This window comes from Mya arenaria, chromosome 13 (assembly GCF_026914265.1).
Source record: "Mya arenaria isolate MELC-2E11 chromosome 13, ASM2691426v1".
In the NCBI taxonomy this organism is placed as follows: Eukaryota; Metazoa; Mollusca; class Bivalvia; order Myida; family Myidae; genus Mya; species Mya arenaria.
In genome coordinates, this window is record NC_069134.1 from 18,793,741 (window position 1) to 18,865,829 (window position 72,089).

Genomic DNA, 72,089 nt, shown 5'->3' on the forward strand with positions numbered 1-72,089 from the left:
CTGCACGAAAGAAAGTAATACCGTGTTTACCTAGGATATGCGAACCATTGGTATAGTATAAACAAAAGTTTATCTTAAGTTCAAATGATTAAAGGTATAATTTTTGTACGTTTGGATATCTCTTTTAGTTGTCTGTTGTATTTCAAGAAACTTCTACACACCCACACATGTATGCATCCCGCCAACTCGCAGTTGATACAGTTTACATTACGCGCTCCTCGTGATAGGAAATGCTTTTCTTAGACACCGACAAGCATTTCCGGTGCGTTTGAACCATGAATACTCTTTTTAAATGCTTTTTGTTTCTGAACATTGAACTGAAATTATTACGCATCATGACATCAGCAAACATACGTCGCACGCGTTATTTCGAGAAATGCACAGACTAGCATTGACTATGTTTCAGGTGTGCAGAAGATATATCAATCCGACCCTTGGTCGACTAAAGCACGTGCACTTGGGTCGGGTTGTTATATCCTGAATGGATACAAATGATTAATATATCTTATAATTATTGATAAATAAACATAAAACATATACCAAAAAGGTAAATGAGACAGTAACTGTCTTGGACAAGAGAGCCATCAGCAATTTAGGCTCAGCAATCCAAATAGTAATCTTTCAATAGATTTCAGGTTACAACCAAAGCTCGCTCAAGACATAACAACAGTGAATGTACTGTGATTATGACACAGTACTAAACATATATCCAAATGTGCTCTTGTGTGTAAATATAGCACTTATAAGATAAAGATATTTGAACTCCGTACTCAATCAATTTTTCTTTAAAGATGCACTCTTACTCCCAGATAAGATTTACCACAATTAATAATTATATTGTTTTAATATTCCAAAAAGGATGTATAAATGTCGAAAACAATGGTTCCTATGAAGAATACCGAGTTAAATTTGAAATAAATGTGCATAAAAAACGGTATTTATACGATATGAAACTAAAGTAGAACACAGAAAATATTTTAACATTCACAAATCATTTAATATTTTTTCGTTTTCAGCTATTAAATACACGGTTACAATCTTGTTATCAGTAATTTATATTTTCCATAAATGCATTATTTAGTAAATAGTCAAAGGTTTATCAGTCAAAATTGATGTTTGTTATACGTGTGTTTGTATTGATTTTAAATAAAAGAGTGTCACTTAAAATAAATAAGGCATTTAACGCAACGACAGAAAGAATCACAATATATAAGACAAAACAAAAATGATTTGGTTAAAATGAACGAAGACAAATATGGTGTTCTTAAAACAATATATTCTTCTCATCTTCGTACGTTTGTGATAACAATAAAAGGAACAATCAATAAACAATCAAGTTATTAAAATAATGCGCATCCCTTCATCAAGTTTCAAGTTTCAAGTTTATTCAGTAAACTCATGTCATACATGCATGACAAAATGAGAATTGCAATGAACATATTATTCAGTTACACATTAAGAGGCTTTGAAAAATGAACTTTTTTAATGATACATTTCATAAATTTACACAACTTTGAAAACATAATACATTCTGGGTTTAATTTCATAACACGTTTAAATGAAAATATATTCAGAGTTCTAAAATTACAGTTATCAATGAAACGTCGCCTTTCGTTAGTGAAATAACTACACTCTAACAAATAATGAAATTCATCACCAATACGATTTGAATCACAAAGGTGGCAATTTCTGTCATTTATATTTATATTAATCGAAATTATCTTACAAACATTTAAGGTGACATCAACTATACAGTATAATCAATGCTAGCAATAATAACATTTAAAAGGAATGTCTGAATGGCTTCATTGTCACGGATATGCCTCGTTAATTGTACAATAATGTGTTTCAGTAATAGAATTGCAGTGTTTCTGATGTAAGATGTCTGTAAATGCAACCTTTACGAAATTGTCTAAAGTAATATGTAGACTTCAATAAGTATACGGTATCCATTAATGTTAGCAATAATAACATTTAAGAGGGATGTCTGAATGGCTTCATAGACACGGATATACCTCGTTAATTTTGTAATAATGTATTTTGGTAATATAATTGCAATGTTTGAGATTTAAGATATCTGTAAATGCAATCTGTCTGATAATTTCCTTAACGAAATTGTTTGATATAATTTTTAAGCGTATTCATTTTTGTTTCTTTTTGACTTGCCAGTGCATGACAATCCAATCATTTTATCATGAAAAAGCATACATTATATATAAAGCTACATATTTAGGATAGAACCTTTAACAATTATGTAAAATAATAGTTTTTTTTTAAGGTTGGTTAAACAATTATACAGTCTTTAGTGCCGAAAATCGAAATCAGGTATAGTGAGATGTATTTTTTGACATGACATGTTAAATACATTAATGCGTCGGGATTACAAGAAAAGAACGTATGTGTTATGCGGTTTAAAGAATTGCGAATTAAAAGCCCTCTTTTTTAAATACTTTCATTAGAATGCAACGTGAATGTTAATTTAATAGAGAGCCGAATAATTAAAAAATGGTGAAGAACCGAAGTGAAAAGATGATTATAGATAATTTCACAAAAAATGGAAATGCATTGACTAAAAAACCCTACCTTGTTTTACCTGCTTCAATTAAGAGAAAAGTATCGAGTTTCATTAAAATAACTTTACACTAGCATTAAACTCGCGAGATTAGAACAATGTTTATATATCATAGTACATATAGGTTTATCAGTTACTTTTATGGAACTAGCCATTTTATTAAAAACAACCGCGTTACATATTCTAAGGTAATGACAGGCACTTATCGGTCACAGTTTGAGGCAACTTAAAATATTTTTTGGATTCGATATTTCTGCTTGTAAGCTTAAATGTAAAAATAAGTAAAATCACGCTTGTCGAGCAAAGCCTTTCAACGTCTGTTTTGATATTCATACAAAAAGGTATTTATTATAGATACAATGAGCAATTGGACTTAAAAGAACGTTTACACTTGTTGTATTATTTAGTCAAAGTTTTAAAGGACTCAGTATGAAATGTAATCTAACATCTTAGAATTATGTTTTTTTCAGTATTTCATATAACTATTTCATTCAATTTGCAAGTTGTTTTCTAAATTTATACAGAATAAAAACTTTGAAACTCGTATCGAAATTCAACATGTAATAAACAAATCAATTTTGCCAAAGTGAACCAATAATAATTTAAAAGGACAGAATGGCTAAACAGGGATGAGTTACTTTCCAATTTAACGACCAAACTGTCATTATTATTTTTACATATAATATGTCGATAATGCGCCAGTCAAATTAAAGCCACTGAGCTGTAGGGTTTAGCCAAACAAGTACTTGTACTCCACCGAGAACTCTATTTACACCGTCGGGACTGAATGGTGCCAATACATAATTATTCATCACACCACAATGCAAGCCTATACACATGTAACGCATGTTTTTCGAGAACAATGGACGAGTTGTTAAGAGTACTCACCTCGGGATCAAAGTGTCCCGTGTTCGATCTCCTGCCGAAGCTTTGTCAATGTTAAGTAATGGTTATCACCATGGAAATGTAAATGCTTTAAAGCAGATAAAACAAAACTGCAAATATCTTTGTTGCCAAAAAAGCTCTTTAGAGCTAAAGTTACTGTTTCCTCACCAAGATATATGATCAAATCCTACCTTTACTGTAAGGTTATTATGTTTACCAAAGTGAATCTTTAATATAAATATTTTGGTCCTTCACTTGAATAGTGCTCAAGTCGATGCCTGGGAATTGAAAGTGTTGTACTTGCCATTACTGTCATATAACAGTCTGACTTAAATCGGGACTGCTGTGTTTATGCTTATGAAGGATTTTTTGCCTCCGAAGAACCTTACTTCCGAAATGAATTTATATGCATATTACAAAATAAGAGGTGCAATTGAACTGTTTCTTTTGGTACTCCAATGACATACATAAAATTACATATAAACATCATCGTGATATGTTTTGTGCCTCGATGAATCAGAACAGCATAATTATAGATTCCTTACTGCTGAAACATCAGTCTAAGAGAATGCAATTCATTTCAATTATGTGCAATTAACCAAAAACTATTTACACCCTTCACTGACCCGAGCAAAGGAAACTTTTTTTACCATAGAAAGGATACAAGTATTTACTTGAGCAATTTTCCAACACGACATATTGTTTTAAATCAAAGCAAAAATGGAGGACACACAATTTAATACCAATTTTATTGTGTATTTTAAATTTCTCTGCCTAAGGCACATTATCTAAATTGGAAATAAAAAATATTGATAACTTCATGCCAATACATTCTGTGTATTTGACAATTTGGGGAGGTTTTTTTCAAACACAAATACGTTGAGGAATGCCCTTGAAACGTTACATTGAAAAACACGACTGATAATAAAAATGTTGTTATAATGCATATTAGAAAACAAATGATTTTACTAATAAATATTTTAATATGAAGATTTCTTCCTCGTTAAATACATTTGAATATATTACGATTTCCAAATTCATATGTTACACTCTTTTAAAAACACGGGAAAAAATATTTAACTTCTGAAGATATATTTGAAGCGATGGAATTGTGGCTTTTTTAATATGCATTTCAATCGAAATGAAAATAAAATCAAATTATTATAATTATATGTATATATCAAAGTTTATATCTTGTAAAATGTTATAAGCAACCGTTAAAGTGAATGTATAGGTAAATGAAAAAACTATTTCCAATTTGAAATGTCACTTAATGTAAAAGTGAATGACATAAACGCATTAGTTAATCAAGCTTAATACAATCGAGATTACATGGATAAGCTTATATTTAACTGTGATCGTGTGTTAAGGCAAAAACAGCCAACAATAGAAAAACAGACCCCACTAAGTGCCACTTCAGTTGCCTTTCATTCCATTACCCGAACAAAAAACGCTTCTGAAATATTTTTTAGGCATCTCAAGGAAAACGTCGATTTCTATTTAAGAAATAAACGTTCTAAAACAATTACGATCAGACAAAGACGAATATCTGATTAAACAAATAATACTGTTTTCATTCAATCTCATTGTTTTAAAAAATGACAACAACCCATTTGCAACTGCTAAAGTGCACATACCCGGTAACTACAATGATGCGATTAGACTTTGACAAATTTCTGAAACACAATTGCTCCGTCTTTATTTCATTTGCATGCTATAAGATGTATACATGGAAACGACAATGACGACAACGTCATGGCGTAAATGTAATCGCGTTTGTTTCCTTTTGAGTGGGAATTGTGTATTGTGGTAGCATATCACACTCAATTGCAGCATATGAACGTTGATAAATAAGATCTGCGTGTGGTCTCTACTAAATGTATCAATTTCGTTCTCTGTTTCAGGTATGTGGCCATCTGTCATCCGATGAAAGCGCACACTATGTCTGGGTTGAAGCGAGTTGTGCGAATCATCATTGTGATCTGGCTCCTAGCAGCCGTGTCCTCCATCCCGCTTACCTTGCAGTTCAAGGTTGTTTACGCCATCGACCACTGGAATAGAACCATCCCTGAGTCTGCGTATTGTGGCATCGGGGAGAATAACCATATCGAAAGGACCTTTGAACTTTCTACGTTTGTTTTCTTTGTGTTTCCCATGACACTAGTTACGGTCATGTATTCTATGATTGCAATTGCAATTCGGAAGTCAGAGTTCATCCGAGATGGTTCAGATGCATCACACCGAGAGCGCTTAACTGGGACAGATATGCGCGCGCAACAACAAGCACGTGGACGACAATCAGTTCTAAAAATGCTCGGTAAGAACTTTTGATATGTTAAGATATAAATCATTTATCTTTAACAAGATGTTCAGTTTAAGTAAATTAACTCGTATTAAACAGAATATGAATATTCTATTTTATCATTAAACAACAGCAGAAGTAAAAATAAGTAAAAAAAAATGCATATGCGTATATATAGTGCAGAAATAGTGAAACATTCGTTTGATAAAGCAATAATATAATTTGTGGAAATGGGAGTGTAAACAATTGCGAGAGGCCTTAATTTAATTTTAAACTTCATGATGAGGTAGTAATATGGCTTCCTCCATTTTACGACCGCTCACAATATAATTGGAAAATTCATTATAGAAATTATCAACACCAATCAGACAAATGCATTTTATGTAGTATTAATGTCGCATCGGTGGAGGTGGGGGTTACGTCCGAAGCGAAAGTGTTTTCATCGATTTAGGAAAAAGATAATAATATAAAATTAGTTCCGCACAGTCTCAGTTTCATTAAGAATGAGTGTGTTATGTAGGTTATAATTGTTTGGATGCAACATTGTTTCACTAATTCAATCGTCCTTGTCCGATGTCGAAGTGTCTGTGAAGTTAGCTGCACCCAACCTTAATTATTGATCCATATTTGTTAGACGTTCCAATTCTTGTTTTCCATACGAATGTTATATGCAATATCTTGGCTTTAACGATATTCACTCTATCCACCTTTAATAAGGTTAAACATATACACTTAATGCACAAAACCAATAGTTAATAGACTATGACGACCCTCTCATACCCATGCCTTCCATGGAGTGTCGTTACCAAAGTAACGTTGGCGATAATTGCCAACATGTGTTTAGCCACCATAGTTATTTTGATATGATGCTATGTTTGCCATAATTCATCATTGTATAACAATTCTGCTGAATGTATATATGTATTTGGTGATATAACATTTGATTTCACATTTCATAAACGGACCATGGTGGAATGCAAGTCTTAAACTAGCTACGAGATGAATTGTTTTCATTGGTGAAATATTTGTTTCTGTATAGCCGTTCTTATGTGACAATGCACCTTTTCAAAATTACAAAGCACACTTATACGCCAGCTTGCCTGATTAAAGCTAATACATTGATGCTAAATAATATTTTGCGATGCAAAATGTCCACTAAACTGTGGATTTCTATTAAATTCTTGCCGCTAGAAAAATAAGGGCGTGGCAGTGATTTTATGATAGGTATTCTTGTCGTTTCAGTGGCTGTGGTTGTGGCATTTTTCGTTTGTTGGGCGCCTTTCCATGGGCAGAGGCTCATGACACTATATATTCCTGCCTCGAAATGGACAGATAGTCTTCTGGACCTCCATAAAGTTATCTACTATATTTCTGGTGTCTGTTATTTTGTCAGTTGCACAATCAATCCCATTCTTTACAGTATCATGTCACTGAAGTTCCGACAGGCTTTTAAGCAAACGGTCCTAAAACCCAATTGTTGTAGTCAAAGAGTGCATTCGACGAAAAAACGAACCCGTTTATCTTATAGATTTTCACGAAAGAACGGTTATTCTGAAACAAGTTTTACATCAGTGGACAAGGCTTCCCCTCGAGGAAATAGAGAGCATAATTCCGACCATAGTCCTAAAACAAAGCGTAAACAAGAAAACGCTTCTAGTGGGCGAGGAGATAACATCGAAGAAAAAGTTGGATGTCGATTGGTCGGAGCTCCTCCGAAAGACACGATACAGGATGCAGAAAAAAACTGTGAAAACGAATGTTAATTGTTTGTGAAATACTTTTGTTAATTGAATGTATTGTTTCATGGATTGGCATTATCCAAGATAATATTTAAAACCGAGCTGAACCGACATTGAAGACAAAATGACATTCTGTAATAATACTTCCTAATATTTAAGTTTTCTTTTCTTTAATACACCTGTAAACGAAATGTTTAAGTATGACAATAAATTGTATACTTACTGTTTCACAATACTTGCTAAAATAAAGTTAAACATGGATGAGATTATTACGCCGTTCAGAAAGTCTTATATTTGTCGTTTAGAGGTTGTGAAAAATACATGCATAACACGGATAATTTTTATTGAGGTATGGAAACAAAAACGACTCGAAGCAATTTACGCATATGTCAAGTCTTAGCTAAGGATACACACTGAATTCATCGTTGTTCGCAATTCCTTCATCGGAAATACCCAGCTCATAGTTTTATTAGAGATCAAAAGCTATCTATCCAAAATAGTTTATCTAAAAAGTACCAATGTGTACTATTATTCTTTTTTAACTAATAAAATGATGAGTTTCACGGCGTGACACGAAAAGAAAAAAACAATACGGTGTTTTATTGTTTAAAAAAACATGCTCGTCTCCATTGGCTACCTTATGGAATAACGAACTGGGTTTTCCATCGTAACTCATTGTATTGCCTAACGTGTGTCAAAGGTGACTGGTCCGTGTGTGTCGTATATACTGATATCAATATAACGTTGTTCTTGATTTTAAGTAATAATTCAGTTGAAAGACGATTCGAAATACTTTGTTTCTTGCATCTGGAGCAATGTCCATGAGAGTAGAGCAACTCGTTTAATTTTTAATGCCAGCTTCTGTTTTACAAGGCAATTATCTTTTCCAGAACATATTAACTCAAATGTTATTGTCACTCATTATACAAAACATTGCAAGTTTATTTTTATTTTTGTAATGTGATGGCTTATGATCTATCTTCATGGGTTTTTAACTATTTTTGAACAAATTAGCCCATTTTATGACGTTCTAATTGCTGTCTAGAGTGATTTCCCAATGAACAACATGTTGAGAATAACCGAAATGGTGTATTGATAGTTTGAAACGTTCCGTCATAAATTGATGCAAAACAATTAAAGCTACATTGAATGATCGTAGTTTACAAACTTATCAATATTTAATATCCTTGCATTTCAAACAAGACATGGCATTCTAACTTTTAAGAGAAATGTTTATGCGATAAAACTCCCGTTCAAAAGTGCTGACTGCAAAGTCGGAACTTATTAGTAGCATTTATATAACATGAAAATGTTTAAGTCATAACCCTCTGAAAATACATTGGTTGGTACTTGATAGTTCTTAGCCCCTTTAGTTTGGTATGTAAAGTATTACCCCGCCATCGGCATGGTCTATAGTCTCTACTCAACAAAAAATGTTTATTCATATTGGTCTGTTCTTTTATCATAACAAATATTTACTTAATGACTGAAAAGTTGTTATACTGTGTCTGTATAATTTATACGTGTAAATACAAATGTCATGATTTGCAGGTATGATACCCGAAGCTAGTCCAAGGTTTTTCGGATGGTTTTATGCCATAAGGCTTCATCGAGCTTAGACAGGTGCTCTTTGAAACTACACACATTCGAGTCGGATTTCCGAACTCGCTTGTTATTTTAGTATACAGCAAAATTGTCAAAAAAACATCTGTACTTGATCGGTAAAATTAATATCTTTACTAAGCATGTAGTACAAAAACATTTCATAAATGCAAATTAAACGCCGATATAACAGGACAGCACGTCATCTTATTCTGATAGTTGTTTTTACAGCTTCATTGACAAAGGATATTCAGATAACAATTCATAGCGACGAAACAGGATATACAAACGCTTTTTTTCTGCCGTGAATATACAATATATAAATACAAATGAAGAAGCTTTGAATGTTCAAGAAAAAAAACAACATGTACAAACAATTCCAAGCCAACTTTTTGTACGAATCATCCCTGGGCTTATCCCTTTAGTATTCATTGTATAAATGAAACAGAAGATATTTTCTAGAAAATACGTAGAGAGGCAGCTTTAATCAATCATCGAAACACCGGGATTGAGTAGATTTCGTCGACATATTAATAGATGGATGAGTGTTGTTATAATGGTTTAAAAGACAGTTGTGCTTCATCATACTGTTTTAAAGAAACAAATTCAATCAAACGGGTTATGTAAACATGAAATCTTTACGTAATCGTCGGACATAAATCGTTTAAAATTTCTTAAGCTGATCTATTTTTCACATCTGTAAGGAGTTGTGATAATTCATTCATGTCAGAATTTCTGAAATAGAAATATTTCTTTCGTATTGAGGCCATCCCATATATAAAAAGTTTATCTGCATATTGCTAAAAAATGAAGATCAGCATAAGTATGCATTTGTATTAGAATTGTATTCATCTAGCGCAGTGATGCCTTGAATTGATGTTGGTGTTATGGCTTGAATGTTAACCAGTCTCAAGAAATTTAACGGTAAAGGCTTTTTTATTTGAGTTTTATATAGGCCAAATAATTCAGATAAAATAGTTATGTAGCTATTGATCCTGGTCAAGTATATCAAATTTTTCATGGCTGGATCTTTGTGTTGCTAAACAGCACGTTCCGAGGCCTGACCAGAGTAGGTGTTAAGCGGTGTTTTCCATATCTAGTCTCATATGTTCACTTACTTTCCAGAATGGTTGCTTCAGTAGAAAAAGTCAAAGTTTCACTGAATGTTTGTTAAACTTTAACAACCTTTCTTATTCGAAGCAGTTTCTCATCTGAAATATCAGAATATAATAGAATTGTCAAAGAAACTAATCTAAACTAAACATATGAGCGCACTGTCGTATATTTGGCAAAATTACAGATATCAGCCTCCAATTGGAATACGAATGATATGTTTGTTGAAATGAATTGCACGTCGCCAAAATTAATCATCGGCTTTAGTTAATCCGATGTTTAATTCAAGATGTGTTTGTGTAAATAATACCATCAATAAATATAGTTGTTACACTCATTTTAACGAACATCAAACAACAAATACAATCGGATGTTGTTATCTTTTAAATTTACGTACATACGACTTTTATTATTTCACTCATCCATTTATACATATATGCATCTGTAACGATTTAAATTTAATCAACCTTCAAAGAAAATAGGTAAACACACGAAAAACAACAACAACAACAACTGTTTGAGTATACTAATGCCAAGATTTATGATGACGATTTAGATTATGATTAAGAAATGAAGATGCCGCTTATTCGGCGATGGATTCCTTGAAAATGTCGGTGGTATACCTAACTTTTCTACGCGATGTTTAGCAATGACTTTTTAATTTTTATTTAAAAAACATGTAATATCATATGGCAATTTTACATATACATACAACTGTTATCTGATACATTTAGAAACTCATATCACAATTAATTTCATTGAATGCAATGTCAAACGTGCATATGTTGAAATGCTCATAAATTGCATTGTATTGATACTAAATGTTTTTGTTTTTTTAAATCACACCCAATAATCATATCATAATATAAATTATGATAATGTTGAATGCTTTATTTATAAATGTGTTATCAGTGAAATTACATATCTGACATAAATCAGCATTTTACAAGTTTTCAGTGGACTGATTTTAGTGAACGTATAGATATATAATTTCTAATTATTGTGCCGTATCCACAATGATTATTAAGAGTGTCTTTTCGTTCTTATATAACATGCAGTAATATGGCATTAGTTGCACTAACAGTTTACAAGTGCCTTTTTTATTGTTCCAAATGCCATCAGCAGAGTACGTTACTTGGTTTATTCTTAACTAAATTACTGCAACTCCATGGCGTTGGCGGACAAATGGCCTAAACTTGACGCTAGCCATTTAAACAATATTTATTTCATGTGTTTTTATTCTTTCCAAACATTGATATTTTGGCAACATTTGTAAACAAAGTTGGTTATGAATGCATGCTACACTTTTGTTATTAGTTCCTGTTTTAATAGTATTACATATTTGTGTTCCACGCATTATCATGAGTCTGTACGAATGTTTGTCTCTGTACTTTCAATCGTATTATTATAAAAAAACAACGGCAAAATAACTTAACGATAAAGTAAAACATACTGATGTTGGGTTTTGATTGGGATGTCCATCTCAAAGAAACATATAGATTGTTCACACTAAAACTATTCAAAAACAATTCATTGATTTTTGTTTGAGGTGATTCGCTGCAAGCAAGAAGTTTTGATCGCACAACAAGGGTCAGACCGATTCATTAAAGGTTGAAAGTTGTTTTTAACCTGCATCCATTAACGCGAAAAAACTTATGTAATTCAAACATGCACAAACGTTCGAAAGAATAGTTATGTTAAGGGCATTTTCTCTCTATATTATGACTTGCACGTATTTGCACACCGTGTACTTTTATTAGGCATTACAGGTGAATGTGACCGTACTTTGGAGTACCGTCTGGCACCCCTCATGCCAAACGAGTCACGCGCAACACCGGACACGTCTTTTGGTAAATGTTCAACTATACACTCATCTGTTTTCATATGCACATCATATTTGTATTATATATTTATTTTACTGTAATCATAAATACATATGAGTTTCTGGCCTTGTACGAATAATCCATTTTAAAATCAATAATTCACATACTATGTGAATTTCTTGAAATAAAATTTACGCGTGCTTATCATTTTTTCAAAGGAATTGTTAGTTTAGCAAATGACTAAAGTGCAACATAAAAGTAACAAGACAATTGATATAAACATGTTACCCATCTTTGTGTTTTCCAGCATCATAGGAGAAAAACGATTGTTATGTGAAAAGCCCCGTTATAATTATTGCATAATCAACTCATTTGATCTCAACATTTAATATAGAAGAAGAAAAAAGTTTATTCAAAAGCAACATACAACACACTACATATTTGAAATAGGCCAATATGACCCTTGATCAAATTATTACATAACATAATACAATAGCTTATGTATACATGTATGGCGAAGCATATTTAATTATTCATAAATAGGTTTATCTATATCGCAATGTTAACAACTGTATCTGTATGATTCAATATACTTTTCTAAGTAAATTAACTTTGAAATATTTTCTCTGTTGTATAACCATTATAGGGAATACTTCCGCTTGTATATACATATTTAATTACGAGCAAATGGCCCATGATCGAAATTAAGAAAAATAAATAAAATCAATGAAATTCTTAAACAAATGGACAGATCATAAGACAACACTGTATTCAGCATACCAATATGATAATAATATAATGTTTATAACCTTAATAGTGAATAAAGATTTTGATGAAACTGCTTAAATATCTTGGTCGAGCAGCATTAAGAAAAAGAAGAAAAAAAAAAAAACCAAAAAAAAAACCCCAAAAACATTTAGGTCTCCCTTAATTGTCCTGGATTAGGGTGTGTGTCTTTCTTATTTCAAAAGCATTAAAGAGAAATACAGCTAATTTCCTCACAACATTTGCGTTGTTGGATTTTAACAACTGAATAGTTTTGAACATACTTGGTCTTTCTCTATAGTAACGCTTGATATATTTACATCGTATATCATTATACAATATGCATTCAAATAAGAAGTGATATTCATCTTCTAACTTATTACACGTAGCGCATAACCGTTCTGCTCTTGGCACGTTTCTCCATCGACCAGTCTCAATACCGAGCCGGTGTGAAGACGAACGTAATTTTGTAAGTGCTATTCTATACTTCTGAATATTGACTTGGTTAAGATATGACTGCATTTCAAAATTTGCGAATACTTTATAAAAAGTTGCTCTAGTTGAGTTTTCTAATCTGCTATTCCAAGTTTGAATAAAAGTATCCTTAACTCGAAGTTTAAATATGCTAAGAAAATTATTATTGTTACCAACACCCTGTGCAATCCAAACGTCTTGAAAACCGAATGTGCATAACATGTTTTTCGCCATAACCGCCCAGTTGTTTTTACCAGGATTATTTTCAATTTCAATTAACATGCTTTTATATATAATACTTATGTATTTTCGTTCACTACAGTGTAATATCTTAAACCAATATTTCAATATAACTGTTAATCTCATCGAATAAAAATCAATCCTGCCTAGGTCTTCATATATAAAATCGTTTTGTGTAGAAGTTTTAACACCAAGTAAATTCTTGCAAAACATAGTATGTATTCTTTCTATGTTGTTCGCACGGGAAAATCCCCAAACTTCACATCCATAGAATAAAATAGGCTTAACTAGTTTATCAAATAAATCTAAAACATGTTCAGTCGATATGTTAACAAAGCCTTGAAGGTATTTCTTCATTTTAAAAATTGCCTTATTTGCTTGTCCTGACAATGTTTTCATGCATTCAATAAACGAGCCTCCAGACGTAAACACAATTCCCAAATAACAATATTTTGGTACAATTTCAATTTCTGAATCACCATAATGAAAACGAATATTTTGTGCTAATCTAGCGCCTTTTCTGAAAACAACAATTTTACGCTTACCTCTATTTACAGAAAGCTTCCATCTTCTACAGTAGTTTTCTAAAATGTTAAGATTAGTTTGCATTTCAACACTGGTCTTTGCAAAAATTACGATGTCATCTGCATACATCAATAAAAAGAGTTTAACCATGTTTAGATCAATACCTTTGGCTCCATTTAGAAACAACTCGTCTTCTAAATCATTAAGATACATAGAAAATATAAAAGGGCTTAAACACTCCCCTTGCCGGACACCGAGAAAACTTTCAAACATTTCACCAGTTTCACCATGAAGTTTAACTTGTGTTTTAACACTGTTATATATGCCTTTTATAACACTAAACAATTTTCCTCTTAGGCCTAATTTATATAATTTAAACCATATATTTGGCCTAACCAAATAGTCAAAGGCTTTAGAATAATCCACAAATAAACAATACAGTTGTTCATTCATATTTAAAACCTGATTTATCAAACTATGCAAGACAAATATATTGTCAGTTGTTCCCATTTTGGAGCGAAAACCTGCTTGAGCTTCAACATATATGTAATAAGTTTCGGCCCACATTGCCAAACGTTCATTTATACATCGTGTAAATACTTTGCCTAATACACTCAACAATGTAATACCTCTAAAATTTTTAACATCCGATAGGCTACCCTTTTTATGAATAGGAACTAAATACCCATCGCTCCATAATTCAGGAAAATGGCCTAATTTTAAAAGTTTGTTGAACAATAATGATAAAACCGGTGAAAATGTGTCTTTTACATAATACAAAAACTCATTTATTACTTTATCTGGGCCTGCACTACGACCAAGATTTAAATTTTTGATATTTCTGCTAATATCTTCGACAGTGAAAGGTACATCCAATTCATTAAACATAATCTTCATTTCGCTATCTAAAATTGCTTCATTAAAATATATGACATCTTCATCCGCCTGAAAAAACCTGTCATCTGGATTGTTAATCGCTTTAAAATAATCCGTGAAAGAATTTAAAGAAATATTTTGAGGTGAGTTAACACCAGAAGATTCTTTTAATAATCGCCAATACAACTTTGCATTCTTAAAACGTGCATGTAACAACGTATTTGTTTTAGTTTTTGCCTTTTCATAATTAAAGGTCCGTACGCTTTTCTTATAAATGCTCCTAGCTCGCACCATTTCTAACCTATTTAATTCATTATTATCTTGCCTAAATAAATTAAGATTATAGTAAAAATCCTGTCTTTTATCCCGCACAACATCATCAAAAATTCCCGAGGCGTTTTTATTGACATAACTAGAGTTTTCGCTCGTCGCCGATTGACCACTGATCCGTTGGCAAAATAACGGTTTACAAACTCCATCAATACATAATAATAAGTCATCTATACAACGATAAATATTGTTTGCAGTATAAGCTGCGTCAATTGTACTGTTCAGTTCTAAAATGCTACGCTTAAATATTTCACTTGAAATACTTCTGACAAAATCATCTTTAGACTCCGGTTTCCACTTATAGTAATGATTATCCGAGTTGTTCGTATTATGTGTATTATTACAAGGTTCATATGTAGGTAAGATATCAATTTTTCCCTGCAATGAAAATTCGACCAGGCAATGGTCTGCTAATAAATTGGGACTATTCGTAATAAATGAGGTAAAATGATTTAATAATATTTCACTCACTATACAATAATCAACTAAACTGCATCCCGAACTTCCTATATATGTAAATGCCCCTTCGTCATTGCAGACTCGTCCGTTTCCCACACGTAAACCAGTCTGCTTTAGAAAATCTAGCAATAATGACCCATTAGGATTTGTGCCTTTGTCATGGGATAATCTTGGTAAAACATTATCAACATTGTAATCGTCAGGTAATATATTTAAGTAAATAAGTGATTCAGAGTCGTCCGAAACAAAATCTGGAAGCATTCCAATTCTAGAATTTAGGTCTCCAAGTAACATAAAAGTGCATTTATCTTCACCATACTTGTCCTGAATTTGTATAATATTCTCTAATATAACATCGTATGTGTTTGTATCAGCAAGAGCATTTCTACTGGATGTACTTGGTATAATATAACAAAGGCAAAGAAACAAATCAGTATCAAAATTGAAAAATCTACCGTCAAGTTTTATCCATATGTGCGAATCACTATTAGACATAATAAACATATCCTTACTGACAAATCTATCTTTTACATAAATTATTAAACCACCTGAGTTACGAGTTGTACCAATAAGCTTATCTTTTCTATTCAAAATAAAAGAAAGTAGAATATACTTTTTATGTATACTCTGGTAGAAGTGTTTTGTAATTGAACATGTGTTATCGCAAAATGCTGTTAATGAAACACTCTTTGTTTCATGGACAGGTTCGCATACTGGTATCGTTGATTTGTAGAAAGTACTGAGCAACCTAAAAACTAATTATAAAAAATTCTTTAAAATGCATATTGTTTTTTTTAATACGCGAAGAGTGTGCTAATTGCGTATTAATACTACGCAATAACATAAACTAGATAATCTTTAATGTAACAAAGATTATTACGACGTCAAAAAGCAAAATGACAAGATGCAGTGTATATCAAGGAAACGTTTGATTTTTTACGTTGACTTGACGTATTTCGAAAATTCCTTCAATTGATTCATGAAAACGAAACCACCGTTTGCATCTGTCGAGAGTGTTGTTTTTCAACAAACGTAGGGAATGTGACTTTGATGATCGAATGTGCAACTGCTCTACTTAAATCCTATGCACATTATACGTCTTGCCAAAAGTGCATTTCAAAGCCTTATTGCTTTCAATTTAGTCCATTGAAAGGAGCGTAAACAGAGCAATATACCAAAATAAATTAAACAGCAAACCCGTCCTATTGTAGGTCAATTTCAGTGTATATCAAGGAAGCGTTTGATTTTTTACATACACCGTTTTACGCAAAATAATTAATAAAAATGTGCAAGTATATGCTATGCCATTGATTAGCACCATTTTAAACTCGACCACCATGTATAATATTTGCGTTCATTCTACGCAAGAATATCAATTAATGAATGTATTCATATCAATTTCCATGACCTTTGTTCTGTCAGGCATTTACTCATTTCAGACTATGTTAATTAAAAGATATTAGAGACGCAGGATGGACGAATAACAGAAATCCTGGCAAATGACAGAAACGTGTGTAAATTTGCGGTATTTACGATGTTTACTATTAGGATGTTGTGTTCTTGTCAAAGCATGTGTTAATGAGCATTTATGCTTGAATGGTCGGACCAGTCATGTTATCTAAATATCATCAAACATTCTTGCAGAATCTATGGCAGAACACAAAAAGCAAAATGACAAGATGCAAGCTGTATGTTTTAAATAGCAATTGGTTAGTAAGAAATCCCTTTTTATACCTGACAATAGAATCTAGCAAGTTTCGTTAAAACATCCATGTGATTGTTTATATATTCAGTTATTGTTATGTTGTTGTTGTTACTGTTGTTGTTGTTGTTGTTTTATGGCAATTAAACAACACATTTGAATCTATTTTACCCAATTTTAGCAATTTTAGCATTTCATGAAGTTAACATATTGATGAGTTTATTGATGGTTACGGTTTCATCGGTATCACTTTCCATCGGCTGTTAATATTTTTTAGATTACTGATTTAACAGGCAACCATATAAACAATATTAAATTATTTGTTTTTAACACCACAGGTGCTTAATTAAACACATACAATTTGTAAATTATTCCAAAATAAGTGGCAGGTTGTCCGGTAAGCGCACTGTTTACCGCACTCGCTTCGCACCAGTGTGTCCCGGATTAGATTCCCGACCTGGCCGATGTGAGTCTAGTTCGGTGTCATCAAGCTTGAACAATGGGTTTCCTACGGGCACTCTGGTTTCAGAACAACCTTACCTCACATGTATTTGATTTTAAGAGAACAATTAGTTTACATAAATCTATTGTCCTTGAAAATAACGGTGCATGCCAATATCTTTTTCTTCAATAATAAGTTTGTATTTATGTATACTTATCTACAACACATACTTTTTAACAATTCGTGTACTAAGTGTTAATTATGGAATATATTAGGACAGCCGTTTACAATACACTTCTGGAAACTGTACTAAACTGTGTAAATAATCATTTAGTCATACAGTATGTTTGACATTAGTAGACGTCTTACTGTATATGATTATTTACCGGTTATTTAAAAATTCGACTGTCAATGACGGCTATTGACATTAAACAGTTATCAATACATTAAATGCTAGGTAAAGTAAACTTTTGACTTCTGTCAGGTTTCGAATGAAACCAGTGACATGTATTCCGAATAAATTTCTTTACTATACAGCTATGTATTCATAAAATCATACACCGCAAGCAATAAGAGAGCTGTATTTCTTTCACATTATATGGTTTATTTACGATTGCAATTATGATGATTCAATTCCTAATGCTACGTGACTACATGCATGGTCACGTCAATTTATTTTCAATGCACATGTCAAAGAAGTATTGTGTAGCTTAGGCATTTGCAAGGAGCGTAGTAAAGTTGAAGTGTCATGTTGTTGGTTAATTGCGGTGTATACTGTTTTAACACTGTGGGCGTATTTGGACAGATCCGATTTTGTACGATTACGTACAGGCTCAGGAAGCACGATTTTGACCAAAAATAGACGCAATGGTTTGGGTCATGGTACTTATCTGTGACATTTTCTTCTGTATGATAGGCAACCATCACAAACCTGCACGACACATCCCACAGGAGGCCATCCTTACCTAGTATTTCATGAAATGAGTGTCGTCGGTTATAAGGGCAACGTGAAACAAGATAATTCGGAATCAGTTTTCATTTCAATTTCGATGACCCTTTCTTTTGACGGGCCATATCTCAAAGCAAAATATGCTGATAACTCACATAATAGACATGTTGGATGAGAAAATCATTGAAACATGGGCAAAAGTGCTGAAATTGCCTTCAAATTGAGCTTGTCTCCTTTACACTTTTATACATCAATGTTCACTAATTTACTTTTGTTAAAGTCCATACCACTAATACACTGTATCATATTCTTATTGACATGTCTAAATTTGTATGTCAACTTTGGAACGAAATATTTCTGAAATACACTTTTGTTAGAAATTTGATTATACAGATTCGGTACCTGTATTTGTAAAATTTTCAGAATTTGTTTCTATCGAAAAGCAATCAAAGACATCCCGGCAGCATAGAGAGCATTTCTTCTAAATTTTTTATATTCGTTGATTGAATTAAGAATGTATCCCGACAAAAGCCTTATGTTTTGCATTTTAGCCCCCTTTTTGACAACAAACAATATACTGATGTTTACCTCACATTTTGGATATTTCAAATTTCGCAGACGATGTGTCAATTGGCGTTGAATTCGAAATGGCTGAGGAAAAGCCAAGGTGTGACTTGTTCTGTTAATGCTGTCCTTATTAGAATATGTTATATACTGTCAGTAATAAAGAAAACAAAATGCTTGAAAACACTTATTTTTACATTATGAACAATTCTAAACAAGGTAGGCAAGGTATATGTCACACTTAGCTAATACAAACTCGCTCAATAATTGTTATGACTGGCAAACAATTGACCTAAAGAGATAATGTTGGTACAAATTACACTGTTCGGCATCCAAAGTTATTTCAATAATACAATGAAAACTATGGGGACAAGCCCAGTAGGCAAGTAATCAACTATCAACCCTGTTTAGAGGCAAGGTAAGGGCACAAAGGGTAAGATCACTCTCATCTTTTATGTAACAAACATCACTTGTGGTATCATTTCATATCATGAATGTACGTTGTTTTAAGTATAATCACCATGGTTTATAATTATGTGTTCTATTCCATATTCATATATTTGTTGTTTGATAGCACCGATGCTTAAACACATAAAACAGACGTACTAAACAACAGCAACCAAATATAAGGCGTTGCGTTGGATCATTAAGCGAGTGCAGATCATCAGTGTTTTGTTGTTGTTTTTTCATCAAAAGGCTGGTTGTAATTTGCCTTTTAAGGAATCACGAATATTTTAGTAAACTTTTTTAATTTTAAATGTGTCTTTTGAAAGTACGATATTGTGATTTAAAGTGTACTTGTATCGACTGTCAAGAGACCTACAAAGACAAAATATATCTTCGATAGACGAGCTATTAAAACGTGTCAGCTTAAGTCTACTTTTGGATATTAACATTTAAATTAGATTTACAAAATATCTGTATTGGTTTATAACATGTGTTTGACTTAAGCCAGATAAATTTATTTTCATTTTTTATGGTTTTAATTAATGATTAAATCGTGTTTAACGGTTATCAATAATAAGAAAATAAATATTCCCCAATGTTGTTTATGTATGGTGTGTTTAATTTTCATATACTATATGCAGTTTTTTTATTCCGTACAAGACGAAGCAATTATTGCCATTTTCATGTTTTGCCTGGTAATATTTCTTAAATGCGGAAGTCATTTGATTATGCAGTTTCGGTTCAAGTATTTGTAGAATCTTTAGAATAAGTTTCTCTAACGAAATGTAACCAAGGACATTGATGGCGACATCTGCAGGATTGGGTAAGAGCTGTACCAAGAATAGGATGTTTTTGCAAACCTTTGAATAATCGTTAATTAGCATTTCGTGATACTTCATTTAGTCCCCATTTTGATGATGTACAGTATACTGATGAGACGGACTTAAATACTTTAATCCTGTACAGATTTGTCAAACGATGCTAGCCGAATTATACCAGGAAAGTGTGCTATTGTATTTGTTTGCCTGTCAGAGCAAGGCTATAAGCCCATACCATATAATGACAATACTAGTGGTTTGCGATATGTCAGGCATATCAATGTTTCATACAAAAGACTGATGCCAATTATTGGATTGACATTAAACGGAAAGATGAAATCGCTTTTAAGACTTTATTGAGAGAATGATCAAATTTGGGTTTTTAAAATCCCGCATCTAATTTCATGGTGACAACTTGCGTGCCTTGGTGTTACACTTTCTGTTGATTCTATCTCTATTGGAAGATGATGTTTTGTATTATAATCAGCAATAAAGAGAGAACAGAATGCTTGAAAACACTTATAAGTCATGATTATTTTCAAAATCAAAACACATCCTTTCCGTTTCTTTTGACACGATGTTATCCAGTAATTGACTGAAATGACCAAAATATACAATTTAAAACTCTATTATGGAGCATAAAGCAATTCATTCAAAAGTATGGATCAACACTCATTTTGTTTTACGAAAAGAAACGGGGTGAGCTGCAAATTTTCATAGTCTCCAAACGATTAACATGGCCTCTTCCACGTCATTATGTATAGAAGCACTTGAAGCTCGAATGGAATAGACTATTATTGACAGGGGCAATGGCCAACAGGGTTGAAAAGTCTTGACCGTTTATGACTCAATAATTAATATTAGCTACATGATGAAATTTGTAATGACCTTTTACTAACCTATGATCTGTGATTGTGTTTCGAAGTCACATCATGGTCGCATGATGTTAAAGATGATGCGTTAATCTGTAAAGTACCACCGATGTTCTATATGGCGAATAAATTTAAGTAAAGACAAAACAGAAGCGAACAACACAAACCGGTCGTGATTTTCTGACCGGCTTAATTCCATTTCAGCAAGAGAATGATTTAACAAAAAATAATAAGTAACTGAGGCGCTAACGTAAAAAAAAACAAATTGTCATATAAAAACATCTGTTTTAAGTTTTAATATAACAATAGGATTGCGATTAATTCAAAAGCTCGCCGTAGCAACCGAATTGCCTTTTCTCCGTATTGGTGATAAACAGATGAAGAATATAACAAATCATTAACTTCACGAGCTCAGCATATGATAGCAGGAATTCATTTATTAAGTAAGAAGAAAGGATCCATTAGCTCAATATTACCGAGCAATTTAGTTTATTACAACAAAACTTAACATCAGCCACCTCGTTAAATATATTTATGAATATTCTAAGTGTAAATTTGGAAACCCCGTCGGAGCTACCAACTTTCGTTTATGAGAAATAAGCGAATTATTTCATTAGTTCGTTGTTCTTTCTCGTTTGTTGTGGTAATCATTCTAAATATCAATAAAATTACCATGCTACCGGGTCTATGTCTGATTGTGGTTCAATTTTAGATGGAGTGTACAATAACAGCAGTGGGTAAGAAGTAAAGTATTGTGTGTTTACAAAAGAAAAAGAGAGAAATCTAGTAAACTGAATTATTTGAAATAAAATTGCATTACACTTAATGGAAATGGATTTATGGTTCTGGCCGTAATTGAAGTGCCATATTGTGTTTGACCAAGATTAATGTTTTGTATAGAAGTACATACTTAACAGCTTAGGCAAACTCATATTATGTATAAAAGTTAGCACGTAATACGTTACAAGAACTTAAACAAAATTATTTAACAAGTTTAATTGGACTATTTTTTTCAAACATGGTTACATTGTCAATATCAAAAAAAGGGAAAAATTACCGTGTCATCAAGGAGCATATGCTGTTTGAGCCTTACTTTAAATTCAACCCATCAAAACAATCCATATCCTTTTGTAGACTAAGAACAATGAACATAAAATTTCCCATTGAAATAGGACGCTGGTAAAATACCCCTTATGAATAAAGATATTGTACTTTATGTGACAAAAGAAATTGTGAGATCGTTTTCACTACCTCCTTGTCTATAGCTACTTTAATGAACAACGGTTAAAGTACATTAATTATGCATCCAAACATATTGAAATATCGGGGATTGTTGTAATTAAATAATCCTATAGCTCTAAACAAATTGGGTGCATTTGCCGATCATGTTATTAAACTTTCAAATAGCACTTACCTATCAGTGTATCCTTAAGTTCGTGTAGATGTGCATTTAAAAAAACAGCTAAAAAAAAATAAAAAAAAATATCACGATCAAATCACAACACAATGATTTGCTTATTCATTTGTCCATGAAAAACTAATGGATTCCTCAAACCCAACTCAACGTCGTGGATGTATACACTTTCGCAATTATCTTTCTGTTTATTTCTTCCATTTATTTTTTAATTTTTCATTTTCAACATTCGGTGGCTTTGCATAAAAATATTAAATTTATCATAGTCCTTAACTTGCAGTTTGTAAGACAATCACTTGGTTAAACGTTTTTAATGTTAGTATATCGTAAAGTTTTCAGTGGATTGAACAATTTGGCTATACTAACATCATGCTTGATTTTGTCAATCAACAAGTAGTTCTTCTTGGCCTAGTCATCAAACAACATGTACAGCTATTTGCTTATTAACAACTCTGAGAAAAGAAACAGTGAACTTAACATGATGTAGTGATGAAAGCTTCATGATGAACAAATTGCTAATTACATAACGATAATGCCGTTCTGTGTTTAAAAAAATTCAATATTGGCCGCTATTAAAAATGTGAATGAAATTGCACCGCTCAATATGATGGTTTTACGTGACGTTCTGAGGCTGGATATGAAAACACGATGGAAACTTCAGCCCGGAAAACTATATCATCTTACTGCATATCGAACGTTTTATAATTAATTCATATTTAAAGCATTATATTGATTATAATTCAAGGCTCGCATCATAATATAAGTCGCAACATGAACCAACACTAATAGTAAAACAGTTGTAATTTAAGTGATGGAATCTATTTCATTAAAGAAAAGTGTTTCAATTGGCAAACCATGCAGCGTTTCAAGGCTCTCGTGAAAAGAAACGATTTCTATAACATAAATCAAATTCAGTATTTTACAATAAGAGATAATGCCAATTCTGTACGTGTACATACACATAACCATAGATAATGCAGCACACTGACAACTTAAATAAATGCCAGAGTGATTAGGCAGAATCGAAGATTGAGTCTATGTTATTCATCAGAGTTAAACTTGAAAACTTACCAACCAAAAAAACAACAACAACATCACATGTGTTTAAAAGCAACACTGCTCTCCATTCTTTAACCATTCTATCATAATACAATGTACAATGTACAATGTTTCAGTATATACATGTACATGGAAACACGTTGTTAACCACACGTGCAATAATGGCCTGTTACTGTTTTTTCCAGTCTTTGTATAACATAAGTGTATATGTAGTTTAATGTTTCTGTCAAAGTAAAACACGACATGTTAATTTCCATTTGTATTTCGATGACATAATAATAATGTTGATGTAATAAGTGACTGTAAGTGGCATGAACAAAACTTCGGTATAGATCGGAGAGTTTTAAAATTGTTAATATTACACAACCCTCCTATACTATAGCATTGGTGTATGTGTAATTGATAGAGCATGTTCTCTTAACGTAACATTATTGAACCGCCATGTAACCTACGTCCACATTGTATCGACTTAATGTTTGTATACGAATATATTTAAATAATGTGGCAAAGGATATCAAGTGCAAATGTGTTCTTGAAAAGTTAACATTTGACAAAAGAATCAATGACCAAATCGTCTATATTTTGAACCGACTTATTGTAATAATTGGTCATTCAAATGCTGGATGACCTCGTTTAAGCGAGCATTGACCACTTTGTATTCTATAGCTGCTATTCATGTCCAAGCAATGTCATATGTAGTCTGATATCATGATCCAAAATGCAAATATTTCTTATTTATATTCCTGTAATAGAACATCAGAGCCATAACAGTGCCCAAATAAAACATACGTAAACCGAGGAATATATCAAGCCAAAATTAATCATTCAGATTTTTTTACTGATTTTTAAACGGAAGTGTTCTTGTACCAGATGTAATATGACAGTATACATTTTGAAACATTATACACCGTTTTCTATTTTGCGTATGTTTCAAATACAATAGGGTGTCCCGTCATTCTTAAAATATTAAAACCCAAATGACGTGGTAATGTCTATAGGGAATTGAACAATTAATAATAAACGGTTAAGTAAAAGTTGACTGAAGTGTACACGATCTAACAAAAGTAAGACCTGCTTAAATACCAGACCCCAAATTCTCAACTATTTTAAGTCCAATATAACAGGATCAAGCTAAGTAAACTATTTTTTTTTGGTTCATTTTGATTTATATTCTAATTTTGAAGACTTTGAGACATTTAAAAGAAGTTATATTTACGAAACTGACAATAAACTATTTTTATGCTGACAAAGTAAAGTCTGTTATGGTTAAGATCATTTGAGAAAATGTGGCAAGGTTTTTTACATGGGTAAAATAATTCTGCAACAATCGTTTGAACTGCGTTTGTCAAAGTTGCTGTGACTGTAGGGTAACGTTCATAAAATCACTTTTACAACAAGTTGATGCTGTCTCTGATGAGTCGTATATTTTTACTTTAATAATTATTGAAAATGTTGGAACGAGTGTGAAGTTTTGGCAATACGAACTTGTTTAAGCCCCCCACCCCTCCACCCCAATTGATGCGTGTTCCAGTGAACGCGTGTTTCACTGCTCGTGCCAAGGTGGTAAATCCAATCAGTTATTGAGTAAACTATTTTGATGAGTGGTGGTCTGTTTGTGGTATATAAATTTTGTAAGTGGTGTTTATAAGGTAGTTTGTCCGTTTGATTGTCGTTATAGACCATTGTTGTGTGTCCTTTTGGCATTATTGTTAAGTTCTCGATCTGTTTTGCATAGTTCATGGTTGAACCTTGTTGGAACTTATTAAGAATTGTTGTTATTGAGTTTTTTTTTAGTTTTTCATATTATTAAATGTTTTAGTTTACAGTTAATCGGCATTAACAAACATGTGATCATTGCATGGTAGGACTGTAAGAATTGTAAACATATATGGCCAAAAGCGCACTCGCCTCCGATTTCCAAGTCACCCATGCCTAAGTGTTCAGTCAGACTGTTACACTCGCCTCACAATTCAAAGCATCTCTAGGTTAAATATGCTGTCAGACTGTGACACTCACCTCATACTCCCAAGTCAACAATGGCTTAGTGTGCATTCAGACTGCTTAACAACTTTCGATAGAGTACGACTATGCAATAAAGTGTGTTTAAGTTTGTGAAAATATATATTTGTCGCAAGATAAACACGTGTGAGACAACCTTATGGATATGTCAGGAAACGCTTCTTAAACGTGTACCGATATACATATGATAGTTACTTTACCCAATTTGTTTAAAGTATACACATCGATCATGAGTTTTGTATACTTTCAATCACGTAAGTAGTGGGTTTAGCATATGTTTGTACTAATAATTCCGTTCATGTGTTTTCGTTCTGGATAGAAAAATCCGACCCGAGGGTCGCAGCGTGCCCAAGGGTCGGATATTTCAATTCGGAACGGACACACATGATAAATATTTTTTCTAGCATACCTTTTTCACATTTTTTGTGAAGAAAATACATAAAAAAGCGCATTTTTGTACATTTCACCCAAAAGCGCGTGCGATGATGTTAACTGACGTCATGGCGCGCAATAATCTGTATTCACTGCATATGTCAATAAGTTTCTTCGATATCAAGTCTTTTAAGGGTTATTTTGTTTTGATTTTTAGGTATATATTTGTAAAGTTAATGGAACTCATCTATTGAAATCTCATCATTATGATTACATAAAGTGTATAATAAAAGAAATAGAAAGTATTACGTCACAGCGCGTGAATCATCTGGCATGGGGGGATGCCAGATGGAGTTTTCCAGCAAGGCTAAATTTACCGGAAAGGCCTATCCGGTGTGATAGAAAATAAAGTCAATGATAGCTTTCCATTATCAGAAGTAAGCTTTTATTGAGGTATTTATAAATATTTTTCTGACAATACAGGCTATGATTTTACATGAATTTCCCTCAAAAGTTTGCGGTATATACGCGACCAATTGACTCATCTTTGATTGGTGAACTTAGGTGAAATGTTATTGCTATAGGACATGGATGTTGGCAACAAATCTTTAAAATGCTGAAAAAATATGTCGAGTGTTATTCTAGAACCGTAACAATGAAATATAAATTTGTTATCTCAGACAACCAATGACCAGAACGTTCCTAATTTAGATTTGCAAATTTTGTTATTATGCTCATTATTAGTATTATTGTAATATTAAGACAGCAGATTCTAAAGGTCAAACAACCCGTCCATTGTCTGGAGCCAACGGGACGGAATCTGCACAAATTTATGCTATATTTCCTTCTTGCCGGAAGCATCTTCGCGGGAAGTGAGAATAGTGGCCGCCTTAAAGTAAAAACGGTGCTCATCTTCTGCAAATCGCAAGAGTCAAACAACCTGAATATGGGTAAAATCTGTCAATTTATTATTTCAAATCATATGACTTAATAACAACATTAGCAAGAATTTTCAAAACAATTTGATCTCATTCAAACTGAAAAACGGTTTCATACAATTAAGAACTAAAAATAAAAGCTGGCGAGGAACATAAATGATATTTTGACAATTGTATTTTGCTTTATAAACAGTATGTACTTACAGCTATTGTAAAGTTCGTTAATTCAATGCTACTCATTATGATTTTCGATTTTTCACCGTGTTCACATGAATAAATCATGTTTTCAATGCTTTGACGTCATTTTTCTGACTCATAATTCAAAATGCAAATTGTTTCTTGAGATTTCAATTGTTTTGACTGTTAAATTAACACTCTTAAAGGAAAATGTTTTTTAGTTATATGTTACGTGAATGTTCAATCAACCAGTCGCTCGCTTCATCAGATAAGTGTCGGTGACTGCAAAAGTTAGGCATATAATTATTTCTTACCCTAGAATATACATGTACACCGATTTCCTGACATTTAAGTTTTTATATATACGATGAATATCTATTTTCTTTTTTAATTGACTGTTATAAACTATAAGCATATTTCATTTCTCAATAGTATACCGGTGCTGTTGCTGTACTAACAATATTAACAAATACAAAAATGGTATACAAAAGTTCATAAACTTATCTTGCATACTTCTTGAGTTATCGCATGATCCCTTTTTCCTGATGGGCGGAAGGAAATTACAATATTACTTTTGTCATAGCAAGCAAATTATTTGCCAGAATAAAATAAAATGACATTATTCAATAATGGCCCTCTTACCATATACCAAGTTTCATGAATGCAGTCTTTATGGGAGTAATACACGATTCGAGATTCGGTCGCTTTACACATCTATTATGAATTCAGGTGCATGATGTAAGCACCAATTGTCATGAGTTGACCGCACCCTCCACCGTCAAGGGTATCCAGAGTATGCACAGACGGCACATCGATTAAAGAAAATAATTATCGAAGTAAATGCACAATTTCACTTTAAACAAAATAAATCAACTGACTCCAACGTCAGAATCGATAAACACGGAATTAAACACGAATTGAAAATTATACAAATCTGTCATTGTTGCCCAAATACCTGGAAACACCAGTTACCGTAATGGTATACCCATCCTTTGATTCCGCGCCATATGTTATAACGTTAAAAAAAATAGAACAAAACTTGTGTATCACTTGGTACTAATTTCCGCTTTGTAGCTATCTGCCCTAAAGGTACAGCCAAAACATTAACAATGTTGTTGATTATTGGAACAGGCATTTAACGAGATCAACACAATGTTGTTGTTACTTTGGCCTGATAACATTGATTTGTTACCACAAACGAGACTGTTATTATTGTTACATCAAACCTGTTTGATCGATCGTGGCGTGTATGTGACATCTGTTAAGTCCTTCAAATTCTTTGTCTTGCTTTTTACAACGAATAATAGCTTTTGTATTAGAAGATTATTTAAATAGTAAAAAAAGGTTGCAAAGAAATTATGATCTTTGCTTGTTAATAGAGTAGCACATTGTGTATAACAAAGCTTTGGCAATACTAGAATACTTTACTTGCAGCTCAAACAATTTAAGCAATCATACAAAACACCGTTAGTCTTGTTTACATCAACTTGTACGTCAATATTGCTCAATGGGCTTATGTCATTGCGTTTCCTGTTTTATTGCTCCGCTCAAAAATCTCTCAAACGCGGAAGTTTTGCCGCTTGGAAAATGTAATAAAGAGAGCATCTCTTGCGGAATAATATGAGAAGTAAACACCGTCTCTTTACCGCGCTTTATGGCATAAACATTTATTTAACTGTAGCTATTTGATACTTTATCAGTGGTTAAATGTTTGATTGTTTTTGTGTTTAAAAGATACCGATGAATCATTAACTTAACAGCGTCAGAAAAACAAATACGTAAACCGAGGAATAGATTCATCCAAAAGTAATCATTCGGAATCTGTTATGGTTAACATCATTTGCGAAAATAGGGGAAAAGTTTTTTTACATGGGTAAAAGGATTCTTCAGCAATCGTTTTAATTGCGTTTGTAAAATGAGCTGTGACTGAAAGGTAACGCTCATAAAATCACTTCAACAAGTTGATGCTGACTCTGATGAGGTTATTTTTTTTATTTAGTTATAATTGATACATTTTTGAATACGTGTAAAGTTGCGGCATTAGCTAGTTTAAGCCTGAAGTTTAAGTAACAATGAGTTACAGCAAAGCTTTTGAAAGTTTGAAAAAGTGTTGTTTTTTCTATCTCAAATATCGGGTTACGCGGTTACATTGGTTACAACCGGTTACATCGGTTACATCGAAAATTGTCATCGAAAAACGAGTTTTCAGGTCGACATTTGATTAGAGTTATGCGGTTACAATAGTTATAATGAGTCAATGGGCACATGTCAAGGCGTTTTCCTGTTTTATTGCTCCGCCCAAAAATATCTCGAAACGCGGATATTTTGCCGCTTGGAAAATGCAATAAAAAGAGCAATGTATCTCTTGCGAAAGAATATTAGAAGTTAACACCGTCTCTTTATCGCGCTTTATGACATAAGCATTTATTTAACATTGACATTTTGAAACTTTATCAGTGGCTAAATGTTTGATTGTTTTTGTTTAAAAAGATACCGATGAATCATTTTGTACAAGACGCACTATTTATTTTCTATGTTTGATAGAAAATCAAATGCGTCGCTCCTCGTTACGGACTTAACTTCAAAAGGTTGAGAACAAACGCGCATGCAAGTTGCAGGGAAAATAAGCCAATTTAGATGCGGGAGTCACGCCAAGAACTGAACTAACGTTAATTTGTGCCTTGAATCAAATAAATCAGGCCATCTTATTGGTTGTGTAGGCTTATAATTTATATAGTATATGATGATTTGTTTTGGATGATATGAGCAAGTGCATTGCATTGCAATTTCGTTGTTTGTTTCAAGTCCAATCTAAGAGTGAGTTAGTGATTTTAATAATAGATAAACACAAATGTATAGACATTGAAACACAGTAGGAGTCTTATCATGAGGAAAACGTGAACTAGCTTAATACAAATCAAAATACATTTCCACGTTGGGAAATAAAATGAATGTCTCTACAGTAGCTTATACCGATACATTTTACAACATTGATTATGAGGAACTTGATGAATTATAAAACAGTTGCGAAATGGAAGTTTACGCAAATTAACGAAGGACGACTTTGGATATTTGTCCAGGATTTTATCAAAATAAACGTGTCTCAAAAAGATCGCGATGTTTGTAATTACCTGGAAGAGGCGCTGGGCCTGAGACGAGGTCATGTCTAGGCCTTAGTGGCTATAACTTGCGTATATTGCCTCATATTTTGGATATATTTGTACCTGCTTAGTTATTGCCAAAAACACATACATGCATACTGCTACAAACTTCTACCCATTCAACTTTGCAGTAGCCGACTTGGTACTCCTTATCATTGGTCTTCCACCAGAGACCTACTCCATATGGTCAACTTACCCTTGGCTATTTGGCATGGTGTTCTGTGTCACAAGGACCACGATGGCCGAAATGTCTACAACACCAGCATTTTAACCATCACCGCGTTTACTATTAAAAGGTAATCATATTTGTTTTACATGATATGTTATCTATGGAGAAACAAATTTATATTTTTCTAATACATGCTTTGCTCTTTCACCATGGAATTTATTTGGGCATATATTTTAATACGTTCGTATGTAATCAATATTTACTGTGCCTGTTAATGTGTTTATCATCGGTCTTAAGACTTTATGTAGATTTAATGCACGATAAATACTCAGTTTAAATAAACATGTAATAAATCGTTTAGTTTCAAGATTTGTATCTAATTTGCCAGATTCCTTTTCCACAGAAAGCTCATTTTTAAGATGATGGCATAACAGATGACAACTGCGTTTTTGTACAATCACCAGTGTATCCGACAACGTTTACGAGATGACTTGTCAGTGCTAATATTCGAAACATGTAGGAAAAGTATATTGTTTGGCTACTTACAGAGCAATTTCAATTGTTTCCAGAATGACAACGCGACAGTTAAAGACCGTTATACCTGCCATTTGTAAGGGAGGTTTTACATTATAAATCCTTCTTTGCCTAACACTTACTATTTCTCATTGTTAAGCGGTCTATGTCCTGCGCTTGATTTAAAACTGCTTAAAGTCAGATCACAAGGGCCAAAATTACTTTATCAGTAAATAGTGGTTTTACCACAGTGGAATCCATTGAACATATTTTAAAAGCTTACAACTCGTACTTGCTTGGTCTGAACACAAGGCAGTAAGAAATTATAAGGATAAGAATTTTGAATTATTTTGTCCTACGCCTTTTGTAGTTTATACAGGTTTTCTTCATTTGTGTATGTTTGTCAATCCACTATAAAAACAGACAAGCAAAGCTATAATAGAAAGATTGCAGAGCTTTTGTTCTCGAAATGTATCTGCAGCGTCTTCAATCGTTATGGTGACACAAAGTAAACGATAATAGCCATACATGCTAGCTATATTTACATTCAATAAGAATGGATGCCACGGGTATGCATTGTTAATAACGTTGTATGGCATTTCGTTTATAAAACTGCAGTATTCCTTATGCATGATGCCTAGAGGTGCAATGTGTCAGACAGTGTAATATATTAACTATAATTTCAAGAGTAGTCGGTACCAGTTGATAATTGAAAGTAAACATTCTTGAGACAAACTATGAATGTATTTATCACTTTCAGTACTGCAAAACGTAACAAAGGTATTTATTTGCCCTCGAAGTGCATTGTGCTACATTCCTTGATATCTGCCAGAAACCGGATACAGTATATTCAAAGCAATATGTCATTCAAAATCTGATCAAATATCAAAACATTTAATAGGGCTAGACATAAGTGCGCAGATGGGTCACAAAACATCAACCAGTTGATGATATACGACGACAACATGCTGGATAATATTTGTAGAAGTCAAAAGGAAATAACCCATACAACTTGTGTGACTACCGACTGACTCATCAGCAGAATTGTTTTCAAAGGAAAACATACGTTATATATTGCATGTACTGAGCATGTTGATGTGGTCTTTAATCAATTTACCACGGAACAAACACTGCAGATATAATACCTAGATGAAGCCATTTGAGATCAAATGAACGCTCAGTGCTTCACTATGTACGTTGACCTAAATCAAAACCTTTAGTACTTACCAACCTAAAAACGATTGCTTTGTCTTGACCCTGTAAACTCGATTCCATTGTATAACTAGTGACTGAAATAGCTAAATGTTAACAGTAAACATTTTGCATACATAAACATATTGCATAAAATGTAATACTACTAATCAGGCCTTCATAGGGTTTCCTACTGCACCGATAATAATTTACGCCCCTACAATAACATAGAAATCCAATTATTTATGATATAACAGTATACATTTTTATAAAAGCAAGCTTAGATTGACAATTTACAAATATGTTATACCATTGTTTTAGTCCTTGACTATGTTGTTAGTTCTTTTCTTGTTTCACACACACAAAATAGTCTTTTGCTAAATTGTTCGATAAAAAGCGACATATATTAGCTAATCTTTTCTTTCAAACGATTACCTATGAGACCATTCGTACAATATGGTCAACGGGTTCTGAGTGGGCACACATTATCTATAAAAAGAGTTTGCTGACTCCGTCTTCAGACACGTAAACGTATTAATGGTATTGTTAGTAAATGTTTACCATTGTTATTCTCGTTTATGGAAACGATTATATCTATGTAAGTTGCTGTTACAGTTACAGACATGAACCTCAGGTTTTCTTGCCTGTCAAAATGTTTTTTTTTGGGGGTGGCAAATACAAAACATGCGTGTTGAATTAAATCAAACCTGGTTAGATCGTGTTCTGGGTATTCCTTACTTGCATGTATAAACGTTATAAAGGCAACAAAATCCAATGACGTTAACTTCGACATATTCTTATCATCGTGTCTTAAACGAACTTTCATTTACAAACATTATTGTAACATAAAAATACAAATTCAGTACATAATTTAGTACTTTATAGATGTTGTTGGATGCTATAAGTAAGTACGCATTTTTATTAACGCTTATATCCATTTTGTATAACTCATAAACTGTGGTGGGGAATCATGTCACGCGAAATAACTAGATATGATTGCTTATAAATAACTGCGTTCATTACTGAACGTTTCAGTTTTGTTCATCATCATTTGATAAACGCTTGTTGGACTGTAAATTACAGAACACAAACATAAGTATAATAGATAAAACTTTCGTCTTTTCTGAAATTTTTACAAAAACTGCATTGTAACAAAAACACCTGATTCACAAGACAAGACCTTTGAGATTATATGAAAATAAATAATAGCTTTGTTTTCTCACAAAATAAGCATCCAATGTGATAACTTGAGGATGCAAAACATATGTTTTGAAGGCCGTTTCGCTTTGTAATTTAAATGAGATATTCTAGTTATTTTTGTTTGTTTATATTATATTCGAATGACATCCTTAAACATTATTCTTTTCTTCAAATGAATTGCGCATTTTTATTGTATATTCATGGAGACATCAAGTACAAATTATTCATTGTTAATGTAATATTAGGGTATTTCAGTTATACAATCATGTGTAGCAGTCGCATATTCGACGGGGACCGTGCGGTGACCTTAACAGCTTGTTTCGACTCACAACCCCAGGCGCCCGAGAGTCAGCCACAAAAGTACCAACGGATACGCAGCATGCCGTTACTAATGCACCTCAGCTGGTCTGGCCGACAGATACACAAGTAGGACTTTTTCCACTGCACCATATCTGCATACGTGGTTGGAATCACTTGCGTTACACATGCCTTAAGAAATGCCCTTACTGGTGCAGCCAAACTAACAAAAACAGATCTGTTTAACGTTTATTTGAAGTTACATCACTCTGGTTATTATTCTGTTCGAGATACGCATGACAGACCTATCTATAATATCTATGATTCAGAAGGGGAATTTAAATGCAATGGCATAAGACAATCTTAACGAGAATATCCTACGTACGTATAAGGTTAGGCTTGTTAATTCAAATGAATATATGTACCATTAAATTTGCAAATGTAACATTTCATAATATAATAGAACATACAGAGACAAGCCCGATCCTCATAACCCAGATCCTAACAGACAATAAACGAGAGAAACACGACGTCCGCAAGGTCATAACAGACAATAAACGAGAGAAACACGACGTCCGCAAGGTCATAACAGACAATAAACGAGAGAAACACGACGTCCGCAAGGTCATAACAGACAATAAACGAGAGAAACACGACGTCTGCAAGGTCATAACAGAGAATAAACGAGAGAAACACGACGTCCACACGGTCATAACAGACAATAAACGAGAGAAACACGACGTCTGCAAGGTCATAACAGAGTATAAACGAGAGAAACACGACTTCCGCAAGGTCATACCAGACAATAAACGAGAGAATAAACCATATAAGAGACACAGGGAAAAGGGCAAAAAAAAAACCATGACATATTTTTATTAAAATATAGACACTTATGCAGTACTATAATTCGTATCTATACTGTAAAGAACTTGATATTCTGTTAATGTTTTTCATTAATAATATCGCATGGAGTAAAGGAAATTGCCTTTCAATTGATTGAACACATAAATTCGTTAAATTTAAAAGGCAGCGCAGAATTTCGAGCCATTAAACTCTTCATAACACATTTGATAAAACTTGCAGACCATGATTGGTTGATGTCCCGCACGAAAGGAAGTAATACTGTGTTTTTGTTCAAGATATGCAGGCCATAAGCAAATCTTTATCTTAAGTTATGGACTTGTATCCCCGTTTAGGTATGTGTTTAAGTGTTTTAGTCTGTGGTATTACAAGCAACGTTTTAAATACCCACACATTAATGCATCCCGCGAACTCAACAGTTGATGAAGTATACATTAGGCGCACCTCATGATGGGAAAACCTTTACTTGCACACCGACATCAAAATGTGCTCTAATGTGTAAGTACAACACTAATAACAAAGAAACGCCTAAGCACTTGGTAGCAGACCTGTCACAACTTTCAAATTTAAATACAGGAAATTGCCCTTTTGTCAATATCTACGTACATAATCTGTTTTTCTCTCGGCTATTATGCAAATCGCCCTTAAGTAAGAGGCGGATCTTTGTTTCGGTTAATGTCATTCTAATACAAAACGTCGATCGTCTGGATCAATTTATTATTATCTCTTTTACAGGTCTAAAATGGTTACTGTCTCATTGGTTTTGCATACTAAATCCGAACTCTGAATGACATTTTAATGTTTATAGAGAAAATAAGCGCAAAAGAATTAAAAAAGAATGCATTAGTTGATAGGTTACTTTGAGAAAAATGTTGAGTATGAAATTCTACTTGTTTACATGTGTACTCAAACATGAACATGTTTCATTCCACGCGAAATTTCCAAATACGCTTATGAACTTATAGGGCCGATTGTTAAGAATTTTGTTAACTTTCAAATTCTTTCTGCTCTAAAATTTTAATGAATACATTTGTTATACAGTGTGAGTTCTAACTAGTTTAAAGATAACGTTTGTGTTGAACTTGCTTTGAAAGTTTGTTGATTTAGGTGTAAGGTCGTGATCTTCACTACTCGTGAAAGTATGTTTTCTATGACCCTCGTTAAAATTTAACACTGAAATCTATAAATAACCTTTATTAGGTTGCTTCTTTTTGTTATAATTTAGCACATTATACTTACGTAAACTAAACCTGAAACTTTCTTGACCTCAATACGAGACAATATGATACCTCAATGATGAACTACACAATAGTTTATGCCTTAAGGTTTTGTTGGTTGTAATTAAAGCAAAATATTTTCTTTCCTTTGAATGCTTGGCAGTTAATCAAAGCAACAAACACCCAAACTATTACAATAAGGCTCATCCCCTGCAGAAGTCCTTGCAATTGACTTACAGACATTTATGGTATTCAGTGTCTATTAATCTTTGCAACAATAACATTTAAGAGGGATGTGTGAATGGCTTCAAAGCCACGGATATGCCTCGTTTATTGCGTAATAATGTATTTCAGTAATATAACTGCAGTGTTTCTGATGTAAAATGCCTGTAAATGCAATCTGTCTGATAATTCCCTTAACAAGATTGTCTAGAGCAATACGTATACTTTGATACCAACGCATTAACATGTTTTCTCGTTGGATTAACCAGTTCAATCCGATAACATTATTGTAAATCAAAAATCATATGTAATATATAGAGGAAATTTGTTTATTTCAGTGTAAGATCGTATTTTATTTCACGAGTGTCATAGAAAAACATATTTTCACGAGTGGCAAAGCCACGAGTGAAAATATAGTTTTTCTATGATCACGAGTGGAATAAAATACGATCTTACACTGAAATAAACAATTTTTCTGTTTCTTTTATGCTAATTTGCCGAGTTTTATAAAATTTTAATTTATTTTCTTAATTACACCCTTTTTTGAAAGGGGTATTATTTACGCCGCTACCCGTGGGGCGCCCCTCATGCAAAATTATAGCTGTCAATTTTCTATTTCCGGTTTGTTGAGAAAGAGTTCTCTGATATTCTTTTTATAGTTTATTATTCGCTCTTTTTTAGTACAAAGATTTTATGAACGGTTATCAATGAAGTTTTATAAGTGCATCCATGTTCCAAAAAAAATGTTGAAAACACTTTTATTTTAAGTGTGGCATGAATACAACCAATTTACTACGCCGCCATTTATTGAACAAACATATGATAGTGTGTTAGCAAAATAATTGCGGATAATCATTGGATATAAAACATTTGTCGTGCATGAGCTGAAAACACGAATGGGTATTCATTTATCCTATTCTGATATCGATATTGCGCATAGCCTTAGAAGGAATAGAAACGGCAAAAGTGACGTCAGCATTCGATTTCCCGCAAGAAACGTGATGAAGTTATGAGAAATAAAAAGAAAATGTCAGACAGCGGAATGTTCCTCTATGATGATCTAACTGCATTAAACTATAATGTGTTCATGTGCGTGCGGCTGAAACAGAGGGATGAAGTGTCTAGAGCATGGATTTCAAATGGAAAGATTTTCTATAAAGATAAAACAGACAAACTGTACCGAGTAGATTTTGATGATTATCAGAGATGGCTGGACTTACCATGGCCGCAGTAATATGTGTTCCGCTATTTCACGCTGTGCAGTATACACTGTGCATTGTGGAGATTAAGTATCTATCGGTGCATACGAACTAATCGTATAGTGGCACAGCAACATTGATAATTAAACAATAATATAATAATTCTGCTAAAAAAAACATATCCGTTGTTTGTAAGACAAATCAAAAAAGCACATATTTAAATGTTTGTTATTTTTTAATATATTTACTAAATACCATAAACAGAGCACATCTTTGTTCATGGGTTACTTAAGTTAATGTAATATACTTTTTTGGGGGGTTACAATTGACACAGTTCATACATAAACACATGTTATAATCGAAAGTAACATTATATAATTTAGAATTATGATAAGTATATCAAGTTTTATACATTACATAAAACCCTGGTATAAATAGCAATATTTACTGTAATAACGTGTAATGAACGTATAATATAAAAAAACTAAAATATTTTAGTCTTAGTAAAAATTGCATGATTTCTTTACTGTTTCATTTTCGTTAGTAAAGACAATATGCATAACAATTTTTTGTGATCATTATACACGTACAGAAGTTCTTTAATAAAGAACAAATACACGCTTCTTAATTTATTTTTGACATAGCTTATACTTGATTAGTCTGGAGTTCCTTCCCCTTTCTGCTACGCAAAGAGTCAGGCTCACGCCAATCAATGTCGGACGCGATGTGTAAACAAATCTAAGGGGATTTCTTAATTAATTGATCATCCGGTAAGCAAAACCTGAGTGTCTTTGAAAATATATTATAAATGTAAAGGTAACGTTAAATTGCTTTAGAGCAATATCTTTTTAGCATATTTACAGATATGATAAACTTGCATAGTTTTCGGACAATTATGCATTTTGTATAAATTCGGACATCATTGTGACATTAGGTTTGTGAACGTTTATAGTGATTTTAATACCTTTATTTCATGGTACAAGTTATATTTGTCCTTTAAACACGTTCAGATCAGTGCCTTTTCTAAAAAACAATAATGTATTTTTAAATTACGTTCTAAATATAAATAGAGTTATAATTGCTTTCAGATTCCAAACCAGAATTCATATAGACATTGCTAGGAATTATTTGCAGTCAACTTATCACAAGTCAACAAATGGATGAGGTAATTTGATTAAATATGCATTTGTCGTACATTTTTAAATAATGTTTATCTGACATTTCCTGTTTACCATCAGAAAGACATGGCTTAACAGTGCCTATCCATGTGGTGCTTATAGTTCATAAGCAAAAAAGATATCAACCTCAAACCTAGATGTTACTTTGACCACATCCTGTCAGCACAGGGACAGATATGCATTTGAACTGTGAGTTGCTCTTCTTGTAATACTTGCAAAAATGACATGCCCCTAAAATGCACATTCATCGCCTGATGTCTATCATTACCTGTATGTCCAAAATATCGCACTTATGAGTTGGATGGAATCCAATGATACCCCTACAAATAAATATATACCAGAAATCATGTCTATAATTACTATAATTTTGTTTAGATAAAGTCCAAATGGTCAGAAATACATGGGTATATAGTTTTTTTAATGTACCCAACATAGTCATGTTTGGGATAAAATATTAATATTTAGGTGTCAATATACAAAAAAAATGGATCTTTAATTATTTATTATATTTTGTTATATTTCCAGGAACAAGAATATTCAAAGGCCTTAGAAACCTTCAACAAGGTCTATAAAACTGAAATTCCTTGATTAAAGCCTCTGCAAGCAAAAACATTAAATGTGCTGCTTTCTGGATAGGATTGTGTCTGCTGCCTCCCAACTGGCTATGGGAAATCTCTTATCTTTGAAAGTCTTCCATTCATTGACCCAACTTGTTTAGTATTAGTAGTGGAACCTTTAAACGTGATCATGGTGCAAGAGTGCCAGAAGCTTGGTGACTCAGCTATTTGTCTTTCAACGGAAAGTGATTTAGGTCCCGTCAAAGATGGAATAGTGAAGTATATTTTTTGCCATCCAGAGGACATTTTAAATAACAAGAGCATCATTGAGCTGTTTAGATGTGAACATATGAATGAAAGAAAAACATTCTTAGTCATTGATGAGGCGCATTGCGTTTTGGAATGGAGCAACGACTTTAGACCTAATTACAAACAACTAGCTAACTTAAGATCTGTTTTTGTTTGTAATGTGTTAGCTCTTTCAGCAACGGTGACATGTGTTGGACAAAGAGAACTAATTAAAAACTTACATATCGTAGATTGTGAATGTGTTTGTGCTCCGCCAACAAAGGCAAACATTGAACTTATTGTGCTAAAAAGACCAAGTGCTACTGCCAGAGGAAACTGTGCAAGCACTCCATATGATTACATCTTTGAAAGGGTACTGCACGAGCTCAATGATCTAGGTAGCCAGTTCCCAATCACTGTTATTTACTGTAAGTCTATGCAGTGGATAGGCTTTGGATACCAGCTGGCCAGAGAAATCCTGAATAACAAGTTCTATGTTAGTGATCAGATTCCAGAAATGCACGGGTTGTGATGTTCCACTCCTCAATGGAAGGCAGCAGTGGTAAGGCAAGTATCAGCTTAATCCATTAAGTAAATACATTAGGACAGAGTCATTTAAAACAAACATGTACTAAGTAAATAATTTTACCCTCAGAACTAAAGTTTATGGGGTATATTGGAATTACCCTGTCCATCCGTCTGTCCATAGAGCTTGTAAGCGCAATTTTCCTAAACGATTGGACGGATTTTGATCAAACTACCAAATGGAAGAGCATGACATGTAGATGTGCATAAAGAAAGATAACTCTGTTCTGAAGATAATAAAGGGATATAATTTGACGTCAAACTTTGACGTTTATAGTCATTATTCACTATCAATTTGGTACCTTGGGGTATCAGTCACATTCTTGTAAGCATTACTTATGAAAAAGTATTCCTTAAGTACCCAGGAGTCATTGAATCAGGTACATATTGAATACTACTTCTTTCAATGTAGTTGCTAGTGGGCTATTTATGCCAAAGTTTAAGGGCATTGTGATAATCTTTGACACATTCTGTTTACAGCTGAAACAGATGATCCTGGATAGTCTTCAAAAGCCGCCAGAGCATTGCAGCATCAGACTGGTGTTTGCATCAGTGGCTCTTGGCATGGGAGCAGACCTGCAGCATGTCAAGCGTGTGATACATGCTGGCCCGCCATCTTCATTAGAAAGTAATACATTTATCTCTTTACTGAACCCTTTATTTAATACTTTAATGTTGTGAACAAAATTAAAACATATAAATAAAAAATATGCTTTATTTAGCATAAAATGTTCAGATATAATCATAAACATTAAAACAAATGACCATGTCACACCATATTTATGATTTATATTTATAATGAAATGTTAGTTTTACTTTACTACATCTGAAATATAATAATATAACATATTCTACATTCTCTAAACAGAACTTCTTGTCTGTAATACTATTTTATACTGTATTTTAGAACATCATCAGACCAAGCAGACAACAATTACAAAATTAAATATTATAGGCATTATACACATTTTTTTCAGCATATGTTCAAGAAATTGGACGGTGCGGAAGAGGTGGTGCACATGCTAATGCCATCCTGTACTACAATAACAGTGACCTAGGTATTCAGCACATGCAAGCAAGCATGAAGGATTATTGTAAAACAGACAAATGCAAGAGGGAATTTATAAATGAACATTTTGGATTTGATCTGTCTGATAGGCCAACTATTTGTTGTAATATCTGCCAATCTGATCTTGGTTTGGAATGGGATTTTTCTCAGCTATTAATAAAATAAACTGAATATGCACCCATTTTCCTTATTCTTAGACACTGTTGTGGAAATCATATGCCCGATTTGGCCATCATGGGTAATTTGATTGATGGGCAAGTGAAATTTTCCTAGTTGTCCAGGGGAGATTAAAACTTGAGCTCCTAAAGCTTTTGTCTCGATAATACTATGGAATTGCATTTAAACTGACTCATACTAAGACTTGAACAGACTTTGCGGTCTTTTTATGTTTACATGCATCTGTGCAGGTGTGAAAATTATGGACAAGTATATTTTTGCATAAAAAATCGAGTCAAATGCTCGGTAGCATTATATAAAGTATTTGTTAAAAATGAATTCCATTGATTATGAAATTTAGCTGATATAAACAGTATTATGTTAAAAGTGTATCTCCATTTCTCTTTTGTCTAAAGTACAATGTATGATTTAAGCATATTCCAAACAAACCATGTCTCTTATATGTGTATTAATATATGAATAACCACTTTTCCAAGGGTGGTCTCTTTAGACAGGTTCAATAGTAAATGTATTTATGCGTATCCAATCTGGAAAATGTAATCAAAATTGGCCTAGATATTTGCAAAGTAACATTCTGACCAGGTTTCATCAAGATTGTGCCAAAATTATGGCTTCTAGGAGTGTTGGCAAGCTAAATGTAGACAATGCATAATTCATTACGCACAGTTACATACATAGACTATAACACTGGTTCACTTTGAGCATCGCGTGTATCATATATAAATATAGCTTTGCACATGCATTTGTATTAGACTTAAATGCCCAACGTCGTAGTACATATGGAGTTTGTGTTTTTCAATCCACAAAACGAGTTCATCCATATCGAGTTTTGTGATTGGATTCTTTGGCATGTTCTTCAGTGACCGAATGCACCGCCCACACACATGGTGGAAAGGTCTTACTGATCTCAAGTCTGTTATTAGGTGAAGCTCATCTTGGTAGGAAGATGGTGTCTTGTGTTTCTGAGCCCGTCTACAAACATGCGTTTCTGTGTCATATTTGTGAGAGATTTCATTCATTCCATGAAAGGATGAGCTTCTTTTTTTCATTGATGCCTCTGATACATTAGAACACATGGATTTGAGATGGTTCTTTGTAACTCTTACAAGATGCTCCATCTAGAGATCAGCTGGTATATGGGTATTTGTTTTCCCCACCAGTGTTAACAAATAGGCCATACAAACTGCTATTAGCAACCTTTTCACTGAGTTTTGCAAGCTGTTGACAAAGAAACTGCAGAATTTCAAGTGCATACTTTGACCTGTGGTTGTGGCCTTTTAGAAACACCAACAAGTATTTCAAAGTTCTCAGTAGGCGATTTCTGTCTGGAATTTTGATGACATCATTCAACTGAAGATAAACCAGACCAATCTCAAGAACAACTTTGCCATATACATGTATGGAGTCACAACCATAATCATGGTTTTCGGCTGAAACTGGTTTAATTTTATCAAGAGCATTTCTACTGTCACGCAAGACTCTTTCAACTAAAGGCCTAACTAATTCACATAGCCACTTGTTGATGTCCTCGCTGCTCATGTTTGTACAATCAGGCAGTTGAATATTGGGGACAGCGTTTGTATCTTCTACCTGAAAGTACTCGCATGCTGCCTCCACTATGTAAGATTTAATGAAGGAGACGGCCAACTCCTTGCAGTCATTGTAGTGGTTCTTGACATCCAAGCCATCTGCATCTTTTCGTTGTAAAGGGATTTTTTGAGCATGCAATGTGAAAATTTCAGTGTTTGATGTATGGTAAAGAATTTGGTAAAAGCTAGATAGCACAGTCATTTGCAGGTGAAACAATTCAAATGTAATTAAGCTTTAAGTTTTCAAATCTCTCTGCTGGGGTCAATGCTGCGGCACGGAGACGTTTGGCTCCAGAGAATCGTTCTCGAGTCAACTGATCTCCGCCGATATTTACAGGCTCTGGTGGCATTTCAGCACTTATATGAACAGAATTCACTAGTGACTCGTAACTGTCGAGAATGACAACAACATCTGAATACTTTTGCTCGTTTTTGGCCATTATAGGAAGTGGTATTACTTTATTCTTCTCGTGAAGAAGTTCACTATGCTCTCCTAGTATGTCCTCATTTGCTGCTTTCTTGGCAAACTTGAGCCAAGGAAAGAATTCTGTAAGAGTTCTAGCAACGAGTCGATTCATATCATCTATCAAATACTTCCAATCATCATCTGCTAACAGAAAACTTGCAACGGGTAGAATCCTTAGATCACATTGAGGTGACTGGTCAGAGAGGTAATCAAAAGACATGTTCTGAACTATGGCAGTGGATCCAAAACAATGTTCCATGTGTCGAATTTTACCACTACTCTTCCTAGCATGAGCAACACCAAGCTGAAAGTTAATATTGTCGCCAACTATTCGAAATTTTTCTTTCTTTTATTGCATCTATTAATTCAGTCTTGAAATGTCCAGATATTGTATCCATTGTGGACAACAATCCCGAGTGGCTCAAAGTAATACCAAGTGGTTGCAACCGATCATAAACCTGAAAATTATTAGAAGTGAAGATAATGTATCTCACATCAATGCAAAACATACCATTGTTTCTATATAAATTAGTATTTTAGTCCAGATGATACAAAAATCTGCCTAGGATGTTCAAATAAACTTGCTTACCAATGTTTATTACAAATTTCATAAAAAATGTATTGTTTTAGTCATTTAGCCAGATAATTTGTTATCCACTTTGCTGGTTTATAAGTAATCTCATTACTTTTGGCCAAGCGATTAAGGAGAAGAAGTGGTTTGAAACAATCATTGATAATGGACAAACGACTGACAAAATACAATCACAACTGCTCACCTTGAGCACATTGTGCTCAGGTGTGCAAATAAGAAAAATAATTTACTTCAGTACCTTGCTTTATTTTTGAAAATTTATAATTCTACAAAAAAACATTACCATAATAAGATTTATAATCAAAGCAATGACTGCATTTTATCAAATGAATAGATGTTCAATATAACACTCTCAAAAATAGTAAAAAAATCATGCCTTTTTCAACATTATGGGTACTTGCAGTGCAAAGTTTTATCATTATTAGATGAGAATAGCTTGATCCAAACCTGGATAGTAAATAACAAAGGACAATGGTGACTATGTCAGAGATCACAATTTCAATAGTGCTGAGAGCAAAACACTGAAATAGAATATATAATAATAAAAATTTAAACAACAGACAAGAACTTTTCAACTGTCTTGATATTAGGCCTAAAAAAAGTCTTTTTTTTGGTCACCGTGCCCAAACTGACAATGGTTGGTCATATTTTTTTATATTTTTATAGTTTATAGTTTTCATAATTGTCTTAAAAATCTTATAGCTAAGGTAGTTAAATTTGATACAGAATATTGAATTTCTCATAATTTAATGCTTTCAATTTAAAAAAAAATAATAGGCAAATAAAAATAGTTCAAATAACCATCATTTCCAAACAGTCTTAGTTTGAATGTTGTTGGTTATAAACCATACAAACAAACCAAATAGTCTTGAATTTTAATATAATTTCGGATAAACTGCCAAAAAATTCTAATATCAAGTGAATTTTTGGGTTATTTCGGGTGACCAGAAAGCAAACATATTTTTGAGACCTTAACAAACAAGAAAACTATTAACATACAACAGTATTGAAACTCATCAATGGTGATCAAAGTCTCTAAACTTTTCAAACAAGCTCAAAATAGCAAAGACAAATATTTAACAGAAAATTCACATGAAAGAAGATCAGATTAAAATGAATATCGCCATTAATCGAACAAATAATTTTGTACTTCATGTATCCTGTCTTTACAGTTAAACACCCACTGAATATCCAAGTATCAGGTTAAGACTCAACACACTGATTTTTTCCTCATTGCATAAACTAATGGTAATAAGGATTATTGGTTATCTATGGTGTAATTCTATGGTGCCTCGGTCACAAAAATAGATGGCAAATTACAAATTGATCCGTGCTAGTGGCTGAAAAAAAAATCAGTTATAATGTATGCATAAACCATGTTTCAATGAACTTTCTGCTATAAAACAGTTCATGCATCAACAAACAAAAAGAAACGGAAAACGCAAACGTTTCAACACTTACACTATTTACTTTCTGATGAGTCTGTTCATTGGCAAGTGTGATGGTCACAACCTTCTGCACTAATGATAGTTCATGAAACCTCTGCTTCATGAGCATGCCATAGATTGCTCCGATTACTGGAACTAGTGAATTGGTTGCTGAAGAATGTCCAATTTTACTGGTTGGTAATGTTACGGCCAACAAAACTTCAGCCAAAAGAGGCTGTTTGGTAAGAAGTTCTTCCATTACATCATCCCAGCTAAAACTGCTAAGTTCCTCGTAACTTGTTCCATGGAGTACACAGTTTCTTGTACAGTTTTCCCTTGCACTATTTTCGATATCGTATAAAACCTCAAGAATTATGCTCCCTCGTTGTGGAGACTGCATGATTTTCTCCGCGGCTACACTTGCAGTACAAGAACCTGCAAAAATATCAGATAAAGTTTAAATGAATTAAATAGAAATTCATAGCATTCCTGCTACACATGCATTTTTCTTAGTTGGTTAATGCAGAAGCCACTGTTAATCCACGCTATATGAAATACTACACAGTTTTTCACAAAGGCCTCATTTCCTTATCACAAGAAAAGAAGGCCAAAGTGAAAAGACAAAACGCTTGTTTTCACTGTTTCTTAACATGAACATTTATATTGTTGTAAATAAGTATACTACCAGATATATGCACAGGAAAATCATTTATTCATTCCGAAAAGAAACACTATGTTAAATTATTTTTAAACTTTATAAAATACTTGCATTATCATTTCACAAAACAGCATTAACTGATAACATTATTATAATTAAGGCCAAGTTTTATGTAGTATGATGAGAAATATGCCATGCACTGGTGGATTGGCTCACAAGAAGGGAAGCATGGCGGACCAGGAAAAGGAGGACAGCACAGCGGCACGATGAAAAGGTTTGAAAAAAACACACTATGCTTACACAATGTTTCCATTAACGAAATTCGGTCTTCCTGTCTCAAAGGAGGAAATCGCCGCAGTCTTTTGAGGGCTGTCTGATTCAAATGTTCTGCGGCCTGACTGGAACACTGTATAACATAATAAAATAACAAAGAAAATTTTACAACACATAATAGAACTGCTTGCAACAAATGAGATACTTCAATATCTGTTTAGTATTTAAAATTACTGAAATATGGTATTACTACATATTTTCCTGCAAACTTAGTATATATCCCAGAATAGCATCAATATATCTGAGAAACTTTCAATAATCTTAGATTCAACCCAATATCTTACAGTCTTCATGTCAAACCACTAGCACGATGCCCAGTAGTAAAAATCTGTTCATGATAGTAAGAATTTAGTCATTTAAACAGTGGTTGTAAAATGAGGAGGAAATGGTTATAATCCAAAAAGGTTTCATTCTTACTTGTATAGTCCTCCTTGGCTCTATGAATAACCATTCACCTTCACTGACTTCAGACCTAAAAACAAACATTTACCTGACATGTTAAAACAGCACACACCCAACATACTTTCACATAAATTTTCCTAATGTCTAATTATATATATATATAACTTGTTCAAACAAGTCAAAGGACACTCTGAATTGGCTGCTGGAATATGCAACAACAGCCCAAGCAGTTATTGACAAGGGCCTGAACCCGGGACTTCCTGCACACCATGCAGGCACTCCACCAACTGAGCTACCGAGTTAATGATGTGAATCCATCAAAATTTTACCAAATACCCGAACTGGCTAAACAAATTTTTATAAAGTTAAAGTCAAATATGGCCAATAAAATTTTAAAATTCATGTACAAAATGCCAAGATAACCTAGGTTTTGACCACAACTGACTCAGAATTGAATATTTCTAAGCTCTTCTGACAAAGATTCCTAAAAGTAGTCACGAATGTTGCATCAAGTGTTAACAAGATTTTTCTTAGATTTGACCTAGTGACTCTCAATGACTCTCATTCGATCTCGTCCTATATATATCATTTCAATATTTGTTCAGAGCAAGATTAATGAAGATTACGGCAAAAATGTGACCTCGGGAGTGTTTACATGGTAAATGTGAACGACAGACAACATGCAATGGACGACGGACGTGGTGAGCTCAGGTGAGCTAAAATGGGCGGTATTAAAAGGTCATTGAATCAGAGAAGAATGGTTATTTCATCTCTTCAAAGAAAGAGAACTTACTTACTTTGTTTGCATATGTGGAAAAGACCATATAGTTTGCACTCCTACTTCGGCAGTCTGTAGTATGCCTGTTGAAGCAGTGTTTATCTTTTCTGTATTGGACGTATCCGGAGTGGGCAGAGAAGCATTCATTTCATCTATAAGACAGAGTCTTCTAGCTGCACTCTTACAGGAATGCCCTGTAAAAATAATAATGAAAGTAAAAAAACCCCAGATAATTTAAGTTACCCTTTTTTTAAATAAAAACACAATATCAGAAAAGAATAATGCAGAATTTGGTTAGGAATTCATAGCCTGAAAAGCTTCTAGTATTATATGTTGTCAAACATGTCAAAATCATTAAACAAAACAGACAATGGTGCTCCAGAATTAAGCATGCCACTTACAAAACATTAATTATTACAAGTGTCACTTGAAAATGTATTACCCGTTCTTGACTTTCCGGGAAATAGAACTCCCATTGCCTCAGCACAGTCCTTCCAGAAGGCGGTCTCCGAAACCCCATTTCGCGGACGCTTTGAATATGTTTGAAGATAGGCTTTCTCTTCCTTCGTCCAGGATACATGTCTTGTTTCTTCCTGAATCAGATTGAACATGATAACTATGTATTATGCATGATGATAATTATTTATAAAAATGACGTACAACTCTGCTGTAAGTTGAGTTCATTAGGCCTGCTTTTCCAGAAAAGCTAGTTGCTCTAATGCACACGAGGAGACAGATTTTGTGGATACAAATATAACTACAAATATCTCTGAAATCTATGTACCCTAGAATCCTGCATGACACTTAAAAAAAATTCAACTTGTGTTGGAGGACATTATCAGATGTGAAATGAAGTACAAGCCATCTTGACTGTAGTCGCCAAGGCTGTGTTAGGCAAAATGTCCAGGCAATGTTGTTGATCAACTAGCTTTAACCAAGGCATGTGACAGAAAGTGTATGAAGCCATTCCATAGTACCAAATACCGTGCAATCTTGTTGCAGGTTTAATATTAAATATGAAATACATTGTTACACAAAATGTGTAATGCAAATTCTATTTTTATGGGAAAAGCAACTTACAAAGGTAGTCTTCTTGGACAACTGTTGCGGGGTCTTTCCTGTAGGTGTTACACTCCCCCTTTTCCTTTTTTCTAAATATCTCTTCGGTGGCGTTTGAATACTACTGGTAGATGTAGAATATGAATGATCTGGGCCACAACGTGATGTGATCACCTGGAATCCTGGGAATTGATCATGGGACTTATAGTATAAATGGTCCATCTCTTGGCTGAAACAGAAAATATAAACAACATAGCGTTAATGCAGTTGCATCACATTTTTGGCATTTTTAAACAATATATAATTATGGCCAGTGTGTGTGAAATAAAAAATCAGGAATCATCCTGAAAACATTAAACCATGTACCAATTCATCAACAAACAAATGCGATATCCGAAATTAAATAAGACGATTGTCTATCCGAAAACTATGCAAGTGACTTTGACTGTTCTCTGCAAAATCACGTTAGATAATACAAAAACATAAACCGTCAGTAGTATTTAATTTAAATACCTAATTATTTACCCAAAATGATTTTCCGATGATCAGCGTTTTAAAAAAACTTTTATACTTACCTATTTACAGCGCGTACGCCATTGAACGCTTCGTGCCAGAATCTAACTGTATGATTAGATGCCGGGAACCAGAACAATACTTGATACATGTATTGACAAGAGACAGAAACAAAACGATACATATAAGTATTGTATACATGTTATCCAAGAAAAGTTGTTAGCTCAGCTATTGTGTGGCATTTTATTTCAACGCTTAACAAATTACGTTTTATACGTTTTTCTACATCCTTCTTCTCATTTTTCTTTTTTATTGTTGCTGATTTTTGAAACATGCAAAGTTATACTTAGATATCAGCCAATAGCTCAAACATGTGTGATTGTATAGGTTTTTATAGCATTTGAATATTATACAATTTGATTGAACTCTTGCTGATATTTGTATCCAAGAAATACTTAAGTACGACTCTCATTCCTGAACATGTGTAGTTTTTTTTGTGGTAGTCAGCTTCATAAATGAATATAGTGATCGAAACATAATCATTGGAGGAGATTTTAACACCTTTTTAGATAGTAATTTAAATAAGAAAAATGGTAATGTTGAACTACATAAGAGATCGAGACAAACTCTATTAAACATGATCACTTCCTGTAACCTTTTGGATGTTTGGCGTGAACAACACCAACATAAAAAGCAATATACTTGGCATTCAAATACTAAACCCATCACCCATAGCCGATTGAATTATTTTTTAGTTTTCAAATTACTTGCAAAATGTATGTATAAGTAGCAAAATTATCCACGGATTTAAAACTGATCATTGCTTAGTATATATAAAACTATTTTTTTCAGAAAAAAATAGGGGTCCAAGATATTTTAAAATAATGATTGTATACTATTAATTAGCGAATACCAACAGCTTATAAAAGATACAATAATAAACACTGCTGAGGTCAATAAGGAAACAAACCCCATAATATTTTGGGAGATATTAAAGGAAAACATAAGACACTCAACAATAAGTTTTTCATCAAATTTAAAGCGAAAAACAAACGAGAAACAGAAAAACATAATAAACGATATATCTAATTTAGAACAAAAACTTAATAATACAAAGAGTGAAAGTAACCAAATAATAGAAGCGATTTCAAAACTTAAAGGTGAACTGGACGAGATACTCACTAAAACAATAAACGGAATTATTTTAAGAGCAAAAGCTCGACATGTGGAAAATAATGAGAAAAACTCTAAATACTTTGCAAACCTTGAAAAAAGGCATGCAGAAATGAAAACAATACACACTTTAAAAATTGACAATAAAATTATTAGTAAACCTTCAGAAATATTAAATGCTCAACGGACATTCTACAAGAAATTATCCACAAACGATGATATTGATTTAAATAACAATAGTGAGTTTTTCTCAACACCAATTGCCAAATTGAATGATGAAAATAAAGCTAGTTTCGAAGGTTTTTTAACAGAATACGAATGCAGAGAAGCGTTAAAAGAGATGAAAAACCAAAAAAAGCCCAGGGTCTGATGGTTTCACTGCCGAGTTTTATAAGATATTTTGGAACGATATTAAAATATTCTTTGTCAATGCTATTAATCAATGTTTTACAGAAGGTAATTTATCTCCTCTTATGAAACAAGGTCTAATTTCTTTAATTCCAAAACAAGGCAGAGATTTAGAAGTGATCTCAAACTGGAGACCAATAAGTTTACTTAATGTAGACTATAAAATAGCAACAAAATCCATTTCAAATAGAATGAAAAGAATTTTAAATAAAATTGTTAGCCCTTTTCAAACAGGTTTTGTTCATGGAAGATACATTGGCGAAAACATACGTCTTATAGATGAAAGTATTAACTATTTTAATACTACAAATAAGCCTGGGTTGATATTTTTTGCCGATTTTGAAAAAAAGCTTATGATACTTTAAGCCACGAATTTATACTAAAATGTCTAGAACATTTAATTTTTGGTGAAAGCTTAATACACTGGGTCAAACTCTTCTATAGTAATATCAATAGTGTTATAATAAATAATGGTTTTCTCTCTGAAGAATTTCAAATTGGGCGAGGCGTCAGACAAGGCTGCCCCCTATCTTATTCTATATTTATCATTTGTATTGAACTTCTATCTAATACAATACAGAATAATAAACTAATTAAAGGGATACAACTTTATAACAATGAAATAAAACAATCTCTTTTTGCTGACGATGCTATACATATTAATGATGGATCCAAAACATCTTTCGAAACTTTGATAAAAACAATAGATAACTTTGGAAAAATATCTGGCTTAAAATTAAATGCATCAAAATCTACAATCTTAAGAGTAGGGAGTTTAAAATCATCATATATTGCATACTTAGATGGTTATAAGTTTCAAAACGACAGTCATGAAGCCAAAACACTTGGAATCGTTTTTAACAAGAGCAATAGCAATATGATTCAAAATAATCTTGTTCCAAAGCTACAAAGTTTCAAGAATTGTCTCAAAAGTTGGCATCACAGAAAACTGACTTTTGGGAAAAGTTACAGTAGTTAAAACATTAGCGCTTCCAAAACTTATATATCCCATGACAGTTCTACCTTCACCACCTAAACACATCCTTGATGACGTTAACACGTCAATTTTTAAGTTCATTTGGAATAATAAACCCGACAAGATAAAAAGGAAAGTACTAATGAACGATTTTAAAGATGGTGGCCTTAGAATTCTAAATATTTATATGTTAAATAAATCGATCAAAGCGTTATGGGTGAAGAGACTACTGGATGAAACAAATAAGCATCAATAAAAAACTTTTTATAATGACGCTTTACATAAATTTGGAGGCAGGTTAGTTTTCGAAAGTAATCTCGACGAAAAAACAATAAACATCATTGCACATAAATATAATTTTTTAGCTGAAGTACTCTTATCATGGTCTGAAATAAACAAATATATTGGAAATAATAGTTCAAGTAAAACAATATTATGGAATAACTCCGACATAAAGGTAAATGAACAAAGTGTATACTATAATAAATGGTATGAAAATGGTATTAAATTTGTCCAACATATCTTTGATTACAGATCAAAAGAATTCTATACATTTGACGAGATAAAACATCTTTATACCATAGGCAATTCTGGTTTCCTCAAGTATTACCAGCTAACAGCTAGTATACCGAGTAAGATAAAACATAAATTAAAAGAGGAATCAGTTGTAAATCACGAAATAGTCTCACTTGTTCAAAAATTTGAAAATACTAAGCAAAAACCGAATAAAATTCTGTATACTATACAAATAAAATCCCTTAAAGCAAACCATGGTAAAGAAGATAAATGGAATCAAATTCTAGGAGCAAATCTCGAGACAAATATGTGGAATAAAATATTTACTTTGCCATTAATATGCACCATTGATACAACAATAAGAACCTTCCAGTACAAATACATTTATAGACTTATACCAACAAACAGATACCTATATCAATGCAAGCTCACAAACTCCAGCTTATGTCAATTCTGTTCAGGATATATAGAGTCAATGGAACATCTTTGTTGGGAATGTAGACTGGTACAAAATTTGTGGAACAATCTTAATAACCTATTCTTGTCAATAAATATTCAAATTTGTCTAAATATTAAAATCATAAGTTTTGGATTTTTTCAAAAATCGAATTTTAGTCGTCCCATTAATTTCTTGATTGTGTTGTTGAAATATTTTATATACTTTATGAAGCTTAGAGATATTACTCCAACTTTTACAGCTTTCAAAAACTACATAGGTTTGCGATACAAAATCGAACATGAAATTGCATTCATGAATGACAAATTAACAGTCCACGAGCAAAAATGGCATGTATATGTGAAAAATTACATTTAAGCAACACCCTCTAGTACAGTCTTTTTTTCTTCTTCTACATTTCCGTAGTTTATAAATGCTTTATTTACTTAATATTTTATTTATTTTAGTTACAAATTGATTTCGCCTTTTTGTTTTTTCCTTTCCTTTCTTTTTTATCAGGTTGTTTAAGAATATAAAAATGTCTACTCTTTTCTGTATGGGCACCACTCTCACGTCTTAAATAAGCATTACATGATAAACACCATATGTTTTACAATACGTGTGCATGTGATTAATTGTGTTGTGTAATGTGGAATATTTAATAATAAAAAAACCCCAAAACAAAACAGTTTTCTCAATATTAGAGTGTGTTTCATGGATATTCAGTCATCTAACTGTTAGAGACCAGTCTGTTTTACTTGAAGACAGTTCGATTTCCAGGTAATGATGAGGACCACGCTAGTTTGTTGACCGATTATGAGGCGTGGGTGGGGTTAAATAAATCAGTAAATCTGTAAATTGTTGTGTGAATTTTTGGGAAGCTCGTATTACGTATTACAACGACAAACAGTTCAAAATACATTTGAACGACGATATAAGATTATTATGTTTGAAAAGTTTGTTTTCGTCTATAATTTGTTTGGTATGAAAGCAAATGTTCGAACACTAAGCTTCAAGATCAAGAAAACGTTTGAAAAAAGGGATGACTATTTTTCTAATAAACGGTAAGTTGTTAATTTCCAAATATATTTTTTTTCAAACATTTTTAACATTCCTTAAAATTTTAAATATTCTATTTGCGAACATTTTCTGGTTCAACGTGAAATGTTCTGTTCCGATCAAGGGGGAGTCTACAATGGATTTTAAAAGAAGTTCTGAAAGTTGATATTTTCACTCCTTATTTTGCAGTGAAAATATCAGATTGATTTTTTCACAGTTGTTATTTCACTTGAAAAACTCCATATTTCATCGAAAAACATGACAGAATTAAAGAACATGAAACAAGAACACTTAAGAAATTGTGTTAAATAGTAGATTAAACAGGTTGCATAAACAATAATTAACAAGCATTATTTTGTATTTATACTAATCACATTAATTACGTATTGAAATGTAATTATTGGTTTGGAGAACTATTAAATCAATATATATATAAGTAGTACTCAATAAAAACAATATATATATATACTTGTACCGACATAACATTTAACATGAGATATAGCGCCAGTGAATTAAAGCATTTCAACCAGTTGATAATATACTTAACCAAACAGTCGGATACAATTTAAAGAATTTAAAAGGACTGAATATATTAACTTAACAACTAAACGACCAAATTTCATTGCAAAGTATACGTCATTCAGTGATATGTTGGATATGCGCCAGTCAATTTTAATCAAATGATAAATAGCGAAAAACCAAACAAGTACATCAAATCTACCAATGTCTCGATTTACGCTGATACCAATGCATAAATACTCAGCACACCACAAACGTAACCCACGTATGTGTAACGCATATTTGTTGGAGGCAATGGACAAGTTGTGTAGATGATAACTTTTGGCTATTACCAAGGGATTATTAATGGTTCATAGAAAATTAAACAAACGCATGGAACTATAGATCATGGCAAGCGGACGGACGGAATAACTAACAGACAGATCGACCAGACCATATCTATATAACCCCAATCATTTAGTCGGGGAATTTAAATGCAACGGCATTTTTAATTGATTGAAAAGCATTAGACTATCTTAACAGGAATATTTTGCGGATGTATAAGGTTAGGCTTGTTAAACTATATAGTGATATGGACCATAAAAATTGTAAACTTAACTAACGTAGTGTCATATAATTTTGTGACCAGTAAGCTCACTTTTGCATTGAGTAAAAAAACTGCTTTTAAACTTCTAGAACACATAAATTCGTTGTGTTTAATTGTCAGCCTAGACTTTAGAGCCATTTAACTCTTCCTAACAAATTCGATGAAATCTTCAGCCCATGATTGGTTTATGTCCCGCACGATAGAAAATAATATTGTGTTATTTTTTCCAGAATATGCAGGCAATTAGCAAAGTTTTAATCGTAAGTTCATTTTTTTAAGGAATCATTTTTGTCCGTTTGTTTATCTGTTTTAGTAGTCTGTGGTATTGTTAATACCATTTACACACCCACACATGTATGCATCCCGCGAACTCACAGTTGATGCAGTATAGTTTCTTCCACACTGACAGACATTCGCGGTGAAATTCAAGTCAGAGCTCGGTCAGAGGAAATAATAGCAGTGAATATATCTTATGTATGACACAGTACTAAAAAATCAAAATGTGCTCTAGTATGTAAGTAAAGCACTAATAAAGATATTGCGTGTGTAACTCTTGCATAATTTTGTATATCGAACCGCCAAGTAACGCCTACGAGACTTGACAGCAGAACTGTCACAATTTTCAGATTTGAATACAGAAAATTGCCTTTTTGTCAATATCTACGTACATAATCTGTTTTTCTTCCAGACTTTATGCAAATCGATCTTAAACAAGAGATGGATCAAATTACGAGTGACAAAAAGTATATAGTACGACAGAATCATCTTTGTTTCGGTTAATGCTGTTATTCTAAATACATTTCTTATACCAAACGTCGTGTGGATCAATTTATTATTATCTCTGCCAAAATGGTTATTGTCTCATTGGTTTTGGATATTAAATCCAAATTCTGAATGATATTTTTATACAAATTTAAAATAAGGAAAATTTGAATAAAACATTTTAGAATTCTGGTTATGACGATCCGTCTTTAACAATGTTTAAATTGTGATGCTTATTTTAAGTTGATAAGGTATTCCCTGTTTGCAGAAGAGACACATCTACCTGATTTGCTCTCTGTTTTGTAATTATTGACCTGAAAGTGATCAGAATTGTCTTATTCTCTAGAAGCTTATTCAAAATGAATACATCAAACAAAAACGTATGGTTCCATCACGTTTTTGAGTTTTCGTATTTGCATGTGATATTAATATGTGTATAGAAAAAAATAAGCGCAGGAGAACTTAAGTTAAAATAAAGAATGCAATAATTGATATGTTCTCTTGGGACATATGTTGACTAAGAAATTCTGCTTGTGTGCATTTGTAAACAAACATGGACATGTTTCATTCTACACGGAATTTTCAAACATGCTTATGAACACATAGGGCCGATTGTGTGCATTTGTAAACAAACATGGACATGTTTCATTCAACACGGAATTTCCAAACATGCTTATGAACACAAAGGGCCGATTGTGTGCATTTGTAAACAAACATGGACATGTAACATTCTACACGAAATGTCCATGCTTTCGAACACATAGGGCCGATTGTTCAGAACTTTGTTCAAGTTAACAACACTGTTAACGTTAGTGTTGGCGACTTTCAAATCTTTACTGCTTCAGAAGTAAAATGAAAACACTTGTTCTGCAGTGTTTTTAAATAGATTGAAGAGAACTGTTTCGGTTGTAGTTATTTTGAAAATGTGTTGATTCAGGTGTAAGGTCGTGATCATAAAAATCACTCGTGTCTTCACCAAGTCAAGTCAAGTCAATGTTATATTAGCATAAACATAAAATGTCATTTCTATTTAACAGAATACAATATAAATACAGAATAAAAAATAAATAACGGTGAACAAGTAAGTTATATACAGACACAAATGTAACTATTAATAATGAGAAAAGTATGTTGTTAATTATCTACAATATCAACTAGATCAACTTAAGTTATCCATGTACACAATAATAATTTAAGTTTGTAGAAAACATGGATGATGAAAATATCTGGTTTGAATATTGTTATATATAAGAACAGATTTTACTAATGGGCCAGACTCATACAAGTGAGGCGTACTTGATAAATAATATCGCATTGATAGAAGAAGGATTTCGTGTTTGACAAATCTCCCACTGTGTTAGTTTAATAGAAAGAGACTTTTTAGTGTCTATACATGAGAGTTTCAAATTCTAGTTTGGATTTATATATTGATGGATTATCTATTTAAATGGTAATACTTAACTTTACTGTTCTAGTTCAATTGAATATAACAATAACATGCACATATTTACAACCTAAATATTACGTAAGTCAAATGCTACATATTTACATTTTGAAAGTTTATTTAACGTACCTAATTGAATACCATTCATTAATGATTTAAGTTATTGTAAAGTCGGCAAAGAACAATACTATTTTGGTAAACATGTAGATCTCAGATCTCTATAATATGGACACACTAGTAGAAATGATATTCTGTTTCAATAGTATGCATATTGCACTTTGTGCACAGTCGTTCTGCTCTATCAATGCCTCTGTATCTACCTTCTTCAATCATTAGTTTATGTGATGAACATCTGAATCGTGGTAATGCTATTCTATGTTTCATGTTATTCATATTGTTTCATATTATTAATATAGTTATTATTAATATAGTTCACATACAAAACCTTTTCTTCATACGGTTCTAGCTTTCTACTATTATTAACATCTTCAAACCCACATTGGACGTATTGAATATAAACACGTTGGATTAACATCTCCAATTCAACAACTTTCGTAACATTTGAATTATGCCACGTGTATGTATATCCCAAATCATCATTCATCACACGTGAAAATATGTTTTCTATGACAGTCGTTTAAAATACCATCTTACACTAAAATAAAAAAACACACCTTAATTTGGTTTCTTATTTTTGTTTTAATTCAGCACATTATACTTATAAGGATGTTAACTAAATATAAACTTTCTTGATCTGAATACGAGAGAATATATTTCTTAATGATGCACTATATTTAATGCCTTAAGGTTTTGCTGGCTGTAAATAAAACAAGATATTCTTCTCCTTCGAATGCTTGCCAGTCAATAATTGGAACAGATAATCAAGCTATAAAAATATGGCGATTTTCAGTGCGTACGCCATATTGTCTTACATACATTTCTGGTAACATCATGTATACAACACCCATTAATGCTAGCAATAAAAACATTTAAGATGGATATCTGAATGGCTTCATTACCACGGATGTGCCTCGTTAATTGTGTAATAATGTATTTCAGTAATAGAATTGTAGTGTTTCTGATGTAAGATGTCTGTAGATGCAATCTGTTTGACAACTTCCTTAATGGAATTGTCTGGAATAATATGTATACTTTGATATCAAAGCTTAAACATGTTATTGTTTGTGATCTGCCAGTTCATAGCAATCTGATAAAATTATCATGAAACAAAAATAACATACAATATATATACAAATACATACATTTATAATACATATTTAAAAAACCTGTAACAATAACACATAAGAAATCGTGTTAAATAGTAGATTTGAAAGGCTGCACAAACAATAATTAACCAACATCATATTGTAAAAATATTAACCACATCAATCTTAAAACGTATTGAAATGTAATGATTGGTTTGGAGAACTATCAAATCATAATATCAATGAAAACAATATTTATATTTGTAACGACAAAACATTCAACATGATAAAAAGTAACAATAGCGGCAAATGATCACAACATTTCAACCAGTTGATGATATACTAAACCAAACGGTTTATACAATTTATAGAATTTAAAAAGACTGAATAGATTAACTTAACAACTCAACGACCAAATTGAATTCCAAACAATATGTCATTCATTGATATTCTTATTTATAATATGTTGCAAAGGCGCCAGTCAATTTTAATAAAATGAGCAATAGGGAAAACCTAAATAAATACATCAAATCTACTAATGCCTCGATTTACGTCAATAACAATTATACACAACTACTCAGCACAAGACAATGTCAACCCACGCATGTGTAATGCATGTTTTTCGGGGGAGATGGGCAAGTTGTGTTGATGATTAGTTATGATTATTGCCAAGAGATTGTTAATGGTTCATAGCAAAATATATTTTCACCTCAACTTCATTCCTTAAATGAACTACCATCCGGCAATTGCAGTTATCCGATGAACGCAACATCTTCGGATATGTTCGGATCTCGAATCGCCGCATAACAATTTACACGGAAATAGTTTATCTTGTTATTGTTTGTATTGTGTCAGCAGGTCCAGTAAACAATAGATAAACATTTTAGAAAGTGTAAATTTATGATATGTTAAATGTATTGTTGCCATAAGTGTTTCAATTTTACACTTAAAGGTGATTTCAAATGGTTGATCTTTTCCCGCGTTATTTGGACGTTTTTTGATTAACTGTTTCCGGTTACAGTTGGGTCGTTCAATTTACCGAATGGGTTATAAAGGCTTACTGTAAGGTTTTCTTAAACGAAATGAAGTATTTTTTAACAATTCTTGAATTAAATAATGAACTACTGGTGTAAATATAAGTAATAAATTGCGTGATTGGTGTCATTATCGGGAATATGAACAAAATTTGACCAGCCCAATTGCGTCTATACCCCGATAATGACATCAATCCGGTATTTCATTCCTTAATTAAACAAACTATGAATATATTCGTCGCTATAAAAACTCTTCAGAGGTCATGTTAGTTTTTTTATCACTACGACGTTGTATCAAATCTAAGCATAACTGTTTACCAACGTGAACCTTAAATATGACTAAGTGATCCTTCAATGGATATGTGCTCAAGCCGGTACCTGGAAATTGACTGTGTTGCACTAACCATAGCTATTAGTTGATTGTTTAATTCACACTGAGACTGTTGTGGTCATGCTTTTGAAGAATTTTGCGGTTCTGGATAATCGTATTTCCAGTTTTAATATGCATACGGTTAACAGCAATAGCATAGATAAAATTACCTAAAACATTATCGCGATATGTTTTACTGTTAAATTAAAGGCCAAACAGACACCCAACAAAAGGAAAACAGACGCCACTAAGTTCCATCTATAACATGCATAAACATTGCTTCATGATTAGTACTCGCGTTTTCGTTATCGTACTGTCGCGTTTTCACCATCGTAGTTTCGTAATTTCGCGTTTTCATCATCGTACTATCGTGTATCGGGTTTCCGATCAACACATTCATAGGCGATAACGGAATTCCGTATATTTACGCTGATTAATAAGGTCTGAGTGTTTTCATAACTAAATGTTTTACTTTTTTCATCCACTTTTTCAGGTATGTGGCCATTTGCGATTAAAGATCAGGCTATGTCTGGATTGAAGCGAGTGGTGCGAATCATCATTGTGATCTGGCTCCTAGCCGTCGTGTCCTCCATCCCGCTCACCCTGCAGTTCAAGGTTGTTTACGCCGTCGACCACTGGAACAGAACCATCCCTGAGTCTGCCTATTGTGGCATCGGGGAGAATAACCATATCGAAAGGAACTTTGAACTTTCTACGTTTGTTATCTTTGTGTTTCCCATGACATTGATAACGGTCATGAATTCTATGATTGCAATTGCAATTCGGAAGTCAGATTTCATCCGAAATGGCTCAGATGCGTCACACCGAGAGCGCTTAACTGGGACAGATATGCGCGCGCATCAACAAGCACGTGTACGACAATCTGTTCTAAAAGTGCTCGGTAAGAATTTTTGATATTTTAAGATATAAATCATTTATCTTTAACAAGAAGTTCAGTTTAAGCAAAATAACTCGTACTTAAAAGTATTTGAAAATCGTATTCAATTAAGTAAGTAAATAAACAATATATGAGTATGTCAATGATAAATATGTTTTTATCAGGTTCTGAAATATTGAACTATTCATTTGATACGGCATTGTTGTAATATCTGGAAATGGGAGTGTAAACAATTGCGGGATACCTTAATTATGGGGTAGTAATGTGGCTTCTTCCATTTTATGACCGCTCAGCAATATAATTTGAAAATTCATTATAGAAAGTATCATCTCCAATCAGGCAAATGCATTTTATATAGTATTTACGTCACATCAGTGGGGGTTGTGGTTACGTCCTAACCGAAAAGTTTTTTTAATCGATTAAGGAAAAATATAATACTATGAAATGAGTTCCATACTGTCTCAGTTTCATTAAGAATGAGTGTGTTATGTAGGTTATAATTGTTGGGATGCAACATTGTTTCACTAATTCAATCGTCCTTGTCCGATTTCGAAGTTTCTGTGAAGTTAGCTGCATCCGATCCTTAATTATTGATCCATTTTTGTTAAACATTCCAATTCTTGTTTTCAGATCAATATGAATGTTATATGCTGTTTCTTGGCTTTAATGATATTTACTGTATCCGCCTTTAATAAGGTCAAACATATATACACTAAATGCACAAAACCAGAATGAAAAGACTGTGACGACCCTCTCCGACCCATGCCTTCCATGGATTGCCGTTAACGAAGTAACGTTGGCGATAAATGCCACCATCTGTTTTGCCATTATGTTTTTTTAATATGATTCTATGTTTGCCATAACTCATCATTGTATAACAATTCTGCTGAATGTATATATGTAATTGGTGATATAACATTTGATTGCACATTTCATTAACGGACCCTGGTGGAATGCAAGTCTTAAACTAGCACCGAGTTGAATCGTTTTCATTGGTAAAATATTTGTTTCTGTTAAGCCGTCCTTATGTGACAATGCACCTTTACAAAAGTACAAAGCACACTTATACGCCAGCTTGCCTGTTTAAAGCTATATTATTAAAGTTATATTGATGCTTAATAATGTTTTGCGATTCAAAATGTCCACTTGACTGTGGATGCCCATTTAATTCATGCCACTCGAAAAATAAGGGCATGGCAGTGATTTTATGTCGTTTCAGAAGCGGTGGTTGTGGCATGTTTTGTTTGTTGGGCGCCATTCCATGAGCAGAGGCTCATGACACTATATATTCCTGCCTCGAAATGGACAGATAGTCTTCTGGACCTCCATAAATTTATCTACTATACCTCTGGTGTTTGTTATTTTGTCAGTTGTACAATCAATCCCATTCTTTACAGTATCATGTCACTGAAGTTCCGACAGGCTTTTAAGCAAACGGTCATAAAACCCAATTGTTGTAGACAAAGATTGCATTCGATGAAAAAAGAACCCATTTATCTTATAGATTTTCACAAAAGAACGGTTATTCTGAAACAAGTTTTACATCAGTGGACAAGGCTTCCCCTCGAGGAAATAGAGAGCATAATTCCGACCATAGTCCTAAAACAAAGCGTAAACAAGAATATGCTTCTAGTGGGCGAGGAGATAACATCGAAGAAAACGTTGGATGTCGATTGGTCGGAGCTCCTCCGAAAGAAACCATACAGGATGCAGAAAAAAACTGTCAACACGAATGTTAATTGTTGTGAAATACTTTTGTTAATTGAATGTTTTGTTTCATGGATTGACTGTTGTCAAAGATAATATTTAAAACCGAGCTGAACCGAAATTGGAAACAAAACGGCATTCTGTAACACTAATTCCTCATATTAGGGTTTGTTTCTTACATACACCTGTAACCGATAAGTGTAAGTATGACAATACATGTCTATTTTTACTGTTTTTACAATACTTGTTTAAAATAAAGTTATACATAGATGTGATGATTACGCAGTTCAGAAATGTTGATAATTGTCGGTTAGATGTTATGAAAAATACATGCACTACACGGATTATTTTGATTGAAGTATGGAAACAGAAACGACTCGAAGCAATTTACGCATTTGTCAAATCTAAGCTTAGAATAAACACTTAATTCATCGCTGTTCGCAATTCCTTCAACGGACAAAACTTACCTCATAGTTTTATCAGAGATGAAAGGCTTTATATCCAAAATAATATATATTATATGTACCAATGTGAACCATTATTCTGTCTTTAAATAATATAATGATAAGTTTTACTGGCCATGACGCGAAACGAAAGAACACATCGGTATTTTATTATTTTAAAGACTTGCTCGTCTCACTTAGCTAAATTATGGGGAAAAAAAACGAACTATGTTTCCCATGAGAGTAGGGCAACTCGCTTAATTGTTAATGCCTGTTTATGTTTTACAAATATCTTTCCCAGAGCATATTACATCAAACGTTATTGCCACTAATTATACAAAACATTGCAGGTTTATTGTTATTTCTGTAATGTGATGGCTTAGGATCTATCTTCACGAGTTTTTAACTATTTTTGAACAAATTAGCCAATTTGATGACGTTCTAATTGCTGTCTTGAGTGATTTCCCAATGAACAACATGTTGAGAACAACCGCCGAAATGGTGTATTGATAGTTTGAAACGTTACGTCATAAATTGATGCAAAACAAATAAAGCCTCATTGAATGATCGTAGTTTACAAACTTTTCAATATTTAATAACCTTACATTTCAAACAAGATATGGCATTCTACCTTTTAAGAGAAATGTTTATGCGATAAAACTCGCGTTCAAAAGTGCTGACTGCAAAGTCGGAATTTATAACTAGTATTTATATACCATGAAAATGTTTAAGCCATAACCCTCTGAAAATAAATTGGTTGGTACTTGGTAGTTCTTAGCCCCGTTAATCTGGAATGTTAAGTATTACCCCGCCGTCGGCGTGGTCTACAGTCTATACTCGACATAATTATTAATTAATTATAGCAAATAGTTCCATAGTAACTGAATAGTTGTTGAACTGTGTCGGTATAATTTACACGTGTCAATACAAAAATCATGATTTGAAGGTATGATATTCTAATTTTCGTCCACAATGCTTCATCGAGTCTTAGACAGTTGCTCTTCGAAAATACAAACATTCGTGTCCGATTAACAGGTATATAATATATAACAGGACAGCACGTCTTCTTATTCTGTTGTTTTTACTGCGTCATTGACAAATATTATTATATGTATTTATATTGTTTAAGTTTTATATAGGTCATATCATTCAGATAAAATAGTTATATAGCTATTGACACTGGTCAAGTATATCAAGCTTTTCATGCCTGGACCTTGTTTATGTTGCTAAACAGCACATTCCGAGGTGTGAACAGAGTAATTGTTAAGAGATGTTTTCCATTTTTCGTCTCATATTTTTACTTGCTATCCAGAAGTGTTGCTTCACTAGCAATAGTCAAAGTCTCACTGAATGTTTGTTAAACTTTAACAACCTTTTTTATTTAAAGCAGTTTCTCATCTGAAATATCAGAATATAACAGAATCGTCAACAAAACTAACCTAAACTAAACTTATGCTCGTACTGTCGTATTTTTGGCAAAATTACAGGTATCAGCCTCCAATTGGAATAAAAATATTATTATGTTTGTTGAATAGAATTGTATGTTTCCAAATTCAATCATCCGTATTTTTAGTTGATCCAATGTTTATTTCAACATGTGTTTGTGCAAATAATATCATCAATTAATACAGTTGTTATAATTATTTTAACGAACATCCAACAGCACGTGAAAGTGGAGGTTGTTATATTTTCATTTAACGTACATATTACTATTATTATTTCACTCATCATTTAAACATATATGTATCTGTAACGATTTAAATTTAATCAACCTTCAAAGGAAATGAGTTAACGAACAAAAGAACAAAGTGTACTGATGCCAATATTTATGAAGACGATTGAGATCATGATTAAGAATTAAAGATGCCGCTTATTCGGCGATGGATCCCTTGAAAATACCGTTGGTTTAGCTTACTTTTCTACGCGATGTTAAGCGACTGACTTATTAATGTGTTATTTAATCAACATGTACTATCATATGGCAATTTTACATATACATACACCTGTTATTTGATACATTTAGGAACTCGTATCACAATTGTTTTCAGTGAATGCTATGTCAAGCGAGCATATGTTGAAATGCTCAACAATGAACTGCATTATATTGATGATGAATGTTGCTGGTTTTCAAATCACATCTAATAATATTTGTTTTTAATTTAAATTGAGATAATGATGAATACTTAATTTAATAATATGGAGTAAAATTACATATCTGACATAAATCAGCATTTTACAAATATTCAGTGGACTTATTTGAGTGAACATATAATTATCTTTTTCTCATAATTGTTCGGTATCCACAATGGTTATTAAGAGTGTCTTCTCATGCTTATGTTGCATGAACTGATATGACAGTAGTTGCAAAGACCGTTTACAAATGCATTTTCTCATTGTTCCAATGGCCATCACCAGAGTACGTCACAACGCTTATTCTTAACTAAAATTACCGCAGCTCCATTACGTTAGCGTACACTTGACGCTCGCAATTATAACAAGATGTATTTCATGCACTTGCATCCTTTCCAAATAGTAATATTTTGGCAACATTTGTAAACGAGATAGGTTATAACTATGTTTTACACTTTCCTAAATAGTTCCTGTGTTAATAGTATTATAAAGTTGTGTTCCACACATTCTCAGGACTCTGCACGAGTATTCGACTTTGTTCTGTTAAACGTATTAATATAAACAAAAAAGGGCGAACTAGCTAGACGATACTGTAAACATGCTAAAGTGGGGTTTGAAATGTGTCGTCCATTTAAAAAATCTAAAAATTATACACTAAAAATACTCATAAAAATGTTCCATCGACCCTTGTTTGAGTCGATTCGCTGCAAAAAGAAATTTCGATTGCATGACAATGGCCATATTGATCAATTGAAGGTTCAAAGTAATATTTCACCTTCACCCATTAACACGAACAAACTTTCAAAACAAATGTGTGATTTTTAAACAGGCACCAACGTTAGCAACAATATCTGTGTTATCGGCATTTTCTGTCTAGTGTATGATTTGTACGTCCTTTACACCGGATAGTATAATAAGACATTTCGGGGAATATGACCGTACTGGGAAGTTCCTTCTGTCTTCCCTTATGCTAGATGAGTCACGAGCAACACCCCCTCCGCGCTTTGTGGTATATGTTTAACTATACACTTATCTGTATTAGTATTTGTATCATATTTATATTATATATTTATTTACCATATAGACATAAATACATATGTGTGTCTGACATTGTACAAATAATATCATTTTAAAATTCATAATTCACATAATAAATGCATATTTTGAAACAAAATTTAAGGTGTGAAAAGCTTGCCATTTTTACATAGGAACTGTAAGTTCACCAAAGGAATAAACCGCATTATAAAAATAACAAAAAAGATAAATAAAAAATAAATATGTTACACTTCTTTGGATATATTCGGCATCATAGCAGAAAAATGGTTATAATAAGAAAGGCAAAGTTATAAATAGTACAAAATCAACTAATTTCATGACGACATTTAATGTATAATAAGCAGAGGGTATTAATTTGTGGTAGACGTAAATTCTGTGGCAGAAGTGTTTTGTGATTGCACATGTGTAATCGCCAACTGTTGCTAATGAAACATTCTTTGTTTTATTGACAGGTATGCATACTGGTACCCTCGATTTATAGGAAATACAGAGCAACATAAAACTAATTATGAGATTTTCTTTGTTATGCGTATTCTTCAGTTTTTACTACGTGAAGAGAGGAATGATTTCGTATTGATACTCCGCACCAACGTGAACTAGATAATCCTTTATATAACAGCGTTTATTACGGTGTTAATGAGGAGGTTCCTTTGAATTCCACTGCGATGAACCAGGTAGCTGTTTTATACTGTCAAATTTGCAGTATTATTAATTCATATTAAGCCAGCTGCTAATGACTGCTCATTAACTGGTAAAGCTTAAGCTAGAACCACAAAAGATCATTGACTTGATGTATTCTGAAAATTTCTTAAGTTTTGTAGACTGTATTGTCGAGCGTGATTTTAAACGAACGTAGGTTATGTGACGTTGATGATGGAATTTGCAACTGCTTTGCTGAACTCCTATGCCAATGATACGTAAAAGCCTAATTGCTCAATTTAATCATAGCAATAGACCACTCTCCTAATGAAGATCAATTTCAGTGTAAACCAGGAACACCAAATAATTGAGGATTATGTGCAAGTCTATGCTATACCACCATTAATAAGCACCATTTTGAACTTGACCACTATATTCAATCCGTGCTATACACTCTACGCAAGAATATTATTTAATGAATGTCTTCATATCAATGTCCATGAGTCATGATCTGTCAGGCATCACCTTATTTCAGATTACGCTAATTAAGAGATAATAGAGACGCAGGATGGACGAATGACAGGAACGTTGGCAGATGACTGAAACCTGTGCGCAAAAAGCGGTATTTACTTTTTTGACTATTGGAATGTCATGTTCGAATCAAAGCGTTTTTAATGAGTATTTATAATTGCATGGTGGAGACAGTCATCTTGTTTAAATATAATTCAACATTCTAGCAAAATCATTAACAGAACAAAAAAGCAAAACGACAAAATGCAAGCTGTATGTCACAATAAGCAAAAGGTTAATACAAATTTCATTGTCTGATTAATTTCCTAACGATTCAGTCTTGCAAGTGTAGTTAAGAAATCCATGAGTTTATTTAAATATTAAGTTTTAGTTATTGTTTTATGACAACTAAAGATGCACTTTTACTCCGAAATAAGATTAAACAAATTTAATTAAATTGTTTAAATATACTAAAAAGGATGAAAAAAAATGTCGAAAACAATGGTTCTTATGAAGGATACCGAATTTAATTTAAAAGAAATGTGCAGAGAACACGGGATTGCTACATAATGAAACCATAGTAAATCGCAGTAAATCTTTTAGCATTCACCAATCATTTAATATTTTTGCCTTTTCAGCTATTAAATACACAGTAATTATTTTGTTAAAAGTAATTAATATTTTCCATAAATGCATTATTTAGTGAGTAGTTGAGGGTGAATCACTCAAAATTTATGTTTGTTTTACATGTGTATGTATTGATTTTGAATAAGAGAGTCACTTTTAACAACTCAATTGAGTATATTTTTCTCGATGTTAGCATTTCATGGAGTACACATATCAATTAGTTATATGAGTTAAATGGTTGCGAGTTCACCAGCATCACTTTCTATCGTTTGTTAACATTTTTAGATTCCAGATTGAACTCGCAAACATATAAAAAATATCAAAGTATTTCTTTTTCTACCCCACAGGTACATACACTATGAACATTATTAAAACATATAGTGGCAGGTTGTCCGGCAAAAGCACTAGGTACCGTAACCATACCCGCTTCGCTTCAATGCGTCTCAGGTTCTATTCCCGACCTGATCGAAAGTGTCGTTTCTCCCACACTCTTGCGAGCTCAAATTCGTGCAATCTACTCCCGGCATGGGCGAAAGATAGTTTGTTTCGTGGTAACCAAGCTGGAAAATGGGTTTTCTACGGATGACCCAGTTCCTCCCACACACTTGCGCAATATCGCGCCAACTAACCTGACACTACCAATTCACAATTACTGCAGAAAAAGTTTGCGCAAAGTACATAAAACGGGCATGTTATACAACATCATGCAAATACCAAGTGTTGCTTTATATAGTTGTGTGACTGTATGACGTCCGTTTGTTTAAGATTGTGTAAATCACTTTAATCGTTTAATAAAGTTTTGTATTGTCATTGATTGAGAATCTGCAAGTAATCATTTATTTTTATTTCATAATTTTCGCTTTTCGATTGCACGTGTACTTCAGTTTGTACTTTTGTGTACTGTCTAGAAACATTGAAATATGCTCCACATGTTGGGAAAACGAGCGTTTTAGGTTTCCGCATAAATATTTTTATTTTTTCTCTCGGGTAAGTATTTAAACAAGGCTAAGAAAATGTTTGTATAACTGTACGGACCTTCGACACATTCTGATCTCGTGCTAAAGACGTTCATCATCAATAAAAATTAGGATATCCCTGTAATTCACGTTCCACATTTGTCATAGAAAATATTTTTTATCAATGTTTGAAATTTGTGGTGCATTTAAATAACTTTCTTCGATGTCGAGTTTGAATATTGATACTACGGAAATCAAGCATAAAGGTCAGAACAACATTACCTCACATTACCTCACTACATGTTTTCGGTTTTCCTAAGGGAACAGTTTGTTGACACGAATTTTAATACTGACCTTGCATGCCACTATCTGTTTCTTCGCTAAGTTTGTATTTGTGTATACTATTCTAAAAAACAACAACAACCTGGTAATAAGAGTTAATCATGGACTATATTATGACAACCTTTTACAATACGCTTCTGGAAACTGTATTAAACTGTAAAACTAATCATTTGTTCAAACTGTATGTTTAAAAGTAGTAGATAATGAATTATACAAGACTAAGTGCAATTATATAAGTAACTCATGCACATATATTATTTTTCTTTACTATACAGCTGTATTTCATAAAACCATAGTTATACCGCAAGCATTTCAGTATTAGAGAGCTGTATTTCTTTCACATTATAAGTTTTTTTCCAATTACAATTATGATGATTCAATTCCTATGCATCATAACTATATGCATGTTCACGTCAATGTGTTTTCAATGCACATTTCATAGACGTATTGTGTAGCTTAGACATTGAGCGTAGTTAGGTTGAAATAAAAGTGCTTCCCCGTCATGTTGTTGGTTAAGTGCAAAGTATGCTGTTCTACAGTACTGTGGGCGTATTTAGACAGATCTGATTTTGTATGAGTAGGTACAAACTCATGAAGCACGAACACAGGAGATCATTCTAACGTAGAGATTCATGAAACGAGTATAGTCTTTTATAAGAAACTTGAAACAAAATCATTGGGAATCAGACTTCATATCAATTTTGCTGACCCTTTCTTTGACGTTCCACGTCTCAAAGCAAAATAATGCTGATAACACAGATAATAGACATGTAGGATGGGAAAATGATAGAATCGTGGGCAAAAATGCGGTTATTGCCGTCAATTTGCGGTTATCTCCTTTACACCTTTATATATCAATGTACCCTAGTTTCTTTTTTAATAAGTCAATTACACAGGAATATCATATCTTTGTTTACATGTCAAATTGGGTAAATATCACATGTGAAACGAATACAGTACTAGAACTATACGATGAGTTAAATATTTTAATATTTCATGCGAAACAAGTGATGTCGTTTATCAGATTGAAATTCAACCGAGATGTAATCGCTTTTGGATTTCATTCGGACAATCCCAACATTTGAGTATTCCAAATTTCGGAGACCATTGTGTCAATTGACGTTGAATTTTGAATGGCATAAGTAAAAGCCTGGTTGTGGCTCATTCGGTTAATGCTATCTTGATTAGAATATGTTATATACTGTCACCAATAAAGAGAAAAAAATGCTTGTCAGCACTTGCAAGTCATGAATAATTCCCAAATCCAAACACTTTCTCTGTTTACTCGCTTATTTAAACTATGTACGCCTCCAATTAACCAGAACATGACCGAAACATACAACTGTTAAGGTTATTACTGTAATATAATGAAATAATTATTCAACAGTATCGATTAAAACTAATTAGCTTTTGCGATGAAAAAATATTGGACTTTGCTTTTACCAAGTTATATTGAAGTCAAACACTAAACGAAAGATGGACTTAAATATATTGTAACCAACAAAGAATCGCCAACAGATTTACGAATTTGACATTGGATGATCTCAACCTTGAAACAAAAGGTAAACTATACACTGCGATGGTTACTTTCCTTTTGGCAGAGGAGATCGTAACTTTGTTTCGAAGTCACACCCAGGTAAAAGAATGTAAAATGTCATCCTTTTGTCTTAACGATTATCAATTTACTTGATGAAGCCAAAACAAGCGAATAAAATGTGCACAGAGTGGTCTTCAAACACTGGTTTGCTTAAATTACAAAGGTTGATGTTAAATTACGCATACACATTTTGCCGCATTTTGAGGATACAATTTTCATCACACGTTGTTTGCAAATATGTATGCCTAGTGTTAAAGTCATCACTTTACTGAGGTCCAAATTTCTTTAGATTCGGAATTGAAATAATTGAAATAGAGATATATAAATTTGTCTTACATTGTCTCTCATTTTACCGGGCCTTCCCTACCCACATATTAAGTACTCATTTTTATGTTTTGATGCTAGGCATATAGGGTAAGCCATTTGTCTTTGTTCCGGGACTGATTTATTCAAAAGGAAAGAACTAAGTATTTCGTGAAAAAAATCAATATAGATATATTATTCGCACAGATAAAAAACGTTTACGAATTGATGTTAATTTTAAGCCTTTTCAACATCAAAATAGCCCTTTTTGTTTTCGACGATAAACACACTGTTTAATAAAAATCATAAAAGACAATTAAATAGAAGTCGACTGGATCCTCGATCGTTGATGATACTACAAAGATGTTGTAGCAGAATAAAACTACTGAGTGCAGGTTGTATGATGTTTTTTTTAAAAAGGAATCTTGCTTATTAATGTGTTCGTCATTACGTCAATAACGCCGTACGAATAAATTGCTTATTGATTAATTGAAAGCAATAAATACACAACGCCAACTTTCAACTTTTAATTTTCAAGTAATATCGAAGTTATGATTTTGTCAAACTTAAATGCCAGTAAGTTACAATAAGTATGGAATTGCAATCTGAAGGTTTGTTTAATGCCTTCACAATTGTTAAAAAGCTGAGTTGTTGAAAACAAACATTGAATACGTTGGTTACCGAACAAGACGAAATCCAGGAATTTAGAAAAAAAAATCATCTGATTTTCAATTTCATACAGACAATACTGAAGTCGGGATATTTTTATTTTTGGATTCTATTGCATCGTTAACTAGATATAGTGACCCTGCTATTTCTATACTGTTCAGATCTGAAATTATTAGTGATTTGTGGACGATTAAGTAAAAAGGGAAGCTTAAAACATTTGCATCTACGACCTTTAAAAATAATAACATTTTCTTCAGTAAACTTGAAGAAAAACATCAACACAATTGTTCAAACAATATTTATCTCATGACCTAATAGAAAATAACACAGACAAACACGAGTGTTTACATTTAGAATACTTTTAACAAGATAGGTAAGCCATATGCCACAACTATTAATCGGCTGATACAAATATTCTATATAAATGTTATAATTAGCAAATAATTGGCCTAAAAATATATTGTTTATACCAATTACCGTGCTTGGCATCCAAAGTTATTTATTATTACAATGAAAACTACGGGGAAAAGCCCACTAGTCAGGAA

The 72,089-nt window shown here is 32.9% G+C and overlaps 1 protein-coding gene and 2 pseudogenes across 1 annotated transcript in view; 2 read left to right on the plus strand and 1 right to left on the minus strand.

Annotated features, from left to right (window-relative positions):
* The window catches only part of LOC128214870 (pyrokinin-1 receptor-like), a 14,586-nt gene extending 6,838 nt beyond the window's left edge, over positions 1 to 7,748 (plus strand). The window contains exons 2-3 of the mRNA XM_052921572.1: positions 5,362 to 5,774; positions 7,002 to 7,748. Of these exons, the coding sequence (XP_052777532.1) occupies positions 5,362 to 5,774; positions 7,002 to 7,522 (934 nt within the window). The 3' untranslated portion in view covers positions 7,523 to 7,748. The remainder of the gene's footprint in view (positions 1 to 5,361; positions 5,775 to 7,001) is intronic.
* Positions 7,749 to 33,977: 26,229 nt separating this feature from the next.
* Positions 33,978 to 41,350, plus strand: LOC128215090 (uncharacterized; annotated as a pseudogene).
* Positions 41,351 to 42,075: 725 nt separating this feature from the next.
* On the minus strand, positions 42,076 to 47,701 carry LOC128215091 (uncharacterized; annotated as a pseudogene).
* Between the last annotated feature and the right edge of the window lie 24,388 nt (positions 47,702 to 72,089).